Genomic DNA, 72,089 nt, shown 5'->3' with positions numbered 1-72,089 from the left:
GCGTTAGCCAAAACTAGAGTCGCATGAGAATTTGCCTAATAACAGATTTTGCCATGAGCTAGTAACGATTTTTTAATAATTTTGAACAAATGTATATATTTTTATGACAACTGAACTAAATAGAACACGTATATTATACGATATACACTTTCAAATAGCTTCAATTTCGTTTGCCGTTAGACCCAAGCAAAATGAACTATATTAGTATGGGATGATAAGGATTTTAATTTGAGCTGAGATAGTATATTATTAAGTGTTTGAACTCTTAAGTGTAAAAATGTAACAGACAGAGTTACTTTCGCATATATAGTAGTAGTTTTAGATTTAGCAAAAAATTTTTATAATACTTATCCTACTTACTTATTGCTTGCTTATCGGTATTTTACAGGATGTATCACATAGAGTGCACGACGGAATTGTACGATTTAATTCCACTTTCCCCTTTTCACCATAGGGGGACTAGACGTAGACTGGGGTTTCATCCCTATGTTGTGGACATTCCCAGGATTCGCGCGTTACACTTTTAAATGGCGAACATCTATGAAATGGAATCCCCCGTCTACAGACGTATTCCCTGAACCCTATGACTTGAATCTTTTCGAGGAGAGATTGAATAGGCATTCTCATCCTCACTTTCCATCAGGTGAGATGGAGGTGAAATGCGCACTTATGTTTTTTACATAAAAATATATATATATTTTACATTTCTACAATGTCACAGCAGTAACATGTTTCTGTATGTTTAGTTTTATCATTATCGTCATCAATCTATTGTGTATCCCACGGAATTTCCACCAAGAAGAGGGTTTGCTTGGCCAAGCCTGCACAATACTTACTTTTTTCGACGGTTTCATCACGATGTTCTCCGTTATCATATAACAAGAAGTTTAGCTATTAAATATTCCTAAATATACGTAACTTAGAAATAAACTCATAGATACATGCCACCACAGTTTAGACCTAGCCTAGATTTAACTTTTGTCATCAATTTCCATCATATCAATAGAAGAAATTAGTTACAGAGGTAGTAAAGCTAATTGAAAATTGATTGTTTAGACTGTTCTGGAAGTTTAATTTAATTTTATTCACAACGTGTAATTAATTTGTTATTAGTTAATCTGGAGTAAATATACTTGAGTATAATTTAAGTACAATGCTTGGAAACTCTTATTAAATTGGGAATTCTTATTAAATCTCATAATGTTATTTTTTATTTTATAGTCAAGAGCGCATAGCGAAGCAATTAATCATTGAATTAACATTCGTCCTTAATCAGGGTAAGTTTGTATTTAGATGGCGCAGCCATAAATTTATTCAAATTAACATCATGGTCGCTCTTGTATTTCCTGCAAACCGTGACGTCAACTAGACAAGAAATGTAACTTTAAGTTTATCATTAGTGATCATGCAATGCGTCTTGAAAAATAAACACGCCGTTAGTAACAGGTAAAATTAATTGATACACAATTGGTTCAATCTTACTTTTAAAGTTTGACATTCTACTTCGGTATGTATATAGGCAATGACATTTTTTTTATTATTATACCAGGCCATGGGATGAATAAGTCGTGGGCCTGGTGGTAAGCGAAACGCCTATCCATGACAGTTGCATTCCCACTCAGAGCTGTTAATCGCAAAGATTTTAGGGGCTCTGCCGCTGTATCCGTCACCTTGAGACATAAGTTGACAAGTCTGATGTGCCTGTAATTTCACCAGCACCCTTTCAAACCGGAACGCAGTAATACTCACATTACCGCTTGTCGACTGAAATAGGCAATGTGGCAGTACTTCCCTGAACAAACCCTTTCACAAAGAGCTCTACTGCTACTAATGACAAAATGACAAAACTGGAAAAGTTTTATACCACATCACATACCAATGATCTTATATACGTACCACATATAGACAGTATTATGATATTATACAATAGTGAAACAAAATGCAGTAGTTATTAATGTAATTTATATAATAACTACTCGATTGATTGGGTTCTCATTACCCGTAACAATTACCGTTACCAGAACGTTTCTAACACATCGATCATAGTAATATGAACATAAATAATTGATTAATGAATTATCTTACTTCCTGAAACTTCTGATGAAATATATTACACTTGTATATGCGTATAGGGAAACTATTCAAGCAGTTTTAATTACCATTTCCATCGAACATTGTGACTTTGATTCGTCGAAGAATTCGATCTGCGAAACTCTCTGTGATCTAACACCTGTGCGTGCCAATGAAATCATTGTTACCGATCATGCATATTCAACTTGATGTATGGTTATGATTATATAGTTATAGTTTTTGATATATGCTTTTAAACTTTCCCGTTGCGTTATGCTAACATTTAAAAAAGGAAATGAACGCGTACGAAACAACAAATGATACAATTTAAAAGGTATTTGCAGATTTACCTATTATTCACGAGGTTTCGACAAAGTTGCACTGGCCGTAGCCACATTAGGAACTAGAGAGACGCTTCGGCGTCGAGAGATGAAAGTGCCGACATCTCTGCTCCGCCATCAAAGTGGAGATTTGGTAGTGCACTTTAGAGTCAACGGCTTAGCGGTGGCAACAGTTAGTTGTGTAATATGCACAACGGGAAGTGAGCGTGCCAACAGCTCCGGAACCTATCTGGAAAATAGGGCAGGTACTGTACGTGCACATGGAGCCACTCACCTAAGGCACTTACCTCTTGAGAACCGGATGAGTCCGTGACAACGGTCTGAAATAACCCTGTCCACGGGCCGATCTGGAGTCCCTGTGCTTGTACACGTTATAGTGCCATTCCCGCATAACAAAGAGGTTGCTAGGGAGGGCACTATAATCAAAACTTAATTAGAAAGATATGAGACTGGGCCACAGGCTGACGTCAACAAAAATTATTTTTTTGCTTTTATAGCTATCTTGTAACGTGGTTTTGGATCTTAAAAATCGACAAAGACTCAATGTAAAAGAGCAGGAACCGCCTCCCTGTGTGACTCTGTGAACCAACCGCTACATAAACATTGATCTGGTAATGTAAACTAAGAAATATATTAACATTAACACATTTGAAAGTAAACTAAAACAATTTCTCATCCAAAAATCGTATTGTTCTATAAATGAATTCCGAATTTGAAAATTTCAAAATAAAGTCACAACTCACAAAAAGCTAACGTCGCGTCGTTCTCATGTATTGTATAAAGTATAACAATTTAATAATTAGTTTTTTAAGTCACTTTGCTACACCCGGGCTGCGTCATTTACCATGTCTACTGTGCACTCTGTGCTAGATTGCCCCGAGCTGACGGCTCGCATCGGCCTATCGGACTCGCACGAGACATGAGCGGTCTTTGCGTTCGGGCTCTGACCGTTCAAACTACGCAAAGCACTCTGTTTTGCATAGAATTGTACGCACTTACGAAGAAAGATTCAGGGACGTTGATATCTTCTTTCTGAACCGCAGTCAATTCATTACTTCTTTGAAGAAACATCCTCAATTGAATGGTAATAAAAATTAAGCAGAGCAAACACACACATTCACACACATATGTAATTCAAGCATGCTCACACATTTACACACACAAACACGCGCGCACGCACACGCGCACGCACAGACACACACGCACGCACGCACACACGCACGCACGCACGCACGCACGCACGCACGCACACACACACACACACACACACACACACACACGCAAACACGCGCGCGCACATATACGCGCGCACGCACGCACACACACACACACACACACACACACACACACACACAAACACGCGCGCGCACATATACGCGCGCACGCACACACACACACACACACACACACACACACACACACACACACATGCGCGCGCGCGCGCGCGCGCGCGCGCATAATGTTAATACTTTGTATTTTTATTACTATTTGTATTACTAATTGTTTTCCGTAACTGCACTTTGGCTTAATTTATTAGGAATAAGTAAAGTTTGCTAATAAATAAATAAATCTACTAAACTTTATTATAAAACCTTTTTAATTACATGTGCAATGTGGAAACAAATAAATAAATTGACAAAATAACTTGAGGCGTGTGATTAAGTAGTTTACTGTTACCTAATCAATAGCAAAAATCTCACTTTTAATTACATGAAATAAGAGATCCTTGTTCGTTCAGAATGTAGGCCAATTAGTCTAAGCTTTAATGTAACTAATACACTTCATAAATTGCTCATATAGCGACTTTGCCAGCAATTCCAAGTATTTTTGCTAATAAATAATAATGAATTCCAGAACTATTAAAGGAATCTAACACATTTCATTGATTTCTAAAAAGTATATGTCCACTGATTAACGTACAAAGTCTTTTAGATTGTTGAAAAGATAAGTATTTATGAGATGATTGGGTTAGGTTGTTGTATAAATATATACGTAGGTTCTAAATATCATTCATCATCTCAGGCGCAGATCGCAAGGACATTTTTTATGTACATATTCAAGTTGTTATATGGTATATCTCGTTATGCTGACCTGTGAGTTTACAGTGACATTTGCGTATTAAATAATAAATATTAAAGAACATCACATAAGTTGCTCCGATCCCAAAGTAAGAAACTAAAACTCTAACGACTATGTTATGGAAATTGGAAACAACGACGGCGACGGTATCACAAACACTCGTACCCGAGACAACAGAAAAGTTCTACATTAACCCGGCCGAAAATCCACCCCGGGACCTCAGAGTTGGCGACACCATGATAACCGGCGTGCATGCCACTCGAGCACAGAGGTCATTGTAGAATATCGAGTTTAGCGCAATATTAAATAAAAATGCAAGAGTATGAGATGCGTCCGAGATCTATTAACAAAGTGACAACAATCATTTTAATGATAATGACAACACATGACTTGTAATTTTGTCTTACGACAAAATTTGTGTAGTACGATTGAAAATTTTCCGTAATTATAAATATAACACTTATAAATATAATAATATATAACACCATCTCTCTCTTTTGTTTTAGGCGTTAGCAGGCCAGAGATAATAATTGATGTAAAATAAAACTTATCATTTTGCCGAGCATTTGCTGTTCAACTTTGTATTGGGCATAATACGAATTTGATGGAATATGAATCACGTATCCTCTAGGGCTAGCACAATAGGGTGCGACTAGTGCGAGAGCGACATAAAGCGCTAGATACTGCTATTTCTCGCTTTATATCGCTTTCGCACAGAACGCGCCCTGTTGTGCTAGCCCCACTGACAGGATTCCTTATAAGCACATAATAGGCCCACAAATACACTATTCACGAGTATCGTGTACACAGACCAAAGTGATCGTGTATCTTCATGGATTTTTTAATGTCAGTTAAACAACTAGTTCGATAGTGACCACAAAAACATATAATATGCAGCAAAAAATTATGTATCTAGTATAATTTTTTATCACTAACTATGCTATATCAACGTATGTTTTTTTATTTCCTAACACGGTTGTTCTCAATGATATATGTCCACTACCACATTATATGCATACTCAAAATGTAATAAGATTTAGGTATTACAAATATATAACAAATAAAACGGTATATAATTTAAAAACTTGGTCGAAATTTAAAAACACTTTTGCTGCAATAAGGAATAAACAAAGGAATCGTTTATTTCATATTAACAATATCACAATATTACAATTTAAAATATAATGTTAAGGGATAATAGGACCGTCACTAATGTAAACAATAATAATGAATATAAAATAATATAATATGACTGAAAAATAAACACAAATTATCGTACATATATTATTAATAATTCCCTGGCTGCGACTGTGTTTCCAAGCACATACAACCTGAGTATCTATAAGGTGCGACTGAATAGGCATTTTCTGGGCAAACTCGTTCCATTGTAGATCCTATCTTTGCTCCAGAGCTAGGTAGTGGTCAAGAGCAAGTCCATTAAATTGAAAAAAAAAATCAAATTACAATAACAATTTCAAAATATTTTTTTCACTTTACGAAGTCCTTATGCACGGCTTGATAAGCTACTACTTTTTAAGTTTAACTTCAACTTCGCAGTATGACAAACATTATAATGAATTGTTCATACAGTATGAAAGTCTCTAACAGTTTCTAATAATGAAACAACTTAATTTACCGTCAACAAAATGTAAGGGGGAAGTAACCTCTGTCAAGCATTAATAGCCGTTATAATCAATATTAAATTAAGGAAATTATTACATAGCTATATTTACGGCTCATTTGTAATTATTAGGTAAAAGGGTCCGACATTTCAGCGGAAAGTCCTGCCTGTCGCAACGATGCGCTTGCGTGTTCTACGTTTGCCTGACGCGGACGGACACAGAAATCCGCGGACTATGAATTTCAACAAAATTCGTAATTATTTCGACACTTGTAATATTACAATTCCTTTGGCGTAATTTGATTGTTAAATATGATTGCATTTGTGTATATACAATATATACGCAAACGTATTAGATATATGGTTTTTCACCTCACTAGCTCGGAAAAGCTTCCTTTCTCATCAAAAATCTGCGCGCAATAGCGTTTTTTCCACTTTAGAGTAGAAAAGATTTTTGGAATTCGGACTTAACGATGGACTGTGGTGTACCTAACTTTTCTTTCGATGAAAAACAAAACATAACACACGTTCAACTATGCGACAAGTCGTTCATTATTTATGTAATTCCGTTCGTATATTTTATTCTTATTATATGTTGACATTAAATTGCCAACGATAACTAATTTTGCTTATTAAAACTGGTTTATTATAGTTTGAATGTTTTTCTTTCATTTACTATTTTCCTCGCTATAGTGAACTGAATAGTTGTGTATTTCGCTCGGCTGGAAAGTCATTTTGAGTCTCGTGCCTTGAATCCCTGGCTACGCTCGGAATTCTATTTTTGAACCACTCGCTTCCCTCGTGGTTCAATCCTAGACTCCTACGCTTGCTCAGGTCTCAATACAAGCACACGCGTCAACTAACAACTTTGCAGCCTTACATAACTATTATCTCGTAATAGTTAACAAATAAATATTAAACAACATCACATGCGTGGCTCTGATCCCAAAGTAAGTAACTAAAACACTTGTGTTATAGAAATCGGAAACAACGATGGTACCACAAAGACTTAAACATAAACAATACAGAAAATTTAGTTTTCTAGATTAACCCGGTCGGGGACCGAACCCGGGACCTCTGAGATGGCTACACCATGAAAACCGATGTTCAAGCCACTCGACCATGGAGGTCGTCGTTGGGCACATATTTCCTCTAAGGAGAGAGTATACATATAGAGTATAGGTCGTCAACTTAGAGCGAGAAATATTAATACTAAATATTCACAAATGTACTTTACTAAGAAATTAAACTTATGACGCCATTGGGATTCGAACCAGCGATCATTCATTTCAGAAGTAAGCATTATTCCATTTGGCCAACTCTTGATATTTTTAGTACGTATTATTTATAAACATTCACATACATACACAGTTTTTAAGATCTGAATTCAAAACATTTTTGCTGATGAAACAGGTACATGGGACTTGTCAACTTATGTCTCAAGGTGACTGGCGCAGTGGCAGTACCTCTCAGATCAATGCGATTTAAAGCTCTGAGTGGACCTGCAACTGCTATGGGCAGCTTATTGCTTACCATCGACTTGTTCGTTTGGTCGCTTGGTATCATAAAAAACAATTGGTTTGGAAGTGTTTTGATAAGCAAATTAAAAATGTATTACATTTACAATTCATTTAGGTACAATGAGTGATCATTGTAAAATCTCAATCTCAACTAAAAACTTAAACGGATTTGAATGTAGACTCCACATCCCTAGACAACAGATGTTACCAGGAAGCTACGCTCAGATGTACTCACCGCGAAATGAACGTGCAGTTAATGAAGATTCTCCAACACACCTCTAAGTCATGAGCTGACGCAGATAACTGGGACATTAGAGGTACTTAAATTGTATTGTATTAGGTAGGAAATGAAGCTAATATTTTCGGATGTTTCGTGCCCTTTACATTACAGGTCCTATGATCACGGCTGACTGGTGTGTTTAAAAAAAAACAAATATAAGCAATTTAGATCCCAAAAACTTGTTTCATTTCCTATTTGTACAATTAGTAATCGTGACAATCTAAGAACTCGGTATTGTAATGTGTTTTTTTGGAGATTAATTAGTTCTACCTCCACAATACTCTACTGAGTGCGTCTGTACTCAAATTTATTCAATTAATAAAAAAAACAATTTTTTTTAAATTATTAAACACATGAAGGAACCTGATACGCTATCTTGGGACTTTATACAGGGTCCTAGTATATTTTAAATGGTAGCGCAATAATATTAAACGGTAACGTATCACACAGTTCTTCCTGGTAAGGCACAGACGTATGTCCGAGTCGTGTCAGATCGAAGAAATTTTTCTTTGTGTTCGAGCTTTGTATTAATTATTATAATACATATACATACTTACATTTCGATCCAGTAATATATGAATTTTTCATATGGAACAGCTAACGTTTTTTCGTCATTTGAGGCCCTTATAGAGTAATTTAATTATATTTAAAAGTAGATAGAGCTCATTAGAAAGAGGCAATTTTTTTTTATTTACCTGTACAAAAAATGAAGGCGAACAAAATTAAATCATCTTAATAAAAGTAGTAAACCAATTGACCTATTCTTTACTCTTAGCTGGTGCAAACATTAATGTTGTGTAAAAATCGTAAACTAAAACCGTAACCAGGGGCACGAACTTCGGTATAGTGACTCGGGAGTAACTACTTTGTAGGTTTACTCATATTTAATTTTCCAACAAATGTTTTATACACCACAAATCTAATTTAATTGGACCCTGTACCCGATAAATTACAAATTTAATTTCTTAATTAATAGCTATAATTCTAGTCTTTTTGAAATTAAGTGCCGTCTGTATATAGTAAAGAATAGCATAAAAACTTGGCTAGCATAAATTTGACCCAGAACCGTCAATCTTCTACAAAATGAATTAAGATTAGGTTCAATCTGTCTTTTAATAAATTTCATTCAATTCAAATGCTGATTACCTGTGGGTTGATAAGTAGGCTCTGAGTTTGTCACTTACTGTTTTCGTAATCTATTACACTAGTTATAAATGTAGAATGGAAAGAACCATTTGTCAAACTGAGCAATTCATCTTTGTACAGTACTGTTTATAAAGCTTCTTTCTAATGATAATTGCATCAAAAATCAAATGGACCTCCGTCTCACCTGATGGAAAGTGACGACGAAGCGCGCTTCATGCGAATATCCACAACATAGGGGCAGAACCCCTGTTTAGAGCTATTCGAATTTATTTTATATATTATAATTGATTTGACATTACCTCTATCTCACTAATTGTATGATTAAAAAAAATATCACTGAATATTGATATAAATTACTAAGATAAACTTTGAAATCCATTACCGATTTGATGGGATAGAAAATTATACTTTTAACGGAATTGTGATGTGTATTGTCAACTTCCGTAAAATTAGAATAACTTCCAAGCTTGGAAACAGTATATAAAAAAAACACTTGTGTAACAAACCAATACTACTTCTATTGTACAAAATATTGGCTGAAGATTTTCATATCTTACAAAAGTTTTACATGCGGGACACAAGAATATAATCGTTTCATATAAGTAGTAACAGATTCATCTGATGCTGAATAGATCCTTCACAATGGAATTGCCATGTAATTAGTGGTCTTCTATCTGACATGGACATGAGCTGCGGTGTCTCAGTACGTATTACATGGCAAATTATTGCAATTATCAACACGCTTGTCGGACGTGGCGATTAGGGCAATTATTTTTCTTTAGAGAGACATACATTAAGGACAAATTTACTTGATGTAGTATACGTAATTCAACCCTGGCTTTATCGATTAGAGAATGCTGATTCAGAACCAGAGGTGTCGGTGGTGACTTCGTGAAATTTAGTCTCAGTTAAAGCTAGCAGGTTGGTTTATTCAGTCTACGATTTTCCGCGTATTTTAAAAATTATCTTTATCTTTATCTTATTTTAATTGGTATTAAGACTTATCAAATGTACTTTTCGGGAACTTTCGTGAATTTTTCCAAATATTGATTAACTTTTTGAACACGCAACTCCGTGTCTTGGGATTGTAATTCGCAAGTCGTTTTACAAACAATTCATAGATTTTGCAGAAAGCTCCTTACTGATTTAGTATTCTAATGTGCCCTTAGCTTAAGCGCTTTTGCGCTCTGCATTCGACTCGTATTCGTTTTGAATCCAAGACTATACAAATCTAGAAAACTCGGACCCACTTTGGATGTCGCTTGTGCACTAAGTTTGTTTTGAATTCAAGAAAATACGAATATCGCTTGTACACCTAGAGATAAAATGACACTTCGGACGCACGTTACATTTCAGACCGTTTCTCGGATTCGGAACTGGCGGTCTACTCTCGATTTCCGTCCGACATCCGTCCGAAACAATTACTGACAAATAAGCAATACTTGACCAAATGAAAAGACGCGTGATGCGAATGAAGCTTCATACTGGATACTTGTCTTTTAATTTTGTCGAATATTACTTATTTGACAGTAATTGTTTCGGACGGATGTCGGATGGAGATCGAGAGTAGACCCCTTGATACGAATCGGACTTAGCGCGCAAACGCTCTTAGTGATTTTTTAAAAGATAACATATTTACCTGTTTCTTTACTCTATAAAGCCGAACTGAATGAATGTACGGTACAGATCGCAGCGATGTCTCACTCGTACTTAACTTTTGTATTGTTACATTTTTATTTATTTGTTCTCCTATTGTTATAAACTTTATGGTTTTCTTATGATGCCATGTTACGTCAGAAGAACAATTTTCGGTTGTTGAACTTGTCGATAATTATAAAGACTTATTTCTTTTGTGAGTGGCCGTAAAGATGTGGGTTAGTGCTGGTCTGATACATGTACAGTATTGAGGCCACCTATTGTACTCGTTTTCATTTTCCATATTTTGTTGAAAGAATTTTAAAAACAACATTTGTTTTAGAAAAATTCCTATTATCTATTATTGACACAAATATTGAACAAACATATAGAAAAAATTCTTCGATCCGGATGAATTGGAACCGGCGACTGTTTACCAGACCGTTAACAATATAATTAATGTTCATGTTAACTAGTTAAATTCAGGTATTGTCCGGATTTTGTAAGCACTTTTTTGAAGTGACCATTGTAACCATAATATAATTATATACTCATTTATTATGTATAATCGTGAATTAAAATTATTTATTTATTTTGAAAATTTGGTTTTTTTAATTAAGTGAAATGTACAAAGAGACTGTGCGATGGGAATTGGAATAATTCTACCTTCCCCTTTCCATCTTCATGCGTAGCGTTTCCCTTCCACATATAGATGACGAATGGCTATAGAGTGGAATTCCCTTGCAGTGTATTCTCTGAACGCTACAACTTGGGCCTTTTCAACACGAGTCAATATGCATTACTTAGATGTGCATGTTCCGTCCTCGATCTTATCGTCTCTCGCCATCAGGTGAGATGGAGGTAAAATGCTCACTTATTTTTTATAAAAAAAAACCTATCGTAAAAATATTAATAATTGAGTACTAAAATGAAACAAAAACAAATTTTGTATACAAAGTTTATTGTACATATTTACAAGCATTAAAATTACAGCGACTAATACACAATAATCTATCACGATTGTAGTTTCGCTTGTTATTTGCATCGTTAAGATTTAAAATACCTTTTCGTTTTTTGAATATCTTAAATGTATAATAATAGTAATAGTGTATTCGTAACAATGAGACGGTTCAACAAAAACAAAGATTTAAGCATTTCGAAAGTGGCAGAACGTAGAAACTATTATATGACAAAACAAAATTAACAATAAAAATAAGTATAGCACACGGTTACGGTGTCTGAACAATGTAGGGTTTCCTTTTGCATTAAATATGAAAGAACAATCTTCATAATTGCTTTTCTTTATCTTTAGTGCACAGATCAACTTTCGTGACCAAGTACATATTGTTATATGTACAATAATCACAAGTCGCAATTACCATAGTCTTTCCTATTGTGTGCATCTATAATTGTAATATATTAGAAAAAATGGAACTGTAACTATTTTTTCGAAACTAAAATATTTTTTTTTTATTAAGCGATCAGACAAGTCGTGGTGGTATGCAAAACACCGATCCATGACAGCTGCACTGCCACTCAGATCTTTAAACCACAAGGTCTGAGAGGCATTGCCAATGCGCCCGTCACCCTGAAGCATAAGTTGACAAGTCCCATGTGATCTGATCCCAAAACAAGTAACTAAAATTCTTGTGTTATGAAAATCGAAAATAGCGATGGTTCCACAAACATCCAGACCCGAGACAATTTAGAAAAGTTAGTTCTTCCTACATCGACCCGGCCGGGTATCGAACACAGGACCTCAAAGATGGTGACACCATGAAAACCGGTGTGCAAGCCAGAACACGGAGGTCATAATAGTTCCTTAGACGAATTATTTCAGAAGGAGCTCTATTGTTGCTTATGTATATTACTAATATTTTGTTAAAACTAAAAACCAGCTATTTTGTAACTATAGTTCAAAATAGGGTGGCTTCCGTTTTTATTAGACAACTGATTAATGACTAATGCCATGTCTAATAACCGCGACCATAGGACTTGTAAGCCAGATATGTTGATTTTGTTTGTAAATACAAATATACTCGATTTTGGGTTCGAAAAAATAGTTACATTTCCATTATCGTCGCCTTATTTTCTCAAACTCGTATCTTAAGGCACAAAGTTACTGGAATGCAAAAAATGGATTGTATTTAAAAATTTACCAGGCTGACTTCACATCATATTTCCTTCATATCGACACACTGGCTTTTACCTATTCTTAAAGTAATGCATCGAAATTAACACCCTTGATAAGAAATCCATCTCCTGAATAATCACTCTTTATAAGATACGAGTTTGAGAAAGTAAGGCATCGATATGTCGTAATAGCACAAACCTAAGAATTCGATATTAAAAGTTAATTTGAATTAGAAGGAAGACATTATTTAAAAAATGTTATAAATGAAAGCAAATTACATTAATGGCAAGGAATATCTATTTCCCCGTAATGGAAAAAAGCCTCACAAAATACCCCTTTAATACAATCATATTAAAGGCTATAACTCTCAAATTAAATTTCATTTCTCGTTCTTACTGAACCTAACCAAACAATAGTAAAACATCGTGAGAGACTCTTTGAAACAAATAGCAAATATTCAAACTGCCAAATATTTGGCACAATTATGCCCAAATATACTTTAAAACTAAAAGAATTTAAATACCTATATTTCGAAATCTGTGATAATTGTGTATGTGTTAATATAACATGACGACAATTGCTTTTTAGCGATCTTCCATGTACCCATGCAACGTACGTGGAGCTTATTCTATAAATAATATATTGCGTTAGTACTTCCCAGTTCATTTTCATTTCTTCAGTACGTTTCTAGGAATCAACTCACATCTAAAATCATCAATTTATCTCGGTTTGTTGAAGCTGTCAGTATGTTGTACGATATTAATATTGAATTTTAATTTATGACGTAAAAATATTCATCTGGCACTTTTATTTTACACTACTTTACAAACTAGAAGTACAAACACCCGTGTCCCTTTGTTTTGATTGTTGTTTATTAAGGCGAGTCGTCGGAGGAGAACATAGATATATATATCTATGTTCTCCTGCGGCGGGAAAAGCGGAAAAAACTGTTTTGCTAGAAATAATGGTTTAGGTATTTACAATTAAATAACGGTCTTACAAAAATATATACGATACATCTAAGGATATTGTCTAAAGAACGTCTTAATTTTTTACACGATAGGATGTACTATATCCGATCAAAAGTCTAAAATGAATAATTTACGAAAAAAATAACTATCTAACTTTGTACATAATTTTTATATGTAAATATTTCTTTTTAAATACTACAGAGAAGCTACTAAATTTTGTTTTTCAACTGGAACCCTATAGTTATTAAATTCACGTTTATCCCAAAACTTGCTAATTGCCTAGAGATTTAACACGACAAGCGCCACTTGGTGCCCCGTCAGTCTCTGAGATCTGTGTCGTATTTCCTCCGCTGTTCTTGTTTTAGTACGTTAATTTTCTGCGCGCGGATTGCGGGACACGAGAGGGGTTTATAACATCTGAACCCGGGGAATGCGTGTATCGTGTCACCCCGGGACTGGTTGCTTGTTTAAAATATTAAAATTTGAGTCGCATCCAGTACCGGGTTCAGTTGCACCTCGAGAGATGATATTCAATTTGTATCGTCTGAACCTGAATTCATTTTCGATAGATGTTGGCATATTTTGTTGCTTTAATGCAATGATATTATACTTTGTTAAGGGGTGATCAGCTTGTTTCCAAACACTATTCCGATTAAATAATTTTATTTTAGGGAAATTGATTAATGTTCGAAAATATGTTTTAATGTACAATTCTACATACATAACTCAGGTTCAGACGATACAATTTGAATGTCATCTCTCGAGGTGCAACTGAACCCAGGACTGGATGCAACTCAAATTTCATTATTTTTAACAAGCAACCAGTCCCGAGATCACACGATACTCGCATTTGAGCTCATTCGGGTTCCGTTGCAACTTTAAACCAACCCCAGGTTCAGATGCTAAAATATAGGCTCGCGTTGAAATACCTCGCCTTAATGAATTCAAAGTTTGAAGACCAACATATTCATTGATAACGTTAAATTTAATTGAGATGCTTACGATTTCTCAAGAACAGTTTCTTTAATTACTACAGCCAAAATATGCGGCACAGCTTCATTGTTAAGTTCGAAAATATATTTTGATTCGGGTTACTATCGGCGCCAGCAAAAATATATCAGTATGTACTACCAAAACAAAACAAAGAGAACGAGTATCTGTACATTAACGACATCACAGTACTTTAAATTACAAGTTCACAAGGTGTTTCAATGAACTGCGATGAAGGACTCCATCCTCGTTACTGTTGTCGAGCGACGTACTGTGGCCACTTGTACGGGTAAGGCGTCGGCTGGTGAAAAAAAGTAATTTCAACGCTATTCCTGATTTAAATCGCGTATATTTGTTTTTTCAAACAAACCAACGTTGCAGTACTAATTATTATGTTTTAATTTATTCTAATTTCTACTATTAATTAATAATAAATTGAACTTAATAAAAACTCATTCAATAAAATAATTTGAAAACGTAATGTAGCGTAAATTGGAATGTTTTGTTTTTTGTAAAATTAAAAATAAGGTATTTATTTAATAACTTTTGTAACGAAAAAATAGGGTGGTTTGCATTAATGTTAGACATAACTGGTGATGACTGTACCATCTCAACGAAACGTTGGCTTGTTTGAAAAAACAAATACATGCGATTTAAATCCGGAAAAATAGTATCATTTCCTATTTGCAACAATCGTGAAAACCTAAGAACTCGATAAAATAATATTTTTACCACTCGAATCTCATCAAAACTTTGGATTTTAATTTTACAAACGAAAAAAAATTAATTGATTAATTAGTAGATTATTTTTAAAACTGTTAGAAATACAACATAGTTCTACCTGTAGAACAATACGTCAAAATTTACCTGTGATATATGTCTAATATTCCTTTTTGTAGCGTCCTTCTCATACTTCCATTGTAGGTCGTGGGTAGAGTCCTTGACATCTGATTGAACGTCATTTGTTTCGATCTGATTTATCTTGGCGTCTTCTGGTTGCAACTGTTCTTTTCTTGGTAGCAAGTTACTCAAATACGTTGGTATAAAGTATCTAAGGCCGTAACCAGGTAGAGCCTGAGAGCTGAGGATTTGCGATGGAGTAAAGTAGTTGGTGATTGATTTAGCTTGGATAGGCTCATGTTTTGGTATGTAAGAGTTGACGAAACTTTGGGCATTGTTGATTGGTCCTGGGTTTGGTTGTTGTGGGTTGTACACAATTTGGGTGTACCGCGGCTGAGGTATGAAAAGTTGGGGTCGCCTGCAAGAAAAAGAAAACTTTGTATCAAATTGTAACAATAATAAAAAAGTCTAAATTCTTCATGCTTCCACACAATAGTGTGCATTCTTTTATTAACCGATTTCAAAAAAAGGAAGAGGTTCTCAACTCGACTGTGTATTTTTTGTATGTATGTTACGCGATAATTATTTGTTGGCCGATTTTGATGATTCGTTTTTCATTGGAAAGAGGGTACCTCAATAGTGGTCCCTTTTTAATATGAAGAAAATATTCATTCTAAGCGTGGTAACCTAGGGGATGAATGACTTTTGAGGTCGAATTTTTATAGTACTCTGTACTGAGACTATCCTTTGTACAATCTGTGAAGTACGTAAAGTACTTAAAGTAAGGATTAAAAGTTATGTTGAATTTATTTATTTACATATATCTCTTCAATATTTTGTTTATTTTTTTTATTAATAGTACATAGGAAATAATTTCTCGTTAAATAAAAATACGCGATGTTTATTTCGTACAATTATGACAGCGCCATCTATATGCTCCTTGGCGTTGGAGTTGACACTAGACTATAACTCTGAATTCACAACTTGACAATCAAGACTCAACTTGTTTTATTTATTTTTCTTCATGAAAATACGGAAAAATAATTGAAAATAATGTAGTTTTAATAGATTTCATTATTACATACTTTTCTTTTTTTGGTAGTTTTAATTCTCTAAATGTAAATAATATTAAGTACTTTAACATTATACTACGATAGGACGATTCGGAACATCAAAAAAGAAAGAGATGGCACGACTCATCCGAAGAACAGAGTCCGATGTGATTATATAGTGAAAAGAGAATAAGTACGTTACGAGAAAAATTTTCCTTATTCAAACTAAGGCCTTCGTAAAGGTGTTTTGAGAATTGATATATCTTATTTCATTTCAGAAATATAAAATCGAACAACGGTCGATCTAACGTCCACAGCAAAGAAGAATGAACGAAATGGACTATGAGTCGTGGCATTATACAGTTCATATTGCGTTATTTCTTAGTAATCTGCTATTTTTAGTAAGGAATAGACAATATTGGTAAATCATTCGTTCTTTCAGTCACTTTAGCGATAATACATTACTTGGTTGATAGGTTTGTCATGGTACGAATATGAGTAATATTATAGAAACCTTACTATACGGTTATATTGAAATAAGATTGTTTTTTGAAAGGTTATGGTAGGCCCCCAGGAAAGGATGAAATATACACACACGGACACACTTAGCGGAACTCTGCTAAAGACCAATAAGTAAAAAAATTCAGTGTATTTTACTTTATATATAATACAATTATTTGACTTTTTAGTCTGAACATAAAAAAATTTTTTGTAATTTTTTCATTAATTTCTTTTAATTTCCTAATAACACATTTTTGTTGAGTGATTGGAAGTAGATTTGGCGTTTTTGTCAATTTCATAAAAAAAAACTTTGATTTAATCAATGGTAAACTGTTATAAATGTTTAATTTCCAACCGTTTCTGCATTGTCGCAAATAAAAACAAATACATTTTGTTCAATTTCGATTTTTTTTCAATAAAGGTTGAGTAAAATGATGTTAAATTAGTTGCAAGTTTATGTCGAATACTTATTTCTTTAAATTTAAACGTTTGTATTTTTATATTCTCACTTTTTTGTTCCTCTAAATGGGCCGGTATGTATAAGTTAAAACAAAACATAAACCAAGTTACCACTGAGCATTAGGGTCAGGAGTGTCACTGGGTCGTTCTTCCCAAACTGGCGCCGGTGTCCGGTTGGGTTGCGGCGCTGGCTGCGGCAACTCCGGCGGCGGTGGCTCAATGGGCCCTCCTTTCGTGCCAAACTTCACCATGATTGCTTGTGCGCAAGATGCGTACAACACCAGGCATGTCAGCAACTGATAAACAGAACCACGATTTACATTCCACTTGATACAATATCAAACAAGAGAAAATACTAAAGACAAAGTAACTCTTATGATATGTGTGGTAAAATTATTCATCATATCGCAAGATCGCTTTAAGCCCTTTCCATTGATCAACTTTACTAAAGCATTGCGTAGGTGCCTTTAGATCATTCAATTTGTTCCACTCAGTTGACGATTTTATGAAATATAAAGAAAGACTACTTAATTGATTGATACATACGTACGTTCCTTTACATTTTTAATTGTAATATTGTGACTACAATAAATTATTCTGTTCTTTTCTATTCTACAATTATTTATTATTTATCTAATCTAATGAAATGATGGTATCCACCATTATGGCATATTCTGTGTTAATTAATTTAATTTAGTAATGTATTGTTTAATTGTTTATTATTATTTTTCATGCTTTTGTTGAAGGCCGAATGGGATTAAGTTCTAATTAAATTTCAATATTAATTATTAGTAATGTTTACCCAATTTAAAGCGAAAAAAATAATTTGATTTTGATAAATTAAAACATCATCTTTGTGTAAGAGCTACTTGGGTCCTAATCAGCGTTTAGAATTTTAAAGTCGATTTCACACTATCGCTTAACGCTCCCGCTATTATAATGAAGGAACATTGTACCTGTCTTGATCTATTATAGTGGATCTGGCCTACGGATTCGTTGAACAGTACGGCCGTGGTCTACATTTTATTAACTGGTTAGATTTTTCTGATAACTATGTTATATAAATAATTCACAATGTTAATTCGTTACATTCTACTGTGTGAATTATCTAAGTAGATATAACATAGGTATTTTACACGGATTCGCAAATAAAGCTTTAAGATTTTATCGCGATGAAGAATCGTATTGCCTCACGATAACATAGATAGCATCGTTTTAAAACAAAATTGAAGTATTGGAGTAATATTGCAACACAGAATAAAACAAATGGCGAGTGTTCCCAGGGCATCCTTTTTATGCGGCGATCGCAGATAAATTGAATTAATTAACATTCAACCAAGTGCGAGCATCTCATCTAGCCTTCTACGGTTTACACATTTTGTTTTCTCACCTTATATTTTTAAAACTATTTTACTTGAGACTGAGATAAATATTGCTCCCATCGTTGCGTTACTGTTACACATTTCTTATCTTGAATAAGTTGTAAGATTTTTCTCACGTGTATAAAAGCTAGATACATACACTGTGTTTTTAAACAAACATTTCACATTTCATTCTGTTTGTTCGCATTAAAGATTTATAAATCAAGTTCATAAACTCAATTTTCAATCACAAAATGTTTACATTTCCTCTGTAGCTCTTTTCATGTCATGGAATATGGAATCAAAAACACTTAAGTAAAAGTAAACGAACTTCAAAGATGCCTGATTCAAATAATTTACACTACCTCAATGGCCGAACGTTGGCCGAAAATTCGCCACGCAGAGGTTCCCATTTTTCAGATTCCCCGGACCGGGAGAAATATTTGTATGGGCTACATTTATTTCTCTCGTGAGTTTGGGTGTAATTTGTGGTTGTCTATGTATGTGTCTATGACACCCGCGACACAAGGTTTCCCTAGTGCGGGGCTATGTATAAAAAATTAAAAAAATTGCCCATTTGACTATTTACACTTCAGGCTTACAAACCGTGTCGTAATAAACATTACGTACATTTTGCAGTTTACATAAACTTAGAACAAACAACCAATTAACAAATGAATAAGGTTCAACTCAGTGTCCTTATTTAAAATTTGTAAGAAAACTTGTTTCAGTGGGTACAATTCTAAATAATGAACTTCGCTCACTATTGTTTATTTAGAGTTAGCACACGAGTTTTGCAACCATCTTGAAATTCTAACACTGATTCGGTCTTATCGGAGCATCTTCGCGATTTATTAACTTGTCTTTATTGTGACCACAATGTTATGACCTCTGACACTAAGCAATCCACTGAATGTAAAGATCTCTTATTTTAGATAACACTCGACTGGTTTACGAAGCAAGCAATACTTGAAATTAAGTTAGGCATTTTTCTTCACATTTGGGTAAGCATTTCGGTTGCAATTTTTATTTTTTAAGTATTCGAAAGTATTATCGTAAAATAGTAAATAATATTTCTGGATACTACACTCGAATATTAAGTAATACTTCAAGATAATATTCTAGAATATTTAAATAAAGCTTGCCACCGAAATTAGGTCGAGAAAACTAACCAGAAAGTTATCCATTTAAATCAATAAAAAACACTCTAAAGCTGATGTACGTGCGACAGATTGGTCTAGTAACCCGAATTTACCCTTTTTTCTTTCCAAATATAAATATTTATCGATTTTGATTCGAGGTTATATTTTAATATCAATTGCAAATAAATTTATAGAGAATACACACAAACTTATTTGCGAATCAAAGATCGATAATAACTAAGTAAACTCAGTCGTTTTGGCTACTTACAACATCGTGTTTTAATGTCCTCGTTCAATAGTAAAGGACTTCTTATTATACGTAGTCCGTATAATCACACGGAAAAAAAAATCAACTAGTTGTGACATGACAGGTAAATGACACATTTTAATTAGTTTTGAATTATGTACTTCATAAATATGAACTTAATATTTTACCCATCATTAAGCACCGAACTTGACCCGCTTAACTCATTCCAAATCTCTGTTATAACATAACATACCTTACGTACTAGCTATTGAGTGCTAATAGGAAACTTACCTGTAACCTCGCCGAGAAAAACATGATTCTGCTTCTTCTTAAAGGGTGTGGACTACCTTATCATAAGATATTTTATCTGAAACAATAGAAAAATAATATCATACACAACGCTTATATCCTAGTCGGTAACCAAGTGACGGGACAAACTAGTCGTGCACCTGGTGTTAAGCGACACGCCTGGCAAAGATCTGAGGGACATTGCCACTACGCGTGTCAATGTGCGAGATAAGTTGACAAGTCTCATGTGCCTGTAATTTCATCAGTACTCTCACATTACTGCTTGGCGGCAGAAATAGGTACGGTTGACGAACGGACGAACTCTTTTACAAGGAGCTCTACTGCTGCTAATATATTTGATATAGGTACTTGAGTTTGAATGTAACCCTGCATTATAATTGTGTTTATGCAACATCGTTAACTCGACAAAGAAGACAAAGAGATAGCTCAATTAGTATTCAGACTTAATGATGTTCAGCTAATTGCTGAATTTAAAACGATGTATTCATTTCATTCATTGTATTCATGCATTTCCACTGTAAGATTTAATTTCTTTTGAGTACTGGCAACGGTGGTAAGTAACGGCAACATGCTGGTCGCTTATTCTTGTGAAGTAGTGACGCTTAAGGGCTAGATCCTGTTTTATTACAAACAAAAGCCTTACACAAAAAAGAGAGATTAGCCACAGTCTCCTCTTGCAAACAAGATTGTTTTCTAAGTATGCTGACACTCTTCATAGAGAAAACCAGAGCTTTACCTAGTGATGTATTTATTACGTCAAACTTAAATGTAACACTATGACAATTTTCATCAATATTAAATAACTTCTTCTTCATCTTGTCGAGTAGTGACAAAAACCACGCTATTGCTTTATTTCCTTGGCCCAGTAAGCAGCCACCTCTATGCCTCTATGCCGCTACACGCCTTCAGCAGGTCTTCACGGGTGCAGCAGCTGGTCGGACATAGTAAGCATGAGAGCAAGTGAGACATATTGTGAGTGGGGGATCCGCAAGCAAAAAAAAGGAGCAGCGAGTTTGGCTTGCCAAAGTTTGCGCCTTGCGTCTGTTGGGTTACTTTGTATAGCGGTGGTATGTCGAAGGAAGCTCTTACGGCTTGATAGTTGTGCTAATGGGAGCTTGTGGCCGAATAAGGAATTAAGTAACTAAAGATTTAGCTTATATGAAGAATAATAATTACGAATAATTTGTTATGACTTTTAAATGTTGGATTTTACCTTCACACTATCTGCGAAAAAAAACAAGTGTCTTTCATTTTGTATGGATTATTTTCTAATAACGTAATTTAAATAGTTTTGGAATCTTTTTGTTGTGAAATACAGTTTTTTGAGAAATAATTTTGGGAATATAAATTATAAATATTGTGTTTCATATAGGTACTAACTTTTTAGATGAATTATTGGTTTAATAAGTTTTCTAAAAAAAATGTTATGTTATGATAGATGTAATGGTTAGCCTTAACCAAAATAGGAAAAATGTTACGTTCACCAAAAGACCACCTTCCTTTACAAACACCGGGTGTCTATAAAGTGAACTGCAGTTGTGGGAGCTCGTATATCGGTCAGACTAAACGAACAATTGTCGATCGTATGAAGAAACACATCCGAGCAGTAAAAAACAATGATGCACAGAAGTCGGCTATAGCACAACATCTCACACAGACTGACACTAACCACTGGATCGAGTTGCATAGCCCCCAGGTACTCTCGACAGAACGTCACTACATACCACGGTTGGTACGAGAAGCCATCGAGATCACGAAGTACAAAACATTTAACCGTGATGATGGTTTTAAACTGTCCAGTGCATGGAATCCGGTCCTTAGTGCGTGCAGTAATAAAAACAAAAACACCTCGAGTTTAGTTTCGCGTGTGTGGTTTGTGTGAAAAAAGTGAGTGATAATGGTAACGCCACAACAAATCGCGATGAAGGTAGTCGTCGACAGCGCAAGAGGGTAGACAGATATGTCTGCTCATAGCTATCATCTGCCGCCGTCCAGTCAACCCGTGACCATGGAGCGTGCAACCGTTCCGAAATATCGGGAAAATAAAAAGAAGTCATACCCTGGTAAGAAACCTGATACTAGTGATAATCATTTAGATGTAAAGGTACCTGGCAGAGTGAAGAAAAACTTTCATGGATTTCTTACAGATGACGGCAAAAAGTCGTTAAAAATAAAAAACAAAGATCTACAACTAACACAGAAAATCCTTAATTTTAGTAGCAGCAGAGCTCCTTGTGAAAGAGTTCGTCCAGGAAAGTACTGCCACCTTACCTATTTCTGCTCAAGCAGTAATGACATCATTACTGTGTTCCGATTTTGAAGGGTAAGAGTGCTGGTGAAATTACAGGCACGTGGGATTTGTCAACTTATGTCTCAGGGTGACGGGCGTAGTGGCAGTGCCCCTCAGACCTTTGCGATTTAAAGCTCTGTGTGGCACTGCAACTGTTATGGACAGGCGTGTAGCTTGCCATCAAGCGCACGACTTGTTCGTCCCATCACTTGATATTATAAAAAAAAATGAAAAAAAAAAAAATCGTAAGGCCTGCTGTTTAGTTCAGTAGCTGGGAGAGCGTCAGGCACGGTATGCTGAAGGCGTCGATTCGAATCTAGCAAGATCGAAGGAATGATTCTAGTGTTCAATTATGTTTCAATGTTGTTCAATGTTGCCATTATTAATAATTATAAAGCACTAGTGGAGTGAATTTCACAAAAAATAATTAAATTTCATAGTAGTAAGACAACGTAATAATATTCAATAAGCGTAATAATTAAATATTGTATTCTTTTTATGTTTATTTTCAAGTCATTATACTTTTAATTACGGCAGCCTGACAGGGTCATATCGGTTCTATTTAAATTTTAAGATAGCTATGTCAATAAATACTTTGACTTTGGAATGCAATGAGTAAGCTATCTACTGACATAAGCATTTCAACACTACAAAGAAGAAAGGTGAACCAGTCTATTAGTAATCTCTCACGCATCACAATACGAAAACGAAGTAGAGCTTGACATTTCATAGCGAATGCTACTTGGTGATAATACACTGTCCAGTTTAGTAGACCACTTCGCAATTGTTGTAACTGCTACAGTTGTAGATGGCATAGATGTTCGAGGCAAACTAGTTGATTTATACGTGACTTACCTATTACAAATTATAGTAGCATCTTATATTATGTGTTCCTTTACAACAAGACTACTAGATGACCTCGTAGTCCTCGTAGTAGTTTATGTGAAATCGTGGGTCGTACTCGTACAATGCGATTTTACAATTAACTTCAAAAATTCTTGAAATGTTTGCCAACTATGTTGTGGTAAAAGAATTTGCTCTTATTACTTTTTTATATAGTAAAATGTCGTTTGTCATAACATTACTTTTCTATACTTAGCCAAGTAGTTATGGAAACTTCAATCGGAATGCAAATGACAGCTACGTACGCAAGAATGCGTACTTCCCTTTTTTTTTGTTAATCCGGGGGAATCTGCTTATCTGCAGATACCCCGGCCCCGCGGGGACAGAGCCGAGGTTATGTGGGACTGGGCTGAACCCTGAAGGAGAGCAGCCCGACCGCACTAAACCCCCGGAGTGTTCCTCCTCTCCGCTGTAGGTGGGGGTACGGGTACGCTGTTGCACTCGTCCGCGCCCCCACCAGCGGCTGGCCGCGCCCTGCGCAGCCCCTCCCCGAGAAGGGAGACACATCGGTCCCCCGACTCCGAATGTGAGGCTCGCCGAACACCAGACGAGCCTACCATCCCGGTCCCCTTTATGCTGGGCAACGAACTCCCCCGAGTCGGCTACCCAGGGGCCATGGGGGGCCAGGACAGCATTCACTCAACTGTGAAGTTCAGTGGCTGCTCCCCCAGTCCCCGCGGCGGATCTGATGGCAGGCTCCGCCGCAACACCTAACGCGCTTCCGCGCGGACTCTCCGAAGAGAGTCCCTTGGAGCGCCCACCACGGGCCAGCCGCCCACGTTCGGCCGCGGAGGATAGGACGAGCGGCAACGACACACCGACACGTCTCTTCCCCCGCGGCCCCGCCGCCACTGCATGGACGAACTAAAGAGTTCGTTCGTTTGTGAAAGCACAAAGAGTGGCTACTAAAATGACGTGAAATTAGGCATCTAGGAAATAAACTATTTTTCCGGATTTAAATCGCGTATATTTGTTTTTTCAAACTGTTGTCTATGGTATTACTTTTTGACAAAAATTGTTTCGGACAGAGAACGAGAGTTGACTCCCTGGATCAAACTTCGTCTACATGAAGCGTGCTCACCAGACTGTGCACTTACAATGTAGATCGATAGTTCTTCAACTGTCACATTCCTAGTGTTTACCATACTTAACCGACTTACCAACTTAGTAATTTTTTCCCTCTTTATGGTAACTAGGTCTGATCAGATAACATATTACTAGAATGCGAAAACATAAATTAAACAGGCAGATACATACCACCTGCAAATAAATATTGCTAAATATTGAATAATCTTTAATACATTTTATAAAATTATAACCGCTTACCTTTACTACCTCTGTGGCCAGACGGTTACCATTCTGGTCTGCCACGAGGACGTCTCAGGTTTGACTCACGGACCGGGAGAAATATTTGTATGGCCTATATTTATTTCCCTCGTGAGTTTGTGTGTAATTTGTGGTTGTCTATGTGTGTGTCCATGGCACCCGTTACACAGGAGGGCTATGAATGTGTGCGTTATTATTATCTCCAGGTAGGTCTATAAATTATGATTTTTATAAAAATAATATTATGTACTTGCTATTCGGTTGTTTCAAGGAAATAAAAAATATTTTTTCAACGAGTCAGAGCTCACTTTTTAATTAATGTTAACAATTATAAACAATGATAATAAATAAATAAATATTAGACAACATCACATACGTTGCTCAAAGTAAGTAGCAAAAGCACTTGTGTTATGGAAATCGGAAACAACAACGGTACCACAAACACACTGACCCGAGGCGATTATAGAAAAGTTAGTTTTTCTACACTGACTCGGCCGGAGATCGAACCCGAGACCTCAGAGATGGCGATACCATGAAAACCGGTGAGCAAGCCACTCAACCACGGAGGTCGTTATCTTACTTATAAATACTTTACAATTTTAACATTCTAAGAGTGGTTACACTTGCGATTTATAGGCGATTGAATCGACGCAGACGCGCGAGTGTATCGCGTTTGCATCGCTGTTTAATGTCGCGTGTCTAAGTAAAGGTAAAGGATTAGCGGCTGCATCGCGTTTGCATCCTTGCTGAAAAGTCGTCGTGTGTAACCACTAGGCTTAAGCCTAAGAAGTTTGTTTGACTTTTGCAGCTCTTCTTCCATTATATTATTCTATTGTATTGTTAGCAAATTCGATGTACATGCTACATTGTTTATAAAATTCTTACATATTTCATATACAGATAACATTTAATTCTATCTAGTATTTATTTGCTTACTACATACTAAATTACATAATGCTTAAATTACGTATACGGTTTAAATTAATGGACCATTTTAAGTATAAAATACACTAATATATCGTCGGTGTTTTCTACAAAAGGGGGTAAGCGATATTTCGAAAAAAATTCAGGAGAGCCTGTTTTACATTTTAACGACTGCATATTAAGTTTTTAGATTTTCGTGATTTCTGTATATTGAAAATTAACCTATTTTTTGGAATCAAAATAGCGTATAATTGTTTCTTCAAACAAAGCAACGTAGAAAGAGCCAGAACTTTACCTTTGTCACATAGTCGCGGTTAACTGAGATGGCATTAGTCATGAAACAGTTTTTCGAATATTAATGGAAACCAGGTAGTTTACATTAATATTTAAGGATAAGGTTATCCCTTACCTTAAGGATATACCTTACTCCATACATGGATTGTATGATAATATGCAGAGAAAAACTTGCAAAGAAATGATAAAAGTATTGGTATACGTAAAATACAGGTATTATGGTGGCAAATCTTTCCTTGATGTAGTGCATCCGGCGGACAGTTGGTAACGTACTACGTGAAAACAAGAGCATGAATTGCGTGCTTAAATAAAAGTGCCGCACATGGCTATCGTAGATCGCCGCGTGCGCAGAGTTATGCCGAAGAATGTATGAAACCCATACATTATTGTTACTTGACTAAAATTACAATTTACGCTACATACTTACGAAATGTCGTTATTACTAATTTTTATAATAGATTTAATGTATTGATCAACTTTTAGGCTCTTTGATCATAGGACCTGTGAACAATCCCAAACGTTTGTTTGAATAAACAAACTTTAAAAAAAAAATTCAACCAACTTCATCAACCACAAAAAGTCACTACACCAAAAAGTAAAAAATAACAAAATACAGATTTAATCCAAACGACAACAATACAAGTAATACTTTAAATTTATTTCTGTCTTATTTTTATATTATACATTATTGTTTTGTACACTGTATTATAATTACTTATTAATCAATCTACCTACATGTATCGTTTATTTATATAATTACAACGTGAAAAATCTTGTCCAAACCTAGCTATTACCTATGTTAATAAAATATTATTATTGGTATGTGCTACCTACTGATTGGTTTTAGATGCGAGAAAAAAAATCCATTAGCGTCTCTGAATCATACTCTACTCTAGATATATCATTCACGAAAATTGCTTTATTATATTTTTTTATGTCGCAGTCTTATCTAAAACTCGTTTTACCCAGTCATTTACTTAGCCGTGCCTTTGCTATTCTATGAAGGATAGCGCATCTATTTGCATAATAATGCAAATGTTACTTAGCGTATTAAATTGTTGCGTAAATATGAGCATTCATATTTACGCAACAATTTAAATTCAATTATCGCATGATAATTGCCCAAGATCTGAACGAAATCGAAAATTACTTTATTGAGTGTCTTGAATAAATAAGTTTTAAATATTTCAATACAAATCTTAAAAAGGGAAGATCAAGTATAAATGAAGTCAGAGACATAAATTATATATAATCTTTAAAAGGTTAAGCCGATTTCGTTTCTTCGACTTAATACATGGCTGCATTTATAAGACGAGACGTTTTATTTCTTTACATAAATTTTCTTTTTGCTAAATAAGTCTTCCTTAAATACCAAGTCAAAGTATATTTATTTACTTTTAACGTTTGGTGATAAATTGTTTTCATGCGTCTCTTAAATCACAAGTTATACGCCTTATTTTAGGTGTCTTCCTTATGAAATTGTTTAGGCACACATTTATATGCGATTTTTAGGAGCAGAAACAATTTATGCACTTACGCACCTGGTGACAAATTAGTTGCCAGCTTTTTCTTATTCTATACGTCCTTATCTCCAGAGATAGCATGACATTCAGAATTAAATTTCAAATCGAAACCCATTCGTTTCTGAAGCAAATATTTTCTGAAGTTCGTGTTTTTAAAAAACAATCCATAACCTCCCCTGATAGCAAATGGCGATTTAAAAAAATCAAGGATATAACGGTTCATGCTCAACATCAGATACAACTTAGTAGCAGTGGACCTCGTTGTGAAAGAATTCGTCCAGTTAAGTACTGCCAGCTTACCTATTTCTGTCGCCAAGCAGTAATGTGAGCATACTGCGTTACGGGTTTGAAAAGTAAGGGTGCTGATGAAATTACTGCCACAAGAGATTTATCAATCTATGTCTCAGGGTGACAGACGCAGTGGCAGTGCCCCTCAGATCTTTAGAACAGAATAGAAAACGTTTATTTACCAGAATACAGTAATTATACAGGATCTAAAATAAAAACAGGTACAATGTATTCAACCTGTAAGCAGGTGTGCAAATATTAATTGAATTAAATATTTTGGCCTCTAAAATTAATTGCATTTTAAATTATTATAAATTAGTATTTGTAAATGGTAATTATTGTTATTAATTTTGTCAATTGTGATTTAAACATAGGTCCGTGAAGTAATTTAAATTCATTTGTTTTTTAAAGCTCTGAGTGGCACAGCGACTGTTATGGACAGGTGTGTTGCTTACCATCAGGCGTTCCGTCACTTGGTGTCATACTCATAAAAAAATTTAAAAAAGAACTTCACATTAGACATTTTTTATTTTGATTGAATATCATAATGTTTTTACCAATATGGCATACATCTATTTTATGTAAAAATACTCCACTAGTTATTGTTATTGATAGAAAGATCGAAAAAATACAAAAAAAAATTCGTTCGATCCAACTGGACTCGAACTGTTGCCTCAACGTGGCTACCACTATGTTTATTGAATTTCGGATCGAGACAGCAGATCTTACGAATATCTATGCGTGCATGTCGCTGACTTTTAAATTGGGTTTAAACGGCTCTTTGACATAGCGCCACGTGTAAGAACTTGCGAGAGTTTCTTCACTCAGCCAGGTACCTTTGTGACAATACTGAACATATTCATCATCATCTCACTTGTATCATCTTTTCTGGTACCTGGCCACTTGTTATTAAAATTTTAAATCGTTTTCGAATACGCTGTTCTGTCTCTATTCTTACGTTTGTTTGATCCGTTGTCACTCCCATCAAAATTCTTGAAGCAAAATGACGTACCCGTAAATCATAAATCACCTTAATATCCTTATTGTTAAATTTCATGTCGATTGCTATTAAAATTACATAGTTACGTATTACTGTTTTAGTGAGAGTTGTATATTACGTTATTTTAATAATAATTGTAACTTTTTATATCATTTTATTATTTGTTACAACCTTACTTTTCCATTAAATCTTGTGGATCGAGCTTTCTGCATTCTCATTTCTCTACGGCTGGACTAATATTTACAGCTACAATACAACAAGTTAATCAGTTAGGGAGCAAGGTAAAGTCCTTCACTCTAAAGCTGGGTACTCATTAGCGAGCTGTAACCGTAACCGGTGCATATTTTGTTACCAAAAATCAAAGTGTGTACGTGGTTCACGAGCTTGCTGCGAGCGGAACTGGTGCGGTTCGCAGTGAGTCGACGATAAACAGGTACTCATTCTAGCCAGTGAAGACTGTTTCACGCGTACACACTAGAACCTCGTTACTGTATATGTCACGTTATAGTTACAGCTCACCAATGAGTACTCGGTTTTAACTATGCGATTTTGTGCAATTCTGCCAATCAGGAACATAGGTGTCCTGAGTTTTTTTTTATAATTTGAAATGACGAGACGAGCAAGTCTTGCGCCAGTCTTATCCATAACAGTTGCAGTGCCACTCAGAGCTTTAAATCGCCAAGGTCCAAGGGGCACTGCCACTGCGCCCGCCACTCTGCAACATAAGTTGAAAAGTTCCGTGTGCCTGTAATTTCACCAGCACTCTTACTTTTCATAACCGGAACGTAGTAATGCTCGCAACCAAATTAGTTATCAACGAATAAGTAGTCAGCTTCTCCAATTAACCATTAAAATCTAAATGAAACACAGTCATATGCAAAACTACAGATCGTTAGCAGGTTATTAATTGTAAAAGATTCAATTTAGCGACACACGTTATGTCAGCAGATGTCAGTGTTCGAATTCTGCCGGTTATTGTCCAATGAATCTGTCTCTATTCATTTGACGGTTCAGTGATTCGGAAACGTATTAATAAGTCAATGACGAGGTTTAGTATAAATAAAACAAATCGCCTATAAGTCTTCGTAAATGTTTTTCTTTAATAATAGTAAATGGTCACATGAACGACGACCCGCGCTGGTGAAATAAAAAACACTCAGGACTTGGAACTTATGTCTCTGGGTGACGAGTGTAGTGCGGTACCCCTCTGCGATTCAAAGCTCTGAGTAGCACTGCAACTGTTTGGACAGGCGTGTCGCTTACCACCAGCTGCATTACTTTTTCTTCCAATCACTTGGTATCATAAAAAAATAAATTACTTCGCCATATGTCTGTATTATTTGTGAGCAGGTTACCAAATTCTCAACTCACCATGTTCTTAACTCACCACATTCTCTTATTCCCCCTATGTCCCGATTCAACCCATTCAATTATGTAAAAGTAGATGACGGCAAACAAAGAAACCCGTTCCGCTGATTAGTGTACTCTAAGCAACGAACTCAACTAGAATATAACGGCAATTAACCATTAACTCAACCGAGCTAAACAAAAATGTTTCCTATTACGTGCTTTATGAGTTTAGCAATTGCATTTCGTCAGTCAAGGGTCAGGTTGAGTCATCACTTACTCCTACAATTTTATTGGTTTAATAATTATTTTTTTATGTTGCGACATTAACAACGCTTTCACATTTTATTAGGCATAATATTTATTTTGAAGAATCAGATATGTGTGTATAATTAAAATAGAAAATTAATATTTTTCCGGTAGAAAAACTGAGGAATATAGTCGCTGTTATTTTATAATTAGTTGACACACTTAAAATTATAGAAATACTATTTTTATACCGACAAATCTTCCTGCACCGGACATCTAGTAGCAAATGGCGTTCCTTGTAAAAAAGTTCGTCCAGGAAAGTACTTGCCACTTTAACTATTTCTGTCGCCAAGTAGCAATGTGAGCATTACTGCGTTCTGGTTTTGATAAGTGTGCTAGTGAAATTATAGGTACATAGGACTTATCTATTTATGTCTCAGGGTGACGGGCGTAGTGGCAATGCTCCTCAGATTGTGACGGTGTGACCTCCTTACATCGTCATCCCACCTTTTTATCACCTTTCTCCGGTTCCTGGCCACTCGTATTTAAATTTAAATTTTGAATTGTCCATAGTTCTTTTGCCGCGCATTCTGATTTTGTTTCGTTCCACCGTCACTCCCTGCTCGATCGCGACAGCAAGCTTACTAGACAGCAGGTTTACAATTCAATCGCGTCTAATTTTGATTCCTTTACTAATTTTATAATCACTAGTAATCTAAATCATGTGCCAATTTTAATAAGTTTATAGCCACTACAGCATTATCATGTACCTATGAATACGTATCTGTAATTCAGTATATCTCGGCCTTTGGGGTAAGTGTCTACTTAATATCTTATTCATCAATTTAGGAAGTGTAGTTTTGTAATAATATACCTGTTTTCTATGTATACCTTTTATTGTTACAGCCTTACTTCTTGTTACTTTTCTTCTTTTTAACCGAGTTTAAATAAATTTGTGGACCTGAAGTTTTCTGTTTTACTACAGTGAACCTGGTTATGGCTTTTTAGAGTTACAACCCTTTCAAGATCTTTACAATTAAAAGCTCTGAGTGGCACTGCCACTATTATGGACAGGCGTGTCGCTTACCAGCAGTTGCACGCCTTGTTCGTGCCGAAATAACTTCAAGGTATTCACTGTATTGTATTACAAAACTAGCCACAACTTAAACAGAGCCCATAATTCCAAGGAATTTGCCGTTAACGGTCTGCACAATGACACTATTCGCCATCGTACAAGTCACAGACGCGACGAGTTGTAATAAATTAAATAAAGTACGGCCATAGTTAGTATGCTTCCAAACAGAGAGCTTGGTTTCCCCAAGTGTGTGAGAGAATTTGTCATAAATTGACTAGAACTACATTCCACGACTAAAAGATCTTACGAAGCAGGGCAGTCAAGAAACCCCTTGCAAGTCTCTTTAGAGTGATTTATTGCCGCAGAAAACGAATATCCACTCGCACTTTGATTACAGAAAGTTTAAGTCGTATTTTGCTTAACACCTTATATATGAAACAAATAAAGCACATGGTAGCAATGCGGAACGTTTATAAGAACCCAGTCTCGTAGTTGCTATGGAGTAAACTAGACCACAAAACAAAACAATGGACAAACGTGGGCGTACATTCGGATTCTAATTAGATATAGTAAACTAATACCTACTACAAAAAGAGAAAACACTCTTTGAAAAATAATGTTGCCATGGTATTGTATATTCATGTGTTCGGTTCAGATTACAATGAACTCAATGAAAGTCTCTCTCTCTATCTATAGTCTCTACATATCGTACTTGTAACATTTTTTTTGTTACCTAATTCTTGACTTTTCTAAATTAATATGTATACATTGTTAACAAGATATAATACACCCTCATAATTTATATAACAAATTATCAAATGATTTACCTTAATAATTGATATTGTACAGGAATACATTAAGATTAAAATATATACCAAATATGGAATTGGGTGCTTCATACTGAGTGAGTCAGTGAAATTGAACAAAAACTAGCAACACATTATGCACTAGCTTATTATCTCTAGTTAAAAATCCAACCAGTTTCACTATTTATTAACTGAGTTTGTTTCTTCACTTTATTACTATGAAATACTAGATTTTTTTAAATTAATAAGTAGAAACTATTAAATAGATACAAATTACCTTGATAACCTCCAAGACATCACTATTTTTATTTCATCAAAAACTAGCTCCCACAAAACGCCAGTGAGTCTTTAATTAAAAATCCGATTTTATGTCTAATATTTTTATTCTACGAATATTTTTATATTTATGTTATATTACACCTATATATATATTATATATATTTTTATTCTAAGTTTAGCAGCAGTGAAGCTCCTTGTGGAAGAGTTCGTCCAGGGAAGTACTGCCAACTTACCTATTTCTGCCGCCAAGCAGTAATGTTAGCATTACTGCGTTCCGGTTTTGAAGGGTAAGGGTGCTGGTGAACTTACAGGCACATGGGACTTGTCAACTTATGTCTGAAGGCGCAGTGGCAGTGCCCCACAAATCTTTGCGATTTAAAGCTCCGAATGGCACTGCAACTGTTATGGACAGGCGTGTAGCTTACCATCAGGCGCACGACTTGTTCGTGCCGTCACTTGATATTATATACATATATATATACATATGAGAAAATTAAGACTTTTTATATTTTTGTCAGAAGGTCTCGATACTGTAAGTACAGTAAGTTATATATATTTTATAATGTAAATATAGCTATAATTGTACTAAGTAACACATTGATTTACAGAAATATTTACTGCCGCATGTTGGCGGCCCCGATAATGCCGCATGTCCGTGGCCCCGATGGACAGGGTATTATTAATTATTACGTTTATAAATTCGTGACAAGTGATAATCATCGTTCACCGATGGGTGAATTTACATCTCATATGCACAGAAACTAATTTTTCTGTCTGCAATAAATAAGGAACACGCATTTAGTAATACGTCTTATTGGGAAATGCTTTTTTGTAGTCATTTGAATAGCTAATTTACAACTGTGCAAGTGTAGCATTGGCAATATGCACGGGTTATTTATTGAGGCTGAAATTGTTAATGGTCGTATTATAATTATAGAGATATTTGTTTAAGGGTGCTGCTTTGATTAATGACCTAAGCTCGTAGCTAGAATCAGTGTATAATAGCAATGAAATTCGTGTATAATATTGATTATATAGTTTCCTAAACAATCCATTGTGATTTGTAACAAACTTTTCATCAATCATCGAAATGAAAGAATATTAATAATAAATAAATAAATAAATAAAGAATATTATTTCTTTGTCCTGGCCCTGGTTCTAATAGTTAATTGTTACATTAAAATTGATTTCTTCGGGTTTTCGAACCCGAAACGTTGCTTTGTTTAAAAAATAAATATTTAGTCAGGTGGGGTCAGGCACTTGAACCCTTAACGCATAATTTAAAAAGTTTAGCGCTATAGACTCTCAGTCGATAAAACAGACAAACAAATTAGTTTGAACAATTTTTAAAAGATGTCACTATGATGCTCCAAATCCTGAAGGCGGAAAAAACAAATTCGACAGTTGTGAAATCCTAAGAACACGAGGTATGTATTATCTTTATAAGAAATACGATAACTGTTCCCCATAACCCATCTTTTAGAGTAAGACAAACGTTAGCACAATTTGCACGTTTTCAGGAACTTCCTCGTATATTGAATTTAGCGTAATGGTTGTTAAAACATATAAAGCTGATAAACAAAAGCAAGTTAAGTGTGCTTCAGAATTCTTATAAGACTTTATCTATTCCTGTTAGAGCTCAAAACATTTGACTCAAAATAAAGTATATTCGTCTTACCACCGGACTATTTTTAGACCCGAGAAATTAGTTTTATTCCCAATATTTATTGTTTGATTTTATTTTGAGAGTGGACTGACCTATCACGTCATCATCTTTATCAACGTAACGCAGTCAAAGACAAGTGTAATTATTTATGTATTTAAAAAAATACCTCACTCGGAATTCTGCTAATGGTCATTCTACATCACTTCAAATTCGTTCATTTTGCTTCATAAAAATGTTTTCAGTTGCAGTAGAGCTCCTTGTGAAAGAGTTCGTCCAGGAAAGCTACTGGCTACTTTTAGCACTTGAACTTGACGCACTACCTATTTCTGCCGACAAGCAATAATGTGAGCATTACTGCGAACGGTAAGGGGACTGGGGAAGTAACAGGTACATGGGACTTGTCAATTTGCGCGCAGTCGCAATGATCCTCAGATCTTTGTGATTTTAAGCTCTTAGTGGCACTGGACTTGCCATGGACAGGCGTGTCGCTTAATATTGTTAAATTAAATTGTTCGTCCTGTTGCTTGGTATTATAAAAAAAAGTTACATTTTCTGCGGACTTTAGTCAAGAAACTATGAACCTAAAAATAACCTTTTACAGGTTGAATCATTTCAGTATAATCGCATTCAGATTACAATATTAAAAACATACTTTCGGTTTATATTCAATTTGAACTTACCTTCTTACGCAAAACAATACATTTTCTTAAGTTATGTGCAACCTTACCTTTGATAATATCGTTTTCTAAATTTCTACACTAGGCTTAGATATTACAACTGTCATAGTATTTAAGAAATTATCTTCACACATAAACTACTTCTTTATCTACAACCACATACGTGTTATGGTCTTGTCATCAGTTAGTATTTTGTAATTTTGCATTACATGAACGAGTGGGCAGGGTATTTGCAATACCAGTCATGACTGACGTTGTTCTTTGTCACAGAATATTGTCAAGGCGAGGTGACGGGTAATTCTTATTTGTATTTATTATGTAAAGACTTCAAATATTATCTAAGTAATATTCAATCTTTTTACTTAGTCCTATTCGTGGCATAAAAAGTACGCTGCACATTTTGTTTTTGGTTTAATTTGTTATTTGTAACCCTGTTCTTGCCTCTGCGAACGTCGTCTCTAGCCAACTAGTTCTTGCTTGAAATTTCGTTTAGACAGCTATAGAAGATCATGCTCATAACGAAAATGTTGGTTTGTTTGAAAAACAAATACCAATAGGTGATTTAGATCCGAAAAAGTAGTTTCATTCCCAGTGTGGAACAATCGCAAAAACTTAAGATATTAATTCTCAGTGCTTACTTTTTATAAAATATTAAAGTTAAAAATAAAAATATTCAATTAAAAAAAATTTAAATTACCATAATACTTGCAAGGATAACACATTTTTATTAAGCATGATCTTTTGTAGCTATCTAAATGAAACTACAGTTCCATTTCCACTGAGAATTCGTAATAGGTACCTATATTTAAATCTCCACATCAACTATCTTGTGCTTAATGTTTGGTTTATTTACTATAATTTTGTGAATTGCTTTTTCCTTCCAAAGCTGTTTGCTGTCCTTTGTATTATATATATTTAATTGTTTTTTTTTATTTTAGTAAAATTTGCGTAATAACCATTTACGTGGCACAACACTAAAGAACACCTTCTAGAATAATAATGTCGTATGTCATTATTATACAAATTCTATATGCAATGGAAGCAGTGAACTTTTAATTGTACCGTCTAATAATCAGTGGCATAGAGTTGAAATTCAAAGTTAAGTTCTAATCAAATATTTACAAGAAAATTAAACTATTTCAATGACTGATATACATGCACATACGAGTATGATCTTTTTCTTTGTAGCTAATCGAATAAAAATTACATTTTAATATTGCCAATTAAGCATCCGTAAATGCATACGTAGTATTTTTTTATAGTGATATCTAGGGCAAAACAAATCACTAAACTCATTATGCCTATCATATCACTTGCAAAGGTTTTCAGTCTGCATGAAATTGTATTTTTCACACCCCATAAGTGAATTATTGCGTTGTCTGAAGTTCTTGACAAAGTAGACAGATTGATTGACCACATAATGAGTAATTAAGCTTTCAGGGCATTATGTAAGAAGTCTCGAGTAAATTTGTTGTAAAATCTATTTATAGTAATGGCATAAGATACGTTCTTCTATTGAATTGACTAGATAATTCCCGATACTCGAGTATTTTAAGAATAATAAAGAAGCATGAGTACGAGCACATTTTCTTAGTATTAGGAGCTCAATTATAAAACCATGGACATACAAAGAAAAATTCCTGCGACCTGAATGCACTCACACCAGCGTCATTTAACATGCTGGGGCCACCGCTAGGCATACACATTACGATTCGATTTTTATGAAGGGCAATTCAAGTATATACAACCTAGCGATTTTTAGATAGATTTTTCATACTCTTCGACAGCCTCTTCAGGTGATGAAAATTTATTAATTTATTAATTTTTGGAAATAAATAAAAGTCACAAGGGCCATGTCGGGATTGTACGCGGTATGCGGTGAACGTTGTTCACCTTATGAGCTTGATGAGTTGAAAAATTCATTTGTCTGTCTGGCCGTGTGAGAACTGACATTATCGTAGAGCAAGATGATACGGCGTTTACGGTTATTTTTACGGAGTTTGTCAATAACTTCCGGCAAACAAATGGTCGTGTACCAATCATTATTCACGGTACAACGATTCTCCAAAGCAGTAGTAGCCACGTGTCCAGTTTTATTAAAAAAAGAAGCAATCATCCGCTTACAGGCACTTTGTACGCACGCCACTTTGGTTAGTTTCGGCTCATCTCGAAAGACCCATACGCTCACTACGAGCCAACAAATCGATTCACAGCAAAAAATCGTGCATCCCTTGCCACCGCTAAAAAACTAACTGAGCTAAATACCGAATCAGCAGATCTGACGAATTTCAGTATGCGTTTGTTACAAATATTTGCATTACTTTTAAATGGTTGTTTTGCCGTCAACACAACTTGTAAAATAAGAAGTTTCTCCATATATTGGTTCGAGGCCAGTCAGATCGAAGGAATTTTTATTTGTGTTATTGAAACTTTGAGTCAATAATAATAACAAAATACTTAGTGGAGTATTTTCACAAAAGAAATATATGAACATCGTAGTAGCAAGTCGTCATGATATTTCATAAATAACTTAGTAGTAAGTACAATTCGTGATGTTTTACAGTTACTCCAGATCTATTATCAATTCTTTAGCTAGGGAGCAATCCAGTTTACTCTACACAAGTATAAGTTCAATCAAACAAAAAGTCTAGAACAAAGCATAAAATTAACAGCAACGAAACGATATTTCAACAATAAATGATTGTGCAAAATTAAAGATATGATTATTTAATTACCTGAATGATGATATTCTACAATATTGAAGATTTCTTATAAAATGTATATTTCATATTACTAAATCTGTTATTGATATGTTCTAATTAAGTATTATTTGTATTAGGTTGCGTTAATTGGACTGCATGATTATAATAAGAAAACTCACAAGTTGTGTGCCTAGTGGTAAGCAACACGCCTGTCCATAACATTTGCAGTGCCACTCAGAGCTTTAAATCACATAGATCTGAGGGGCACTGCCACTGCGCCCGACTTCCTGAGACATATGATGACAAGTCCCATTTGCCTGTAATTTCACAGCCCGCATACAAATTGTATGCACTCGTATTGATGCGAGAGACACGATAACTAATTCGATTTATCGATTCTATGGTGTAAATCTCTAGTGATAAATATTCCGTTGTACGCATTGACCTACCACAAAGGTTTGTTGGTAGGTCAATGGTTGTACGCATCAAGTAGTTTGGGTAATTTATTTTTGTCTTTATCATTTCATTTTGTATCTACTTATAATATATTGTAATTTTTACTTAAAATTACAACATTAACTCATGTTTGTTTTTGTAACCTGGTTGAAAGATTAGTTAATAATTGTAAGTTTTATATTTAAAAAAAACCAACCTCAAAAGTTGGAATTACATCTGTTTGCCAAATTTTTTCTGAAATCGGTTACCGGAAAGTGCGCGAAACCGGATTCACCCCCTACTTTTCCAGAGTTTGAGGTGGAATAATTTCTTCAAATTTAAATGGGACCAATACTGAGGTACCCTCTTTCCAACAAAAAAGAATCATCAAAATCGGTTATCGAGTTATCGCGTAACATACATACAAATAAAAATACAGTCGAATTGGGAACCTCCTCATTTAAGTCGGTTAAAAATAGTATGCATGTAACGTAAAAATTTAAAATGACACAGCACCTGTCCTATGTGAAATGGACTATACTATTGCCTACGGTGTATATTATCTGTGTACATTTGCACTAAAAACCGTACCTGCAGCATATATGAAAAGGTCATGTCAATACAACTTTCTCTTCCCGCTCCGTATCAAGTAAATTTCTCCCCTGTCGCAATATCACACATTGCAATGCTCCACATTTAACTTAGCCATTTAATCTTACCGATAACCTGCCTACACATTATAGCATAACATATATTATACGTAATCGACAAGTAACGCACTAGGAAAGACATTGCAGGTACCACACGCCCTTTCTCTGTGCTCGATTTAGAGTTTATGACAAATGTGACAGGTACTTTGGTCGAATAAACGATATTTAAATGTAACCGTCTTATTAAACTTTAGTTAATATATCTAATTCTATAATATATTCAATAATAGTAAAACAATGTTTTCGTGTTTTAATAATTTTTTTATTTCCTTTTTCAAAACAGCCAACATTTCGGGCTTTTGACAGGTTCCTTGGTCACGGTTGACTGACATTTATTATTTATATTCTTTTAAATACTTCATGCGAGAACCACAAACATCTCAAAGGCTTTACAAGCACATCTATCTATTACAGGTATCCAAAATACATTGCGCCTCAAAATATATAAGTAAATTGAACATTTATTAAATTGTTGAAATGTGACTTACTTATCTCCAATATTAATGAAGTGGTTTGAGCTTCAATGTATCTGATGACATCACTCTGTTATAAATACAAGGTTACGATGGTGTTAAGGTAGTATACGGTTATGGTGCTAAATTGTTATGTAAACTACATCACAATGTTCGAGTTCTGTTGATGATATTGAAAATTTTACAGTTTGTTGCGGTTAGTCATATATTAACGTCAGTTTATTATCTCTAGATAATAATGCCAGTACATAATACTAAAAAAGCCGACTTCAAAAGTTGGAATTACATCGGTTTGACAAGTTTTATGGAAATCGATATACCGGAAAGTGCTTGAAACCGGATGCTATCCTAGTTTTAAAAAACCCTAGAGGTGGAATATTTTCTTCAAATTTAAATGGGATCAATACTGAGGTACCCTCTTTCCAACAAGAAAAGAATCAATCCGCATTACAAATAGGTTCACAAATGTTATTATATAATATTTACCCTAAGTAGACTATTTGGCACTTATTCAACATTATTTACACGTTCAATGAAGACAACTTCAACATTGTTTTATAAATATTATATAAAATCATTAGAGTTGAACATTGTGCAATAGTTTTGTTTGTTTTTTTTATTGGATCATTACGCCCGTATACAACCATGCCAACTCACACAGTATTGTTTGCTATCTGTGATCTGAGTGATCTCCAATATTTGTTTAAAAACATTTGCTAACTGCGTACATTGTATTTGTCGTTATTATTATTCAATCCGGTAAACAGATAAATGGTCTACTTGATGGAAAGCGGTAATCGTCAAAGGGGTAACAATAATTTACGATTCTAGTAAATCGAGGGAATTCCTTCCTTGTTCTATGAGCACCAGAATAACTTAAAAAGAGGAAAATCTGAGACATTACTGAAAATCGAACTTTTAATCATCCCATCTAGAGTAACATGATATTGCCTCCATTTTTTTACTAATGGTACCATATTCATTTAGTATCATCACAGGTACTCATTCATTATGGAAAAGAAAAAATAGCCCATAAATAATAAATATACATACAAATGTTTCTTCCGGCCCGGGAATCGAACCTGGAACCTAAATGGCAGATCGGCATGATAATCGTTTGGCCATGAAGGCAGTTGAATTGGAATTACAATAACCAATGATTCCAAGAAAATTAACGGACTTCGGGCCCTGAACTGTGCAAATAATAAATATGAGAGACTGCTGCGTTTCGGTAGGAAATCGATATTCTGTATATCCTAGTATTCGGGTGTCACCTTACTTGGAATCGCATTAAGCCGGTCAGGAACGCTGACGCTACACGCAGAGCTTTTCAATACTATTTTTTATATAATACCACGCATGTGACGAACAAATCGTGCGCCTGGTGCCAAACGATACGCCTATCCATAACAGTTGCAGTGCCAATTAGAGCTTTTAATTGCAATGATCTTAGGGGCACTGCCACTGTGACGTCACCAGAGACATAAGTTGACAAGTCCCATATGCCTGTAATTTCACCAGCACCCTTACCCTTCCAAACCGGAACGCAGTAATACTCACTTTACTGCTTGGCAGCAGAAATAGGTAAGGCAGTACTTCCCTGCACGAACTCTTTCACATTACCTAAATAGATTGATTATCTGACCAGCGTAATGCAATTCCGTATCGATAATTGTGGTGACTCCTTTATCTTTGTCTATTATAAATGCAAATGTGTGGTTTTTATCGTTACTCTATGCAACCTTGCAAGATGTAGATTGAGCATAACGTTCCATGTATTTACTTGCAAAATTTATGTATTGTAAGGCTATCTGTGAACCAAATGAATAGTTAACTATGAACGATATTTTGTTGACGACAGAAATCTTGTTAGATATGCATAATACATAACGTATAAAGTCTCGCATTCCAAGGCACCATTCCCTCTGCTAGATCTGTGACTGTAAAACATAAATAAAAAGGGTTCTAGTAAACAATTTTTCAATGCCACAACTCTTTTTTACATTTAGTATAGCAGTAGAGCTTCTTATGAAAGAGTTCGTCCAGGGAAGTACTGCCACCTTAGTGTGAGCATTACTACGTTCTGGTTTTGAATGGTAAGGGTGACGGGGAGGTAGCAGTCTCCATCTGACTTTGAGATTTAAAGCTCCGAGTGGCACAGCTGATATGGACCGGCGTGTCGCTTACCATCAGGCGCATGACTTGTTCGTCCCGTCATTTAGTATCATAAAAAAAATACATTTCAATTAATATATCTCTGGAAAAGGTTGTTTAAATGTTTTGAAGTTGTATTGTTTGATCAGAAAAAAATGTATATCGTAACGATAAAGAGTGACAAAATCATAAAACCAAAATATAAAAGAAATATACAAATCTTACAGCCAATATTACATACATCAATAGTTTCTAACTGCCAGAATAGAAACAGAACTGAGTTACGTAAATTATTTAATTCACACTCTTTGTAACAAGGTCACCTCCGCGAAGTGACAACTTTTCAAGAGAGAGGCTTAAAGATTCCGTGAACGAAATTATTTATTTATATTTGAGAAATTAACGCCTTTACAAATTACCTCGGCTACTCTAAATTTAGAAGCGGTACTTCACAGGAATATAACAGAAAATATAAACAAAATTGAGAAATTAGTGGCAAAGCACGGTTTAGAGATCAAAGTGTGCCTGTGTTTATGAGTCGTCGAGAGTCGACAACTGTTTTATGCTTAAATAGGGGAACTCCCCTAATACTCCCATAAAGTTTCACATAATATAAATTTTTTTTTTTTTCATTTACTTCGTATTATTATGACTTTCATGTGATAAAAGCACTTTAGACATGTGCCTTATATCAAGAACTTCAAGTACAAATTTGAAAAGAAAATCAGTAGTCAAGTCTACTTAATCGCAATAATATCTGTACCATTTTAGCAAGACCATTTATAATATGAATAGAGTCTCGTTGTACCTAAGATTGAGAAATAAATATCAATCTGTCTTCCCAATTTGTAAAGAGCTACGTCGATAGCTATAATTTTAACGCCATTGTATATCATTATCCTCGATTTCAATCTTTGAAATTGGTAATGTATTTTGTAAAAGCTATGTATCATTTACTTGTCTGTATATTGGAGACCACTACTGTACAGTAGGCAATGAGAAGGTAGATGCAGTCTAAAAATAAAGGTATATAGTTGAATGAAGGTTGAATGCAAAATTAAAAATGTTAAGAAACAATCTTAAGAATAAACTACAGTTGCAATGAAGGTACTACCTCGCAAATACTACTTATGTTTTAATAATAAAATAACGAATAGATCAAGCAAAATGCAAATATTGAAAATATCCTCGTTTCCTTAAAAACTTCACTTGTGATAAAGTTAGTAAGTATAAGTGTAAAATTTATTTAATAAATAGCAAAATTTTTATTCCTTTACCAACGTGGTTTGTCTAAAAAAAGACAATGTTTTTTTAACGTACAAAATATTAATTTTCCACATTCTGTATTAATCATACCAACACTATATCAAGAATTCTATTTTTATCTAACTATTGTTTTACTGGCATAACATACAATAGAGTTAATTGATAGAGAATAAAAAGAATAAGGAAGCAATTATGTGTTCATCTCCTTTATAATTGATTGCAGGAAACTCGTTACGAGAATTAGTAACTGAAAAAGTGCGAATAGATTTTCAATGCCGTAGTTATTCATTTTGAAGGTAAAATTAAGTACATGCAGAGCACGTACTCAGTAATAGCACAAAGGTAAGTGCCAAGCAGTAATGTGAGTATTACTGTGTTACGGTTTCGAAGGGTAAGGGTGATGGTGAAATTAGAGGCACATAGGACTTGTCAAGTTATGTCTTAGGGTGACGGGTGATGTGGCAGTGCTCCTCAGAACTTTGTGATTTAAAGCACAGTGGCACTGAAACTGTTATATATAAAAAACAGATAAAGTTACGAACATCATAACACTGCACAATGTCTAATATAAAATCATAATTGGTATAATAAAGACACATGAACATGAACTACATGAAACAAATTATGTATATGCACAATATTATAACTCTCCTAATTAAGCATAAAAAAGTTATCGAATAATTTTGTTGGTGAAAAGTTGTAATTTTCCAGATGACGTCTCTTATTAGACGGATGCGAAATATTTAAATTATATTAAATTTAATTTTAAAAAATGTAAATGAAAGCGTACTCGGTCACTAGATCATTTTTCTATTGCCACCGTTTTCTACTTCATCGACATCATCATCAATTAACCTTACTATACTCGTCACTACTAAGGACGAATCGGTTGGTTTAGGCCCTACTCCGCCATGCTTGGTAAAAGCGTGTTGGAGACTTTGAAGATTCTCGAAGATTTGCGAATCATCTTCAACGTGCAAATTTCATCACGATGTCTTCAACGTCAGCGAGACGTATTACTGCTCCATATTCAAGAATATACGTAAATTTTAAATAAAAATCATAATTAAAAACACTCAATCAAAAATAGGAAAAAAAGTACTATTTTTCCATAATTAAAAACACTCAATCAAAAATAGGAAATAAAACTATTTTTCTTTTATTTATATTTGTTTTTTAAACAAACCTAAATAATTTTTATCCAAAAAATAGTTTTATTTCGTATGTATAACAATCGCGAAAACCGAAGAACTCGACAATTGGTACAGTTCTTAGTGATCGAAGCATCGATTCTCAAAGGTTTGTCGAATTATATCTATTTGCCAAGTTTTATTGAAATCGGCGTGTCCCTTACCACTAGGCTTACACATGTTCGTAAATTAATAAATAAATAACGCACGCACTCATAGCCTCGTACTAGGGAAACCCTGTATCGCGGGTGCCATGGACACATACGTAGACAACTACAAATTACACCCAAACTCACGAAAGAAATAAATGTAGGCCATACAAATATTTCTCCCGGCCCGGAAATGGAATTCTGGACTGCGCGGCAGTCCTGTGTGGTAACTGTTCGGCAACGGAGGCAGTTGTTCCGTCACTCGGTATCATTAAAAAAAGTTACAACCGCAATAAGTTCTGTTTATTATTTGAGGTGTTCATAAAAATTGACCTCAAAAGTTCGTGGAATTATTACATCTTTTTAGGTAACCGATTTCATTGAAATCGGTTTCCGAAATGTGCGCTAAACCGGATTCATCCCCTAGTTTTCGACTCTTAGAGGTGGAATATTTTCTTCATATTTAAATAAGACCAAAACTGAGGTATCTTCTTTCCACCAAAAGAAGAATCATCAAAATCGGTTCACAAAAAAAGACGGAATTATCGCCTAACATACGTACAAAAAATACAGCCGAAATGAGAACCTCCTCCTTTTTTGAAGTAGGTTAAAATGCAACAGTTCTGCCACTAGCCTACCACCACTTACTTCTCTAATTACTTGCAACTAACTCCGCACTGGTTCTATTAATGACAGCAGCACAGAGTGACCTACATGGCTCTCTGTATAACACCTCTAAAGAAATTTATACTGTCACATATCATTTCACCCTAACACACACACATCTAGTACCTAAATAACCAGAAATAGAGACGAAATAGGGGCTATCCATCCCTGACAACTCATCAGGCAAATGGGCGTTATATCACTTTTAAGTATCAACTTTCGTTTGCGCTGAAATCACAAATTAGAAAACTGAAACAGTACAGCGCCAACCACTGACCTGTGTGTACGTCTCCGTATATTCCAAAAGTATTCTGTATTTATTGTAATAAAGATAATATCTCTAACAATGGGGGCTGTTCCATTCGGTGGTGTGGTAAAAACAGCAAAACAAATAATTACAAAAGTAACGAAATCACATTTCATCGGTAATTAAATATAAAATACGTAACTTTGCAATTTTCGTCCATTATAGGAAAGCTCAAGTTAAACTGGTCGAATTGAAGAGAAACAATTGACGTTGGCCAATCGAAGCGCAGTTGCACAGTAATAATTTGGCAGAATAGTTTTCAAACAAATTAAATGACTATTTCTGATTATATACTCGATGCACACACATAACACAAGTCATCTAGTTCCATACGAACTATAGCTTAATTACATTTTAATTATAACAAGACGTTTGTTGTTAATATCAGCTTTTATATTTCACAGTGGAATATAAGCCTCTCCGTATTATGATGCCACCACATACAGTCACTCTTTCGTACTCGTTTTGAGGTTAACGTGACGGTCTCGGTGGTTCAACGATTTACTCGATGGCGTTGTATGTTGAGGTCCCGGGTTCAATTACCGGTAGGACCAATTTCGAAATGAAGGTTTCTAAATTGGTAAACTCACGCCGAATTTTCCGGGCAATGCCCCATAGATTAAATTACATTGCTCTGGTACTGGTACAAGGAATTCCCTAGTTTGAGAGGTTGTGTGTCATCAATCCATTCATATTAGTTACAATTGTATACAACAGCTACCTGGACAAATAAGGATTTAATAAAAGCATCTCCAAACTCAATCACACTTCACAATAAGTCGAAAACAATAGAGGGAAGTAACCAATTAAACAAGTATACATTATTAGACCGCTGAGCATGCGTCGAGTTCACGGTCGTGCTTGCGCAACAGTCATTATCGACTATATACTTGATATATGTACACTGTTTGCTTATATAATTTATTAATTGATACTTGCTTGCTTCAGATGCTTCAGATTATTGAAGTAATGATATTTGTTTTATTTTGCAATGATTTGATAGGGAATTAAGACATAAATATTATTGAATAGCTTTCAAAAGGTACTTTTTAAGCTACGTATTGATAGTTCAACTTATTTAATTTTAGTAATTCGTTCTGTGTACTGTCTAGGCTATCGGGTTTCTCTCAGAGAAAAGTTTAAGGAGACTGGTATCATGACGTGGCATCACAGTACATTTACTCAAATATTTTATATGCCCGTAAAAATATACATAATTTCAATAAGAAACAAAATATCAATAATATTACCTTAGAGCCAAGTCCAAACTCATGGTACCACGATTTCGTTTAACCAAGGCAAACAACTGTTTTACAGGAAAACTGTATACGTTTTTACAATAAGTTTCCGGAGCATATATTAAGTTTATCATTTCCTAAGTTTAAAAACTACATTAAAAATATTTTGATCGAAAAATCATATTACAAAATTGAAGACTACGTGTTAGATAAAGATCTACGGAAAGACGACATGGCTCCAGAATCCACACAAATTTGATTCAAAGTGTATTCCATAGCATTTAAGTTTATTTGAAAAGAGCAATCCCTAAAGTTTCTTGCTCGTTCTTCTCAGGGAGGTCAGCGTAGTGAGCAGTAGCTTAAATGTGACGTTTTCAAGTGTAAATTTATTTTACCTATGGAATAATTAATCTTTGACTTTGATTTAATTTAATAACATAATAGCGTTCTATTTTTTGCAAGTTGTAGAAATATTTTTATAATTTTTTATTTAAACAAATAAAATTTTAATAATTTAATAATAAAAATTTTATTTTAATTTATTATTAATTAATTTTTTTATTTAAAGTACCGTGAGAAGTGAATACGTACTTCGCAATCTGTTTATAAGTGTTCTAAAATACGAAATTAACAATAGTCGATATATAATTTTATTACATTTTTAATATCTTTTTTTCATTTAAACACTCTTGTCATCTAAAGTACCGTGGGAAATAAATATGTTTTTCGCAATCTATTTAGAGATGTCGATAATATGATTCTGATTAGGTATTAAATAAACAAACTGATATATATCAACGAATTGGTGGTTCAGTGTAATTCTATGAGAAAGTATTGACATTTGTCGTACAAAGGTCTCGTCCCAATCACATAACAGGTACTAATTGACAGGTTATATAACAACTTATGAAAGAGGCATTGTTTTTATCATTATGGGAACCTACTGATTAGTTACCCATATCAATTACACAATTTTGTAATGGAGGTCAGAGAGCATAAGTTACGTGCCGGTTTATATGTGGTTAAGACCTGTCGGACGGACACGTACAATATCTAATTGCACCTTGTCAGCTCATCTCATTTCACTCGTAATAGCATGCAAATTTACCCAGCATTTATACATTAAGCAATAGTAAAGCAAGCCTTTTAAGAGCCTTATCACACTAGCGATTTGCGAGCGATTTGAAAGCGTTACGACAGCGCAGCGACAACGCCGCGGTTTCTTGGTGACTTGCGAGCGATTTGAAAGCGATGCGACAGCTTCGTGCACGCCGCATGCACGCAGCGACAACGGCGCGGTCGCTTGGCAATTTAAGTGTGCGTGCACAACGCGCTGATCCATCGCTTTCAAATCGCTCGCAAGTCGCCAGTGTAATAAAGCTCTAAATTATCGCACTTCATATTTCGAAACACGAGAACGAGGAACTGTTTGCGTATAAGAGAATTATGTGGATGCATCAACCGCAACTCATCACCAACCGATTACGATTGAATTGTCAAAAATGCGTCGAATGTGCTTAGCCACAAAATGTAATAAATTACATAATTGTAAAATGAAGAATTGTTTGACTTTCACTCGTGGATTACATCCACATTTTATGAGGTCAATAATCCCTCGAAACAAGAAAGTATTGGTTAGACGCTACAGGTTAGGAATACTTGAGCATGCTCTAACGGGCGTTTGAGCATCTTGTCATGCACGTCCATCCTTCATTTTACTGTAATAGCATTAGGTAACTATATACCACAGACACGATTTGCTTAGTCAAAGGCTTTGTTTCCAAATTTGTCGATGGAAACATGCTCCAAATAATACCGATTGACGCAAGAACTCTCTGAATACGCGCGACACGAACGCTATTCTGCTATTACGTAAAATTGCAGAAACATCTTATAATTCGATTTACAATTGATGTGTTGAAATATTTTATCACTCAACTTTTGAAAACATAATATAATGATGATACTTAAAGTAAATACTCTGTGGCTAGAGTAGACAGTACGAATACAGGGTCTCACGCCTTTATAACACTTTTGCACAAAAATAGCTCATGACTACAAGATAGCCCTTACAAAATGGCTTGAATGTAACTCATACTGTAATATTGAACAAATTGTTACAATTATTACTTAGTTAATGTTATGGTAAGTAATATTTAAAAGAAGCGCCCTCGCCGTTCTCTGGCGGCAAATAAGACTGTAACTTCTCAGTCGGTCTTGGCTTCAAAGCCGAAAACACCCAGAGTCGATGCTGCCCCCAATCCTGTCCCTGAACCTCAACAAAAAAAGAAAGGAAAGGTTGCAGCGACAAAGAATCAGGTAGCGCAACCTACAATATCCACTGCTGCACTTCGCGCTCCCAGAGCTGCGCCTGCCAACATGAAAAAAGATTGGACCATTGTCGCCAAACGAGGTGACCCAAGAGCGGTGTCCTAAAAAAGCCCTGTCAAGCTAAAAGGAAACATCAGCCCCTGAATTAAGCTTATGTAAGACAAAACATTTTTATTTCGTTTTCTTTTTATTAGTTATTACTCAATACGCCTAATTTTATATGCACCACATTCAGGAAGCGTAACTTATGCGGTTGCATTAGAATGCAACTTGGAGTATAATAAATTTTACCTACGTTCAATAAATTGCTTTCAAAGTTTAAGCAATTTCGCGTGTCGTCTTCCAATTAGCATATAATGGTACACAGACTATTCTGTGTGTAATAGAGAATTTGAAGAAGTTGTTACATGCATTCAGTTAAGTAACCCTATGTTACCCACTTAACTCGGCCGCCATCGCAACAGTGTCACGGCAGACGAATCTCAGACTTTTCGTGGAAGTTGTAAATTTGTACAGCAAACATATGAATTGCTGACTCATTAAGCCACTTGTTGCTTAAATCGTGTGGAATTATATAATTTATAACGACAATGTACTAAAGTTCAAGCGTCCTCACAAAGCTATTTAGTTAAGTAGCAAGAAAAGACCGATTACAGAGCGTAATTGTGTATTAAATTACATCCTGGCATACAAAATGTTAGTTGTAATAATTTTCACTACCGTTATAGACATCATTGCTATTCTGCCTTAAGCAAATGCCTACCTATATAGGTACCATTTATTTCAATATTGGACGATATGCTTTTTGGTTACTACCGCTTTGTGGACTATATGAGATTGGTCTCTCAGATATCAGAAAAATGCTAGAAGCCCTCACGACTCTGACATGAAGATATGACATTCAGAGTATCCGACTTAGACTTTTTTTCATAATTATAAAAAACGCACACACTCAACATAGCCGCACTAGGGAAACCCTGTATCGCGGGTGCCATGGACACACACATAGACAACCACAAATGACACCCAATACGAGGTAAATAAATGTTATGCTAGACAATACTCTCTTCCAAGTGCAGGGCTCAAGACCTTGGTGGCATTAGAGCTCCCTGTGAATGAGTTTGTCCAGGGGAGTACCGCCACATTACCTATTTCTGCCGTCCAGCGGTAATGTGAGCATTACAGCGTTACAGTTTTGAAGGGTAATGGTACCGGTGAAATTGACTTGTCAACTTATGTCTTAGAGTGGCGGGCGCAGTGACAGTTCCTCTCAAATCTTTGTGATTTAAAGCTCTGAGTGGCACAGCAATCGTTATGGACAAAAGTGTCGCTTACCACCACGCACACGACTTGTTCGTCCCATCACTGTGTCATAAAATACGGAGTCTAGATGCAGATCTTGGAAGAATGTACAAAACTTCCTACGTTTCCATAACTGTAAAAGAGTAAAACTAGATATGCAACTGAAACAAATATAAACATTCAAATCTGATTCTTCAAAGATTCGTCATTATGACAGTACACAATTTGTTTCTTTAAACAAAATGACATTAGGTTTTTCATAATGTCAAGGTTTCTATGAATCTAGATTGCTAAATCATTGGATAATGTCAACTTTCAATTATGTTATTAAGCCCAGAGCAGGGGTCATTAGGTAAAATGCCCGGGAAGTAAACTTTATTATAGGAATTTCTAACGTCTAATGTACTTGTATTAATTTTAACTAGAAACTTAACAGCAGAATCATAATTTCTGTTCATCGACTACAAAAAGTACTACTTCTTAACAAATTTTTTTAACCAATTTCAAAAAAGGAGGATGTTCTCAATTTGACTGCATTTTTGTTGTATGTAGGTATGTTACGCGATTACTCCGAGTTGTGAATCGATTTCGATGTTTCTTTCTGTGTTGGAAAAAGAGTACCTCAGTAGTGGTCCCTTTTAAATTTTATAAAAATATTCCAACTGTAAGGGTGGATGATTTGTAGTAGAATGAGATGTTTGAAAGTAGGGGATGATTTGCCCAGTTTTATTGAAGTAGGATTTCAATAAAACTGGGCCAACAGATGTAATTCGACGAATTTTTGAGGTTGGTTTTTTTTTATAAAAAGTTAAAATTTTTATATTAAGTTATTCCTAATACGGCTTTAAACGTTTTATCAAAGAGTATCCGTTTTTATGTTTCAATAAAAAAACTAGTCCTATTGTGGTTGTTATTTTTTGGGACATGAGTCGAAAGTCGTGAGAAATATGGTAGCTCATTGGGACAACAGGTGCTTCTGTATTGAGAGGTAGAGGGTTCAAATCCCTGAAGAGGTATGTACCCATATGACTTTAGTTTTAATACGTACATTAGTGTACCCCTCCCTGGCGGTGAAGGTAAACATCGTGTAGAAACCGGCATATCGAAGAAGGTTCATTGAAAACATTTGATTCCACATTGAGCCAGCATGGTGGTTTATGGTCCAGAAATGGGTTAACAATGATTAAACAAGCAAAATAATTTATTCCATCTTAATACAAATGTTACATTGATATTTCTAATTAAAGAACAGCACTGGACTTCGTCAATGGGTACTAAAATAAAAAAAAACTGGGATTTGTAAGACATTTCAACTTAAAAAACTAATTAATGTGATCAAATAATTTTAAAAACACTGTAAAAAAACTGCCTCCGTGGCCGAACGGTTACCATGCCGCTATATACTAATACTATTATAAAGTAGGCCATACAATGTTTGTATGGCCTACTTTATTTCTCTCGTGAGTGCGTCCATGGCACCCGCGACACAGGGTTTCCCTAGTGCGGGGCTATGTTGTATGTTGCGTTATTATTATTATTATTTACTACTAAACTTCAAATTGAAATTAGTTCAAACCCTCATATATCACTACAAATAGTAAAGTTATTTGGAAAACTATAATACGACTATTGCATAGAATATTTAAATTGCAACGTTGACCTACAATTATGTCATTGATGATTATATTATTTGCTAATCTTTATGTCACAAGTTATAAGTCCAAATTATAAGGAGGCTATCAGCGCCAAAGTGGTGTAACCCACATTCTTTTTTTTCTATAATATTGCTTTAAATTAAAAAAAAACTGCAGTAGTCAATTAGACTGTTGCAGCTATTAACGCCCAACTCCGGATAACTAGTGTAATGAGATGTTTCAAGTTAGTAAACTTATACTAATAAATATAAGAGTAGCAATAAAAATTTGAGATAAAATTATTAAAACTATACATTGTATAATTATTTTATATTGGAATGCTATTTTCATGTATAAAAAATATTTAGTTGTTAATTTTTTTACACATGAAAAAAGCATCCAAATATAAAATAAATACATAGATACTTTAAGTAGTATCATTCAAAGCATAGTTTCCCAAAGTGGTCCTTACAACCCCCAGTGGACGCTGAAAAGTCCTAAGGGGTCGGTAGGGGCGTTAGAAGCAATTGGGATGCGTTTAATGCTGTCCAGTGGGTGCTATCGCATTTGAAAAAAAAATCTGAATTATCTATATAAACTATATTATCTATATGTTTTCCGTGTGAGTTTTAGTATTTAGTTAGGTAATATAATAAGTACGTGTTTTGAAATATTTTTTGTGGTAACGGGCGTTGAAATGTTTTTTATCTTGCTTAAGTGGGCGGTAAGCCAAAAAATGTGGGAACCTATGATTTAAAGTAATAAATGATAGCCTCAAATAACAATTTTGTAACGTTGTAAAGGTTTTGTTTTCTTATTTTTCATGGCTTTTCACCGTTAGGGTTTCAGCTAGATTTTTTTACTTGGTTTTAAAACTGGTAAAAGGCATAATAGAGATAAAGACAATGCAAAAAAAGTTAAGAAATATTGTATGAGAATATTCATATTGGAAACGGATTAATCAAAACTTGATTTCATCATCAATTGTGTTTTAATTAAATTAATGAAACGAAATTGCAAAGCATCTCTCAACAATGTCATAGCAATCTGACCTTTTGAATTGAGATGTATTTATTACAGAGTGTTGAATATCAGATTAAGAAATAACATTTGAAGGTCGCCCTCACACTGTTATTAGACCAATATCCGATGACATTACGCAACTATAATGAAGATAGACTAAGTAAAAAGATACATATCGTCTGTGGTTGCGAAAGGTGAACTACGGGACCATTTATTAACTTTTCAAAGGTGACACGACGGACCACATGCCGTGTATCACAATAATAATATTATAATATACGTTTATTTACCTCTATCCTTTTTTTTTATGATAGTAAGTGACGGAACAAACAAGTTGTGCGCCTGGTGGTAAGCGACACACCTGTCCATAACAGTTGCAGTGCCACTCATAGCTTTAAATCACTAAGATCTGAGGGCACTACCACTGCGCCCGTCACCTTGAGACATTAATTGACAAGTCCCATGTGCCTGTAATTTCACCAACACCCTTACACTTTAAAACTGGAACGCAGTAATGCTCACATTACTGCTTGGCGGCAGAAATAAGTAAGATGGCATACTTCCCTGGACGAACTCTTTCACAAGGAGCTCTACTGCAACTGATTATTGATACAAAGGAGACTGGACTCTTATGATGCTCTCCAGTTAGTCCACACCTGGTTTACTGCTAACAATTTGGTACTCAACGCAAAGAAAACTAAATGTATTAATTTTACCCTTCCAAATGTTAGGAAGTTACATTGTAATATAGTACTTGACAGTAATACGTTAGATTTCGTAGACAACACAGTGTTTTTGGGCATAATTATAGACTCTAAACTTCAATGGGGATCTCATAGAAAATCTTTAGCTAGTAGATTTAGGGTCGTATTCTAGAACTCTACTCAATGCTCAAGTCAGTATTTGAGCAAACTTGAGTATGATTTCCAGCACTGGAAATACGACCCTAATGGCAAGGACTTGAGTATGATTTTCAGTGCTCACTGCAATACTCAAGTCCTGACTTGAATATTGAGTAGAGTTCTGGAATACGACCCTAAGTTCGGGATCGTACGCCGTTTGGAAAATAAAGCAGGTAACGGATGAAGCTACGGCAAAAGTAGTTTACTTTAGTTATTTTCATAGCGTTATGGCCTATGGCATATTGTTGTGGGGAAGAGTGGCAGATATTCAAACAATATTTGTGCTACAAAAAAGAGCTGTACGTGCAATTTATAAGTTAGGTCGCCACGATACTTTAAGGGAACGATTTAAATAATCAAATATTTTAACTCTGCCAAGTCAATTTATATTTGAAAATATAACGAACATATCGCAAAAATGTAGAATTATTTCCGAAAAACAGTGATAGGCATAACCTTAATCTTAGAAACAAAAATAAACTTGTGACCCCTATGCTCAGACTTGATAAAGTTAGCTCGTTATTTGTAGGGCAATGTATACATTTTTATAATAAAATTCCAGACATTGTACAAAATTTATCAGAAAAAATGTTTAAAGCTCTTGTTAAAAATGTACTAATGAGAAAAGCTTATTATAAAATCAATGATTATATAGATGATACGAACGCTTGGTTTACTTCCAGCTATTGAATGTTTGTGATGAAATGAAACTGACCTGCTAATGACTAGTGGTTTTTTTGTTTAATGTGACGATTTCAAGTGTAATTTGGTTACCTACGAAATAAAAGATACTTGATCTGATTTGATTTTACTAATAAAACTTTCATATTCCTGACAGGTGATGCTATGGCAATACACCGTTTAAACTCAGTACTAAGATATGCAACGGGCACACAGAGAAATTCCCGATCTGGTAAGAGCGGAAACCCCGGTTCAAGAAACCGACCCTAGGGGTCTACTCTCGATCTTCGTCCGACATCCGTCCGAAACAATTACTGCCAAATAAGCAATACTTGACCAAATGAAAAGACGCGTGATGCGAATGAAGCTTCATACTTGATACTTGTCTTTTAATTTTGTCGAATATTACTTATTTGGCAGTAGTTGTTTCGGATGGATGTCGGACGGAGATCGAGAGTAGACCACCTGGTTCGAAGCCAGTCGGATCGAAAGAATGCTTTCTTTTGCGTTTGTTCGATCTTTGTATCCGATAATGGATAATATCAAACTAATTTAGTATTTTCATAAAAATACTTAGTATATAAATGTCGTGTTAAAAACATCATGATATTCAATAGCAAAAAATTATAATCTATCTTTTCATTCAATTTTTTTTTTGTTTTTTGAGGAAGAAAGTCTATCAAAAGCTGCCTATAAACTGTAGAAAAGGCGCATGAAATGGTTTACGCATCCTAACAAGAAGTGAACTAACGACTGAAGGTCGCGTACAGAATTTGGCTGCAATTAAAAACTATATTACACTTTATCCGGGAGTCATAGTCTAAAATATAATCCAATTAGTATTAATTAATAATTGTCCTTGATTAACCCTAGAAAAATTTTTTTTTATTACGTAAAAGGTAAATGAATACAGTACAATAATGGGTTTAGGATACTGCTGGAGATATTCCGATTCTACAGCGCATTAAGTATGTTTGACGAGGCGCGCGTGAGAGACAATACCAGCGGTCTCAATAGAAGCGGGTGGATTGCCTGATATGCCACTGGAATGCGAACTTGCGTTCCAGGGTTACATTGTAAAATAGGTAAACAAATTTCATTGTTCGAGTTCTTAGGTTTTCGCGATTGTTACACATAGGAAATGAAACTATTTTTCCGGATTTAAATTCATTGTTACTATTATATTTAGTAAGACAATTACCACTAACAAAATACGGATTAATTATTTTGAAATGAAATATTATTATTATTATTATACTCATATTACTCTCATTTCGTTTCTGTGTAGATTGTACCCTTTTTACCACACACTTTTCAATTTCCATCGAAAAGCAGCGTTGCAATATTCAGGGCTATAGAAAGGTAGTCAGAGAAACCGCAATTACGGTCACCGGGCAGATGCTTTTTCCCATGGACTGCAACGCATTTGTTGAAATAAAGGTTGATAAAACACGATCTTTACAAATGTCTGTAGATGGACAACGGTGCTAAATGATGTATTTGGTGGAATGTGGATTCCACCAAATACATCATTTAGCTCAATGTTGTCAGATAAAGAATATAAATTAACTCCTTTTCTGGTAAAACAAAAAAGTGCCTATTTCTTTTATAGTATTAATCAGACCTAAAACTAACAGAATGATGTATTAGTTGTTTATGAACGCAAGAAACTATTTGTGACGAAACTGGGTGGTACGCTGGCTATTTTAGAATTAGATGAAGCAACCGAGCCCAGTAAAAGGTCTCAGACTTAGAGCTATTTAAAACGAGATAGGTGTGCCCCTAATATTATACATTTAATAAAACCAATTTATTAAATCTTTGCGAACATTTACTTTCATTTAAATGTGAGATAAGCTGTTTCTCTTTACATTAATCTTGAGTCGGTAAAAGATAAGAGATATTTATAAAGAAATAAATAAAGACATTCACGAGCGTCTTAATCAATTTTGATTTCATCTTTATTCATTTCACGTAAACAAATGGTACAAGAAATTAATATTCTTACACAAGCAGTCCAGAATATTTATAAAATTATAATTTACATTAAGAGAAATTGTGATTTTTTTTAAGAATAATAGTGAACATTAATAAGTGGAATATAATGTAAAATAATATAAAATAAAATGACTATTCTTAACAATCGTCTTCACAAAATCACAAATTCATTTAAGGAATGATGTGTACAATTCTATAATAACATTCCGGTTGATATTTAAAACTATAGCGAAATAAAATATTTATACCGAAGGTTAATTCCACCCTAGCTCACCTTCTTTACAATTAATATTTTATTTTTGTATTTGTTTGGTGCAGTAGAAAATATACTCGTATGTTATTTATACAGCTTTTATGTACTAGGATACAAAGATCCGTGAGATTCACCGTTTAATTCTTTTAGGTTGTCTCGAACTATGAACTATGAATAAATATTATAAATGATAAATGCGTAATAATATTTACAAGGAAATTTCTCAGCGAAATCTGCCTTCTACAAGAGTAGTATGGTTGTGCATGACGATTTCAAGTGTAATTTGTTTGCCTACCAAATAAATACCAGATAAATTTAAATTTGAACTTAAATTTGACGATACTGAATTTGAAAATTTATTGTACAGCACAATACTTACATGATCTGTTAAGTATGTTTTGATAGAAATGTCAATAGATAATTATAATTTAAAATAATATTGTATAAGTGTATTTTAATATCAGTAGCTACTGTTGTGACATTTGCATAGTTGAAGCGATTGAATTACTACGGACTAGTTTGCCATAGTTTTTTTGGAATTTAAATTCCCACACTTCGAGAATCATTGAGATATTCTAAAGGCTTATTGATAAAGTAGTAAGATGCATTTAAGGGGTCGTCATCCTTAATGTTTTGAAGTGACATTGTTATAGCTCCACTTAAGGTCATCGCGACCTAGCAACCTATAATATGAAGACATCAGTCGCTTAATCGCTCGAAATTATACAGGTAAATAACACAAAACAACAAATACAGTAGAAGTGTTTAGTGAGCGTGGTACGTGTGCCAGCAGTGCGTGAAGTTCCACATACTTGAGCTAAGTTCGCCATTTTCGCTTTGTACGCTATGGTCGTATCAATTATCTCGCGCATAACCTCGGAAACATGGAAGAATGCCTTATTTTGCTACTTTATACTTACTTCACATCATCGTTAAGTCTTATTTTATTTTATTTTTTATTAGAATTCGTTTCTTATTTCAATGTAATATCAAAATGTCGTATGATAGGTCAATACCTATCGTACGACAGTATTTTGATTTTATAATTTAAACTTTACTCAGTTGTTTACAAAGTTCAATACTTTGTAAACAACTGGGTAAAGTTTAAATTATATTAACAGACTAGAATTTGCTACATTTTTTAATTAGAAACTACGACCAATCATTATCAAAATTTCATAGTGTTTAACATTATGAATATTATGATGAATCGAGGCTTAAGGTCCTTCCATAGCTTTATTCTTCCGTGGTACCTCTTTATACAGAATCTTCTCTGTACCTAGTTATTATAAAGTGATATAGCATAGCCGTAATAGTGCCTGGGGTACATACATAAGTTATGTACTGTCATCATAAACGTCAAATAAAATAAGCTGAATACAAAAGTTTCCTATTTATCAAGATAAAGTGGACTATTATTGCAAATCATTCATAGTAATGGCATAAAATATACAACAATACCCATTATACTTCATAGAGAAATGCAATTATTATTATAATGAAAATTACAATATGGAAATGACTGCACATTTCCTACAATTCATATAGTACTCATAATAAGTAACAGGGTTCGGACGTGATCTGAATAACAAACGTTCTGTGATCATAATAGATTCAGTGAAATTGCTTTCTAACAAAGCCTTACTTATGTGGGAATTGTAGACAGAAACACTAAGGCTGAGATTTATAGAATGAACTTTGACTTCTACTAAGCAAAAATGGCGAACTAAGCAACTTATTCGTATTTACAAAACGAACTTGCCTAAATTTATGCAAGAAATTAAATTCAACTTTTGATGCAAAGTTCATTTTGCAGATACGAAAAACTTGTTAAGGTCGCCATTTTTGTTTAGTCAAAATCAAAGTTCTATTTATAAATAACATAATATAATAAGATTGCTCACAGAGTCGCACGTCGCACAATGTTATACCACCGTAGGTTACGTAGTCCCTACATGGTCCATATTCCCTTCAGGCGTGTTAAGCGCTTTTAGTCATCTTTTATTATGCGCACAGAATTGGAATGGAATTCCCTACCTGCTACCGTTACCGAGCATAACATGTAACCCAAGTATTTTTAAGGTGCTATTGAATAGGCGTCTTCAGTAGGGCTAGCACGATAAGACGCGATTGTGCGACATAAAGCGCGACATCTCTGCGAGAATAGCTGTATCTCGCACTTTATGTTGCTCTCGCGAATGTCGCGCCCTGTTGTGCTAGCCCGACTGGTTCTGGTTCAAGCTCGTTCTATCATAGACACTATCTTTGCTCCAAGACAACAAGACCGTCTACTTGTAAAAAAAACATCAATGATATTGCTATTGTTCGGTTCAATACCTCTCCTGACCTCATTTTTTGTATCCATTTTTTTACGTAATAAAAGTAGATATATCTAGTACAATTATATATAATTATACGTGTCGCTATCAACCGCCTGAACACTTAAGTTACATAAAAATTTACTTCATATGCACCAATAACCAAAAACCTAATATTAATTAACATAGTCGTAACTTCGGGGCAAAAAAAACTGACCCTACTTGCACAGTAAGTATAATTATAACTATGCGTTCATGTAATAGATTTGCCTCTATTTATTCTTGTTGCCGATACTGGTGTATTAATTGTAATGGCAGTTACAGTGATTTATTGGTGCTTTTGACTTATCGGAAATTTGTGGCTACGTCATAAGTAAGCATTTACAGCGTATACTTATATCAGACTTAAAAAAATTGTATCACTATAACATAACCTAAAAATCACAATGATATGATGAAATAGAGACGAAATAAGGGCCTGGTAACTCATCAGTGATACATCACGTATAAATATCAACTCTCGTCGCACTGAAATACAGACACCGCCAACAACTAACCCGTGTGTACGTCTCCGTATATTCCAGAAATATTCTGTATTTATTAAAATAAAGATAATTTCTCTAACAATGGTGTAACTGTTTCATTCAGTGGCGTGGGGAAAAACACCAAAACATCTAATTACAAACGGAATCTGATTTCATCGGTAATTGAATATTGAATATGTAATTTTGCAATTTCCGTCCATTATAACAAAGGTCAAGTTAACTGGTCGATTTGAACTGAAACAATTAACGACACCCATTGGCGACACCCGTCAATTGTTTTTTTTCACAGCTTTCACAGCTTTTTTTACCTTATAACTGACCTTAAAAAAGTTAGGTTAACGGAAGGGTTTTCACTTCTAATTTTTTTTTATTTACGAATGCTTTCGAGCATAACTCCGTTTTTTATGTAAATAAAATATCGTATTATATATTAAATATTTGTTTACGTTATATTTGATCGCATTACGGAAGACATTTGGTTCAATATCAATTAGTAATGATAATTTAAAAACTTTTGTTTTTAATTTCATCTAATATAAAGTCAAAAAAACATACATAGAGGAAGTTCATATTATTATAATTTGCATATAAAAGAGAATGACTTCAATCGCCTTTTGATATCGATTAAACGTTCTGGTATATGTGGCCAGTGGTTCATAATAACGTTGTTACCACAATTCTCCCTTTTCCTATCTTCCCGCTAAATGTTACCTGGAGTATATTTCTATTTTTATTCGTGTATTCAAGGAGGATTTGTCTTTATTCTAAAAATGTCACCCTCATAACGAGAAGCTCTTTATAACCAATACGTATAGACATAACAATACTCATTCCATCAAAATATAGTACGTATTCACGACTACACGTCTTATCAGGTATGAAAAATTATTTAGTGCCATGTTTTCGAAATTTAGGATTATGGTGAATCACTGCAAAGGGAAATTTTAAAATGTCTTATGTTGAAAATGAAATTTTTTCGGATCTATAATCGAGTATATTTGTGACTGACTATCAGCCGTCATGTGTTAAAAGCTCGAAAAGTTGATTTGTTTGAAAAAACAATCATATTATGCGATGGCGAAAACCTAAGAACTCGATATGTCTTATCTTTACACGCATAAAATCATTAAATGCATCGCAATACGGGATACACGGAAGGGTCGACACTCTGGGTGTAATTTCAAAGGTCTAGGTGTAATTATAAGCATTAGTCTATTTAATAACGGAGCAGCATCAGTATATACTCACTGATATATAACTTATAAAACCTCTATATTATATTAATATGACATGTATTCAATTTGAAAACAGTTATTAGCTTATGATTGTAAATGCGCAATGGTAGCTATAAAATTTAGGAATAAATATTTGCTTATTACGCTTTAGTAATAAAATGTTGAAAATTTACAAATAAATAGATTTGATTTTCATATTTACTGCTTTGTAGGTGTTACTGGCATTTATAACAACTGTAAAAGTAGTGTTGTATAGTGTAAGTGTACCATTTTATTATAATTAGTATATGTAATATGTAAGGGATGAGTGGCACAGGATGGAGGAGGCCTAAGTCCAGAGATGGGCTTTCCAATAAATTTTAAATCGCATATTTAAATTTGAAACTATAATTATGTATTCTAATTTCATTTTTATTAATTTCATTCAATTTAATTTACTTATAACGATATTGTTAATTTAATTTTAATTTTGCATGTTTTGTATAAATGGAGTTTTGTTTTTTATTATCATTACTTGTAATATATCTTCTTTTTCTTCAGTCACCGCTGTTGCATGTAGGCCTCCATATTTGCACGCTTTTCTCTCCGATCTCGGGCTATTTCCAACCAGATTTTCAAAAAATTACTTTAACAATATCGTCTGTCTAGCCTTCTGGCCTTCTGGCGGCCGCTTCAGGTACCGGTCCTCGTTCTCCAATCTAGAACTCATCTGCTCCACTGGTTATCGGTCTGCGGCTTATCTGGCCCGACCATGGCCATTTTTTTTCGCAATGTAATTTATCATATGGATCCAAACAGAACACCCAACCAATTTATTATCCTACTGTTAATTGCAGGGTTAACGGCTCGTCAAATTTGACACGTAAGATTTAAATTGAACTGTGCAACGTTTGCGATAAGAGCGGTCTGAAGTCGAAAGTGTCAAACTTTATATGCTCTTGACTGTACAGGGACAATATTGCTAGTATAAATTACACCATTTGTCAACTATTATATAAGCAAATTACACTCATAATGGCAACAAAATCAAACAAACACAGCACTTATACAATGTGTTGAGAATAAAAAACAAAAGACGGCACTCTTTCGAAGTGTTACTTATAACTCAGACTACATTGTTTTGCCTGTCATATTCATTGCTCTTTTATTAGTCAAACAAACAATGGTGACGGTCGTAAACTTGGATGCACTAAATTAAATAGTGGTGTTGGAACTAACAATACAAAGATGCGGTACTTGATTTTTCCTCTAGATTTTGTTTTCCTTCTTTCATTTAAGAACTTCGCTTTTCATTCCAGACTTTCCCCTTATTTATTTCAGTCCTTGTTATAGTGCCCTCCGTGTTTCTCAGCTGCAATATGTTATAGTGCCCTCCGTGTTTCTTAGTCATCATAATATCATATATTAATATTTACCATATATAATTTAGTGGCAGTAGAGCTCCTTCAGAAAGAGCACCCTTTGCTATTGTCTAGGCATGTTCTGCAACCTATTTTTCCCGCCAATCGGTAATGTAATCAATACTGCGTTCCGGTTTTGAAGAGTAAAGGCACATAGGACTTGTCAATTAAAGTCTCATGGCAACAGGCGCAGTGGCAGCGCCCCACCGATCTTTGCGATTTAAAGCTCTGAGTGGCATTGCAACTGCTATGGACAGGGGTGTCCCTTACCACCAGGCATACACATGTTCGTAAATAAATTAATAAATAACGCACGCACTCATAGTACTAGGGAAACCCTGTATCTCGGGTGCCATGGATACATAGACAACTACAAATTACACCGAAACTCTCGAGAGAAATAAATGTAGGCCATACACATATTTCCGCGTTGCAGTCCAGTGTGGTAACCATTCGACCATGGGGGCAGTTGTCCCGTCACTCGGTATCATTAAAAAAAATTTAGGACCGCTACAAGTTCTATTTGCATGAAAAATAATGTGATATTTTCAAAAGTGGCAGATACGTAACTCATTCTAATAAATATCTAAATGAGTCAAATCGACCTTAATGCCACCGCTAGTCCCTTAAATATTTTTTTAACAAAGCCATAAAAGTAAGGTTTTTATACTTCACAATACATAGGTTATAATTAAGATAACCATAGATGGTATCACGGGCCAAACGGCTACGCGTCGACGAATGCCGTAATTTTTTCTAAGGAACAATTGAACAAAATACAAACAAACCACAATGTAGCTGTGTGTAAACGTCTTTGTTCTTAGTATATTTATAGACATTTATATTTATGGATTATGTAATAATAATAATAATAATAATAAACATTATTTTATGTATATTTATTACATAATTTATGTATATTTATTCTTCTTAACTTATCGCGATTGCTACACATCAGAAATAAAATTATTTCTTTTCGAATCCAGAATCATGTATATTTGTTTTACGAAACAATAATTAAACAATATTATTATATTTGTTTTTTGAAACAATAAGAATATACATTGTTATTATTATTGTTTCAAAAAATAAATAGACATACATGATTTTGGATTCGAAATAATAGTTTTATTTCGGATGTGAAGCAATCGCAATAAGCGATAATAAGATAATAATAATAAATATACATAAATCAAATAATAAGTATGCGTAAAGTATAATAAAAATACATAAATAGAGCGATAATAATAATAATAAATATACATAAATTTAATATTACCTGATAATTTATCAAAAGGCTATGAAGATTATTGAACTGTAAATTTGCAATTCTCAATTCGATTATAAATTAATTATACAGTCAAGTGCATTATTATGTTTACACTATGCGAAAAACATAATTCAATTTTTATTGAAATGAAAATATTTATTAATTCAGAACATATTATGCAAGTATCGCAAATTTCTACAATATGATTTTCAAAAAATAAAAACAAACCGGAATTTATTGTATTATTATTTTGCTGTGGATATATAATATGTATGTTTCTTTTACAAAGAAACAGCACCTTTTGTTTGTGTTTTTCGTTTTACTAAATGCGATGTGTTTTCCTGTGCAATAAACGATTATATAAAAAAAATAATATATATAACGTGGCAGAAGGGAAAAGAAAGAGAGAAAGAATGACGTATAGTGAACAAATAAAGAAGAAGATCAAAATGAGCAGCTGCAGGTAGGTCATTGAGCGGTCTGTGAATCGTGAGGAGGCTACACCGATGCCAACTAAGCCACGGAACGAACCAGCGGACCTCACGAATTCTTTTACGTGCTTGTTTTGTCTTTTTAGCCGTGGCGCCAACTATGAGAACTCTATAATTTGTTATAAAATGCATATATCTTTTCGAAAAATAACTTTTCGCCCGTTAATTTACTTCCATCTCCTTCTTTTTTCGGCCATGCTACCAATATCTTTTTACGTGGCCATTTTGTTTTTTTTTATTGAGTATACCCAAAGCAAATCGGTACTTAACTTGTTTTATACAGTTACTGCAAGTAGTAATAAGCATTTTAAACTAAATAATTGGTTATATAGCTTTTGTTAACAAATGTGTTAAATTAACATTACTCGATTACACTTGTCTACAAATTAAATAATCCAAAAAGTAGCAAACATTCTTCACCAATTAGTTACAGTTTTATAATTAAGAAACAAAAAAAAAACAATACAATAAAGGAACTATAAACACGAAAACAAGACAATTAGTTCACACATTGACCTTCTCTACTGCCATTGTTTTTTCCTATTTAGACTTCTTAAGTCGTTAAGATAAAAAAGTTAACGAATAACTTCATTTACATTCATAAATGCACGTATGTTACATTGTCCCTTAAAAGACTTATTACAAGACATCTATGTATAAATGAATGTTTATTTGGTTTGTGTGCATTCCATTTTATTCATCCTATTGCGATAAAACTTTGAACATTTTGAGCTATGGAGTTTCTCTGAAGGACAAGTACAAAACGAGCTTATCCGACAAAGAACCAACGTCGTCGACGTAGCTGCTAGAAAAAACAAGCTGAAGTGGCAGTGGCCTGGCCATATCTGTCGAAGAACCGATAACCAATGAGGGAAGCGAGTTCTTGAGTAGAGACCAATGTAGAACGCTTGACCGGACCAGATGGAGTGACGATTTGCGAAAGACTGCAGGTAGCAGATGGATGCGATAAGCTAAGAATCAGGTGAAATTGGGAGAGGCCAATATCCAGCAGTGGACTGCAATAGGATGATGATGATGACAAAACTTTACAAACACCCATAAAATACCCGGGCCAGTTTTATAAACAAATGTATCTGCAGGCGAAAAGGCAGTTCTTTCGCAGATGTGGCAGTAGAGCTTCCTGTGAATTATTTCGTCTAGTGAAGTACTGCCACCATACATATTTATCAAATTCATCAGTTATCGAATAGTAATCAATTCAAATTATCGATCCTACGGAACATAACAAATAATGACATATTATAGAGATAATAATTACATTCTAAAAATATTCAAACCGCTAGAATGTAAAAGGGGCAACACGAAATTCTAAAACATTAATTATTTTCGCAAGATTATCTTCAGATTACGTCCGTTCCGGTAACGTCGAGGTATTGTCGGTTAAAAAAGAAAAAACTTCGTTACGTCTAACCACAATTAGGTAGGAAGCTCTATATAAGTTAAATAACCGTTAAATACGTGTGTGGTATAGTAAAAGGATTGTGAAATTAACCAACCGTTTATTGCATCAACTTATGTACGCTAATGTTCCTTGTAAACGAAACCTTAAAAAGGTGGCAAGGTAAGGTATAATCTTTAAAACTGCCTCTGTGGCCGAACAGTTACCATGCCGGACTGCCACGCAGAGTTCCCAGGTTCGATTCCCGGGCCGGGAGAAATATTTATATGGCCTACATTTATTTCTCTCATGAGTTTGGGCGTAATTTGTGGTTGTCTATGTGTGTGTCTATGGTACGCGACACAGGGTTTCCCTAATGCGGGGCTATGTTGAGTGTGTGCGTTATTATTATTATAGTAGTATGATATATTTTAATATTTAATTTTACTAGCAGTAGAGCTCCTTGTGAAAGAGTTCGTCCAGGGAAATACTGCCACGTTACCTATCTACTGTCAAGCAGTAATCTGAGCATTACTGCATTCCGGTTTTAAAGGGTAAGAATGCAAGTAAAATTACAGGCACATGGGAAATGTTAATCATATCTCAGGGTTATGGACACTGTAGTGCCCCTCAAATCTCTGCGATGTAAAGGTCTGAGTGTCTCTCATCACCAGGCGCATGACTTGTTCATCCCGTCGCTTTATATCATAAAAAAATTCGAATGTATTTAGGAAATGAAACGATTTTATCGGGTCTAAATCTCGTATATTGTTTTTTGAAACAAACCTACCTTTCGGACCCTTTACAGGTCCCATGATCACGGTTGACTGAGATGATAAAGTCATAATTTTAAGCTATAGTTATAAAGTATATTATAATAAAAGCTCTAATATGAAACATACGCCGAATTATGAAAAAATTCATGCAGACAAAAGAAGCCAATATACATACTGCATTTAATTGATTTAGGTTTGCAAATGTTGTTAATACCAGGTAACAGGCTGACTGAGGCAAATCAGATGCATAAGTATAGCAGCTTTTTTTTTTCAAAGTGTATATGTAAAGAGCAATAAGGTTTTGCCATCACTTTCATTTCAGATTTTGTTTTTTATAATACCAAGTGACGGGACGAACAAGTCGTGGTAAGCGACACGCCAATCCATAGCGATTATGGTGCCACTCAGATCTTTAAATCGCAAAGATCTGAGCGGCACTGCCACTGTCCCTTCACCCTTAGACATAAGTTCAAGTCCTCTCTACTTGTAATTTCACCAGCACCGTTACTCTTGAAAACCGAAACGCAGTAATGCTCACATTACTGCTTGGCGGCAGAAATAGGTAAATAAGGTATAGTAGTTTGAAAGTAACTAAATAATTAAGTATTACATTGCATATTAAAGTTAACTTTACATTCAGATATATTGCATGCCAAGAAATCACTGTTAATATATTTTTTCAAAATTTCAAGTATTATGCCTGTGATCATAAATTTTATTAAAAGAAAAATGTACATGAAATTTACATATTATTCATAAAGAAGCACAGATATGCAGCATCAATAAAAGCAAATGGATTTCGTAACACGTAATACTTCGTAATACCACAGGTAATATGGTACGTGGGTATTTGTACTTTATTATTTTAAATTCTCGGTTTAAGACTCTTTTAAGTCCTGGGATTAAATCAAGGAGATTATTTTTATTCCTTATTCACAATTTGTTTCTAGGCAATATGTTTTATGGGTCATTTTGTAAAGTCGTTTTAAAAATTTTTTTACGAAAATGTAAACAAACTGGTCATTAACCTGGTCATAGACGGTTTAGTGATTGCTAATTTAAATCAATTAATTAAATGGTTCGACTTCATTAACTTAATCAGTTGGCAATACAATTTTTTTTCGCTGCTGATTACCAACAAAAAATAAGTCATTCGTTACTGAGTGATAGTATACATTGATGATTGACAGGATTAGAAAATTATAATCTGTACGGGTTGTAGTGAATTCCGCACGTAAAAACCGTCATGAAGATAGGTGGTAAAAGGTAAAGTTCATGGAAAACGTTTAGCGGAGTATGAAACGTAAATTTTATAGTTTAAAGTTAAAATCGGTGTAAAAACAATAAAATATGTCTGTTAAAGACAGTTATTCCTCTTTCTTCATCTATTCGTTATCCTTTCTTCATTATGAACGTGACAGAAATACATAAATATTTAAAAAAAAATTAAATGCACATTTATTAAGTAAAAGGCCTTATGAAAGACTCGACATAGTTAATATTGTTGTTTTCTATGAGAATAGAGTAACCTACTTACGGCAACTCTGTATCTATCGTCGAGTTCATCTTTACGTAAAGACGGTAGTTAATGCAATTTTGGCAACTTCTAACTTAAAATAAAATGTCTGCCTCGTAATTATAAGACTTATATATGTAAATGTCTATTTGAATTCCATTGCGTTTGAAATAAGTCGGATTGTTAGAGAATGTTACATTCAAGTGTATTTATCATTGGAGTTTTTATAAAGGATGCAAATAATATACATTTCATTAACATGACGTGTTTATTACATACATAATGTACGCCCGTAAAACTGTAACAAGTGTAAATTTTTTGTACATTTCGCATATAATTGTAACTTTGTTAAGGCGGTTCATCTTTAAGAAACACATTTTTTTACGACATCAAATAACGGGACGAACAAACCGTGCGTCTGGCGGTAAGCAGCACGCCTGTTCAGCAGTTCCAGTGCCACCCAGAGCTTGAAATTTTTGTTTTTAAATATATCAAGTGACGGGATGAACAAGTCGTAAACTACACGCCTGAACATAACAGTTGCCGTGCCATTCAGAGCTTTAAATCACAAAGATCTGAGGGGCACTGTCGCTGCTCTCATCACCTTGAGACATAAGTTGACAAATCCCATCTGCCAAGAAATTCCACTTGCACAAAACTGAAATATATCTTAAACCAATGCTTAAATTGGTAATACGCTTTTAACATAATGTTTTAAGAGTATCCTTTGAATTGCAAGCACTGGTTAAGACGTACTTAAGTATAGTGCAAATGGGCATAAGAGTGTTCTTGAGAAGAATAGAATAAAGAGTCGGGAAAAACCCAAACGAGAACAGAAAAATTACACTTTTTTATATAATCAGTACCCGTAAAACTGATAACTGTAATAGATTGCTGTTACTTATAGTATGAATGTAGAGTATATCTTATGTTCCTGTCACATCTAATTTCCAAGGTAACTGCCGAATTCTTTATTTTACGCATATTAATAAAAGAAAACTTAATTGATGAAATCTGATGATTTAATATTTAAAATAAATTAACATGTGGAATGATTTATTGCGTATTATACCCTACTCGTGTAAACGGACACCACAATATTGGCTCGTTTTCAAAACAGAGTGTTAAGAAATTTCGATTATATATTTATAGTAAGACTAAGCATCAATCGTAGAAAAATATCGACTAAATTTTAAACAATCAGTAAGCTACAATGACCTCACTGGTAATTGACCGTGTAGGCAAGGGATTGAAATTTCGCAATATGAACATTATCGCTGTTTTATTTTACTTATTTTTACTGCAAATTATACAACATATGTTCAATTTCCACCGAAGAGTCTAACACCGTTGAGTTTTGACCTCAACGTGACGATTTTGTTTTCATTTCCTGCACATTTGTACAGGTCGAAGGATGCTTACAAAATTTTTGAAGACGTATGAACATTCCAACTCGTATTGGGCCACCAGTGTGAGCCCTTTTTATAGCACCCTCCTCTCCAGCAGTCAGAAGTATAATAAAATAAATAATAATAATAGTGCTAAACAACCGCATCAATTAGCTGGTCTCAAAATATGAAATTTCCTATACTATGAGTACCAGAACAACGAAATTAACTTCGAAACTAACAGAACACCCGCGGACTAATATAGAACAATCCTCTCACTAATTGGTCCAAACGGAAATCAAACTCGGGATCCTAACATATAACACCCACAGTGTGCTTTGGGACATCGAGGAGGTCAAATATAACTATAATTTAACTTTTCAGGATTATTTCTTAGAATAACACTGAATCATTGAATTTGTTGCTTCTCTTATTCTAACCAAAGATCGATAATTGCTTTCCCAAAAAATTTACTCCTACTTTTTTTACACCATGTATGGACTACAGCTCCACGGAGTCGGAGTCTACAGTAAAATTATTTTTTCGTTATTGAAATTCAAATGTTAAGTCTTTAGTAATTGCTGAGACGATCACGCGATCCTGCCATTGTCATGGCACAGAATAGTCAAAAAAATGTGCAATTACGACAGTGCGATGTTAAGGAAATGAACTACTGGGCTATTTTTACTGTACAAATTTAAATAAACAAGAGATTGTAGCAGCATCTGAGATACAAATATTAGTTACGCATTGCGATTTTGAATACAATTTTTTTTTTAATTTTTGTAGAGAAAGGTGTAATAACACCTTCTCATTGAGATAAATTGTATTTTTTTTAATGACTGAGATTTATCATACTGTTACATAGTTAATAAGGCGTTTCAATTTCGTTTGTTTAGACATGGATTAAATCTTCCTAATTTTACAGCTCACGCGTTATGGCGTTGAAAATTAAATAAGTTGTCTACAGAAACTGTGTAATTAATTGCTCACAACATTATACAGCATGTTCTTAATAAATTTAAAATGTACATCTTTTCCCTGCACTCCCAACGTCAACATAGTTATTTTTTTTAAATAACATTCCTCCTATCATAAATTTTACAAAATACATACATGCTTAAAGACGACTATTCAAAACACATAAATAGAAAACAAAACACAACGCACCCCTCAATTAGTAATCACCTCGAACACAGTGGATAATTATCAGTTCACTCGCGAATAATCGCACACCTTAGGATCACTGCGCGTGCTAGACTCGCTAGCGAATGTGTCTTCCTTTCGACGCGCGAGCATCAACTGTTCGTCTGAAGCGCGCGCAGCTTCAAGCGTTGATAACCGATAGCCGCCGACTGGAGTATGTATAGTGAACTTGCTTATGGGAACCCGTTATATTAAATTTTAATTATTATGTAATACATATATGTATATATATGTGCTATAAAACTTTTTTACATCTCGAGACCGTTTGTAAAGATAAAAAGATATTTCTGATGACTTTTGTATGTTACAGTCCGCCTTAAGGTAGTTTTGTAACTTTTTAAGTTATTATTATTTCTTAGTTTTGTTTATTATTTACAAACATAATTATGAAGACATCGCAATAAAATTGTATTCGCTTGCACGTAATTCTTGTGACACTATCATTAAGCGGGCTCCTGTTCGACTTTACTCTGTCTGTTAATGGAAACAAGAAATGCTTTTATGTAAATTATAAAAATATATTTTAATATGCAACTTCTCTTATAGTCTTATTTGTAAATATTACGAAGATGATGCCATAGAGAGTTATTTTTAGTATTCGTGAATATAAATAAATATTTTTTTTATCAGATATAATAGGTATCACTTTTACTTGCAGTTCTATATTCTTACCCGACTGCGGGAGGATTATGTTTTTCAAGTGTATGTATGTATGTCCATTTCTTTTTCACGCTATACAGCCTAAACGGCTTGATGGATTTAGACATATGACATGCATAGATATAGGAATGTCATTAGATTCATCATGATTGTGGGAGTGTCATAGGCTATAAAAATAATCAAAATAGTGAGGGGAATTTTTTTAAATAATTTCCGGTTAACATTTATTTTTCGCCATTTTTCAATTTGGCTGCCTTACAATTTTTTTTAGCGGTTGATAAAATGTTGCTCTAATTCTACTGAAAGTCGCCATGAGGGGTTCTCTATGGGTGTTTAATAATAGTTTGCAGTCAAAATTTACTTTTTGCCATTTACCAATATGACCGCCATTAAAGAGCTATGTTCATTTTTTTAAAGTCATAGTGCTGAGGCCATAGGCCGAGATCTAGCGGAGGGCGATGCCCGAAGCATCCGCATGCCACCTTACGAAAACCTTAAAAAAAAGGTAGTATACGGGGACTAAATTTCACAATTGTTCAAAATGTAAGGCATAGTTCCCGATGTAGTGGAAATAATATCTTATTTACTTATACAACTTATGGTGTTGTTATATCTCGACTGTCTCACTGTTAGACTCTTTTTTATTGGAAGCTATGCCAAAAAGAGAAGTATTTAGGGATATAATGCCAGACAATCACTTCAAATTTCTGGTCTCAAACTAGGGGATTTCCTGTACTATGAGTACCAGAGTAACGATAATTCTGAAGGCAATACCCAGAATACCCTGACCAGGACCAACTTAAAAATGTTTTTTTCATAAATTGGCTCAAATAAGGGATCGAATCTGGAACCTCCTCATCAAGCGCCCATAGTACTAATCACTGTGCCACCGAAGAGAATAATGCACACCCCGTAATCTGAAAGGGACCACGCGCCGCAGGCCGAGCCCGACTCCACCGTAGGTGAGGTATAGGGCTCGTATACAATATAAATACGAGAAGCAGCGACATATTTTTATATTTCTATTATACAGGGTGTCACACGGCTATGCCACAATGTAAGAAATGTTCCTGAGCAAAATTTCAAATTAAATGTTAAATTTCATGATCTTCATAAAGTATGTAAG

General features: G+C 34.5%; 1 protein-coding gene across 1 annotated transcript; it reads right to left on the bottom strand.

The window, feature by feature from the left end:
- Positions 1 to 14,897: 14,897 nt before the first annotated feature.
- Positions 14,898 to 70,365, bottom strand: LOC113236737 (anther-specific proline-rich protein APG). The gene is made up of 5 exons (XM_026472901.1): positions 70,268 to 70,365; positions 20,681 to 20,756; positions 17,751 to 17,935; positions 15,655 to 16,045; positions 14,898 to 15,088 (listed from the first exon to the last, which is right to left on the bottom strand). Exons 2-5 carry the CDS (start codon positions 20,702 to 20,704, stop codon positions 15,038 to 15,040), a joined length of 651 nt encoding a protein of 216 aa, XP_026328686.1. The 5' UTR covers positions 20,705 to 20,756; positions 70,268 to 70,365; the 3' UTR covers positions 14,898 to 15,037.
- Positions 70,366 to 72,089: the final 1,724 nt, after the last annotated feature.

The sequence above is a fragment of the Hyposmocoma kahamanoa genome, unplaced genomic scaffold, assembly GCF_003589595.1.
Source record: "Hyposmocoma kahamanoa isolate Upper Pololo Valley unplaced genomic scaffold, ASM358959v1 92, whole genome shotgun sequence".
NCBI classification, from domain to species: domain Eukaryota; kingdom Metazoa; phylum Arthropoda; class Insecta; order Lepidoptera; family Cosmopterigidae; genus Hyposmocoma; species Hyposmocoma kahamanoa.
Note: the sequence above shows the minus strand (reverse complement) of the source record. Positions and strands in the feature narration are given on the sequence as shown.

Coding starts and splice junctions, on each gene's coding strand:
- LOC113236737 (XM_026472901.1), bottom strand. CDS start 20,704: ATGTTTTTCTCGGCGAGGTTACAG. Junction 17,936..20,680: donor TTTTCTCGGCGAGGTTACAG/GTAAGTTTCCTA, acceptor TCTGTTTATCAG/TTGCTGACATGCCTGGTGTT. Junction 15,089..15,654: donor ATATTAGACATATATCACAG/GTAAATTTTGAC, acceptor TTTTTTCACCAG/CCGACGCCTTACCCGTACAA.